Source organism: Eretmochelys imbricata, chromosome 7, assembly GCF_965152235.1.
Source record: "Eretmochelys imbricata isolate rEreImb1 chromosome 7, rEreImb1.hap1, whole genome shotgun sequence".
Classification (NCBI taxonomy): Eukaryota; Metazoa; Chordata; order Testudines; family Cheloniidae; genus Eretmochelys; species Eretmochelys imbricata.
Genome location: NC_135578.1, coordinates 21564581 through 21636669, shown reverse-complemented (window position 1 = coordinate 21636669; position 72089 = coordinate 21564581). Strand labels below are relative to the sequence as shown.

At 43.0% G+C, this 72089-nt stretch overlaps 1 protein-coding gene across 1 annotated transcript; it reads left to right on the top strand.

Moving 5' to 3' along the window:
* Nucleotides 1–26962: 26962 nt before the first annotated feature.
* Nucleotides 26963–58995, top strand: TXNRD3 (thioredoxin reductase 3). The gene is made up of 16 exons (XM_077821328.1): nt 26963–27175; nt 35546–35606; nt 37359–37468; nt 38081–38197; nt 40013–40085; nt 41284–41403; nt 41937–42079; nt 45679–45794; nt 45907–46132; nt 46409–46501; nt 47028–47104; nt 48423–48579; nt 48791–48898; nt 54157–54252; nt 57143–57277; nt 57640–58995. The coding sequence occupies exons 1-16, from the start codon at nt 27053–27055 to the stop codon at nt 57700–57702; spliced, it is 1818 nt and encodes a 605-aa protein (XP_077677454.1). The 5' UTR covers nt 26963–27052; the 3' UTR covers nt 57703–58995.
* The last annotated feature ends 13094 nt before the right edge of the window (nt 58996–72089 follow it).

Below are 72089 nucleotides of genomic sequence, written 5' to 3'. Positions count from 1 at the left end.
TTATTTTATCAATAAAGCTTTAAAACTTAGACACTTGGTGTGTTCTGTCATCTCCTCCCTTAACAATCCTGTGGCCTCAGCCTGATCACCTGACGCCTCAGGCAGATTGGTAACAGAAATCTGTCACATCCCCACCCCCACCCCACTCCAGGAATGCAGCCTTACACAATTGCCCATGCAGAAAACTGGAGGAGAGATCTAACTGAACCATCCAACCTTGGCAACAGCTAGAGACAGGATCCCAAAGGGGATGGAAAATTTGTCCTTTCCCATAAGGTGACTCACAGGGTTACCATGTGTATAGGAACTGTCCCAAACAGAAACTATTGATGCTTATGGCCCTGATGCTGGGGGTTTTGATGAAAAGGGTCTTAAAGCCAAACCAACTCAGGTTTGGATTTGACAGAACAAAACCCTGACTTCTTGTTTCCCTCCCACCCCCACAAATTCAAACCATCCCTCTCTCTGTCTGCCTCTATTAGAAAGAGAGATGGATCCAAATTGGAACTACAGGCCTGATTCTTGGATACCAAGCCCTCTCTGCTCTGCTCTGGCAACAGAGTGGGGCTACATAGCCAATTTATTTGCAAAATACTTTCCCCCAGTCCCCACCCCAGATCTCCTAGCCACAAAATTCTCCCTTCATATTCCAGAAATCCCTAGCCAAAACAAAGGTCAGAGAAGAGAACTTTGCCCTCATTTACCTCCTACCTATGTTATGCCACTTCCCTTGTTATCCACAATGGTGTAACAACACATGGTACCATGACTTGCGAGACAAATTCCCAAAGGTGGCACCTAAAGAATAAACGGACAGAGGAGAATCCACGCTCTTTCAGGAGAGAGAGGGGAAGTGAGGAAGAGGTAGTTTTCCTTTCAGGTAGCTAAGGAACTGGTTGCAGGCCCCGCTTTCACTAGTCAGGATACAAGCTACATGAGGCAAGAGTTTAGATGAGGGCTGATGTTGAAGTGACCCCTTCTAAAGCTATCTGCTTGGTCACTTACTGTTTCATGCCTATTTGCCCTGAAGAGTCCATACTGTCACCGGAGCGGCAGCTGGATTCTTTTTCAGGTCATGTATCAACAGCATCATCAGCTATGTTCTGATTCCACAACATTCACTAACAGTGGTGCTATTAGAAACAGACGGAACACGGCTGAAGGTTCAGATCAGTTGAGAGATGATCAATATGGACTCTCTTGAGGTCATTGTACAGTCACTCTACTGGCTCTGACTAGAAAAGTAGATGGAGCAATAGGTATGTCAAGGTTCCTCCCCCACTCTGAACTCTAGGGTACAGATGTGGGGACCTGCATGAAAAACCTCCTAAGCTTATCTTTACCAGCTTAGGTCAAAACTTCCCCAAGGTACAAAGTATTCCACCCGTGGTCCTTGGAATGGCCGCTACCACCACCAAACTAATACTGGTTACTGGGGAAGAGCTGTTTGGACGCGTCCTTCCCCCCAAAATACTTCCCAAAACCCTGCACCCCACTTCCTGGACAAGGTTTGGTAAAAAGCCTCACCAATTTGCCTAGGTGACTACAGACCCAGACCCTTGGATCTTAAGAACAATGAACAATCCTCCCAACACTTGCACCCCCCCCTTTCCTGGGAAATGTTGGATAAAAAGCCTCACCAATTTGCATAGGTGACCACAGACCCAAACCCTTGGATCTGAGAACAATGAAAAAGCATTCAGTCTTTTACAAGAAGACTTTTAATAGAAAATAGAAGTAAATAGAAATGAAGAAATCCCCCCTGTAAAATCAGGATGGTAGATATCTTACAGGGTAATTAGATTAGAAAACATAGAGAACCCCTCTAGGCAAAACCTTAAGTTACAAAAAAGATACACAGACAGAAATAGTTATTCTATTCAGCACAATTCTTTTCTCAGCCATTTAAAGAAATCATAATCTAACACATACCTAGCTAGATTACTTACTAAAAGTTCTAAGACTCCATTCCTGTTCTGTCCCTGGCAAAAGCAGCATACAGACAGACACAGACCCTTTGTTTCTCTCCCTCCTCCCAGCTTTTGAAAGTATCTTGTCTCCTCATTGGTCATTTTGGTCAGGTGCCAGCGAGGTTACCTTTAGCTTCTTAACCCTTTACAGGTGAGAGGAGCTTTCCCCTGGCCAGGAGGAATTTCAAAGGGGTTTACCCTTCCCCTTATATTTATGACACGCCCCCCAAATCTCAGCTAGGGTGAAACACTGGCTGGGATTTCTTCCTGGAGCTCTAGGAAAAACAGAGTTAATAAGACACATGCATCTCTAAATATACTACCAAATACATAAAGACTAACAATATTTTCCACATCTTAAGGACGATTTTAACCAGTTGATTCTGGGAAACTTTCACGGGAGAGTGCATCAGCCACTTTGTTAGAAGCTCCTGAGATGTGTTGGATGTCGAAATCAAACTCTTGGAGAGCTAAACTCCACCGAAGAAGTTTTTTGTTAGTTTCTTTGACGGTGTGAAGCCATTTTAGTGCAGCATGGTCGGTTTGCAGGTGGAAACGCCGTCCCCAAACATATGGGCGTAGCTTTTCCAGAGCGTAGACAATGGCATAACATTCTTTTTCAGTGACTGACCAGTTGCTTTCCCTCTCAGACAGTTTTTTGCTGAGAAACACTACAGGGTGGAATTCTTGATCAGGTCCTTTTTGCATTAAAACTGCTCCCACACCACGCTCGGATGCATCTGTGGTTACTAGGAACGGTTTGTCAAAGTCTGGGGCCCTTAGTACAGGGTCAGACATGAGTGTCGCTTTAAGCTTGTTAAAGGCCTTCTGACACTTTCCGGTCCACTGAACAGCATTTGGCTGTTTCTTTTTGGTTAGGTCTGTCAGTGGGGCAGCGATTTGGCTGTAGTGCGGTACAAATCGTCTGTAATAACCGGCCAAGCCTAAGAAGGATTGAACCTGTTTCTTTGACTTTGGGACAGGCCACTTTTGGATAGCATCCACTTTGGCCTGTAGGGGGCTGATAGTTCCTTGACCCACCTGGTGTCCAAGGTAAGTCACTCTGTTTAGGCCTATTTGACACTTCTTAGCCTTAACAGTTAGTCCTGCCTCCCTTATGCGCTCAAGGACTTTTTGTAGATGTTCCAGGTGGTCTGCCCAGGAATCCGAAAATATGGCCACATCGTCAAGGTAGGCGACTGCATATTCTCCTAATCCCGCTAGGAGACCATCTACAAGTCTTTGGAAAGTGGCGGGTGCATTTCGCAGCCCGAAAGGGAGTACATTAAATTCATACAGCCCGAGATGTGTGATGAAGGCTGACCTTTCCTTGGCAGATTCATCTAGCGGTACCTGCCAGTACCCCTTTGTTAAGTCCAAGGTAGAGATGAACTGGGCCCGTCCCAGTTTCTCTAACAGTTCATCTGTGCGTGGCATTGGATAGTTGTCTGGGCGAGTTACAGCATTTAGCTTACGGTAGTCCACGCAAAAACGTATTTCCCCATCTGGTTTGGGAACTAGAACCACTGGAGATGCCCATGCACTTTCAGAGGGGCGGATTACACCCATCTGTAACATATCCTGGATCTCCCGTTCTATAGCAGTTTTAGCTTGAGGAGACACCCGGTAAGGTTGGACTCTAATCGGGTGAGCATTACCTGTGTCAATGGAGTGGTATGCCCGTTCAGTCAGTCCTGGGGTGGCTGAGAACGTTGGCGCGTAGCTAGTGCACAGCTCCTGGATCTGCTGTCGCTGCATACGCCCAAGGGTCATGGAGAGGTTCACCTCTTCCACACCACCAGCACATTTCCCTTCGTAGTAGACACCTTCAGGCCACTCAGCATCATCTTCTCCCTGGGCTGTAAACTGACCAACCTTTAATTCTCTTGAATAACAGGGCTTTAGAGAATTAATATGGTACACCTTAGGCTTTCGGTTGGAGGTGGGGAATGCTATGAGATAATTAACAGCTCCCAGGCGCTCCTGGACCGTGAATGGCCCTTCCCACGATGCTTCCATTTTATGGGCCTGGAGCGCCCTTAAGACCATGACCTGGTCTCCTACTTTGAAGGAACGCTCTCTGGCATGTTTATCATACCAGGCTTTTTGCTCTTTTTGAGCATCCTGTAAGTTTTCTCTAGCAAGGGCTAAAGAGGTTCGGAGGGTGTTTTGTAGGTTGGTTACAAAGTCCAGAATGTTAGTTCCTGGAGAAGGTGTAAATCCCTCCCATTGCTGCTTCACCAACTGCAATGGCCCCTTAACCTCACGGCCATATACAAGTTCAAATGGGGAAAACCCTAAACTGGGATGTGGTACAGCTCTGTAGGCAAAGAGCAACTGCTGCAACACTAGGTCCCAATCATTGGAGTGCTCATTTACGAATTTACGTATCATGGCCCCCAAAGTTCCATTAAACTTCTCCACCATGCCATTTGTTTGATGGTGGTAAGGAGTGGCAACCAAGTGATTTACCCCATGAGCTTCCCAAAGGTTTTTCATAGTTCCTGCCAGGAAATTAGTCCCTGCATCTGTGAGGATGTCGGAGGGCCAACCTACCCTGGCAAAAATGTCTGCTAGTGCCTGGCATACACTTTTAGCCCTGGTGTTGCTTAGAGCTACTGCTTCCGGCCATCGGGTGGCAAAATCCATGAAAGTCAGTATGTACTGCTTTCCTCTGGCTGTCTTTTTCGGAAAAGGACCCAGAATATCCACAGCTACTCGCTGAAATGGAACTTCAATGATGGGGAGTGGTTGTAGAGGGGCTTTGACCTGGTCTTGGGGTTTTCCCACTCTTTGGCACACCTCACAAGACTGGACATAGGTAGAAACATCCTTGCCCATTCCCTCCCAGTGGAATGACCCCCCCAAACGGTCTTTGGTCCTGTTCACCCCAGCATGGCCACTAGGGTGATCGTGGGCTAAGCTCAAGAGCTTGGCCCGGTATTTAGTTGGAACTACCAACTGTCTCTGAGGATGCCAGTCTTCCTGGTGTCCACCAGAAAGAGTTTCCTTGTATAAAAGTCCTCTTTCTACAACAAACCTGGATCGATTAGAAGAGCTGAGAGGCGGTGGGTTGCTCCGTGCCGCTGTCCAAGCTCTCTGGAGGCTTTCATCTGCTTCCTGTTCGGTCTGGAACTGTTCCCTTGATGCTGGAGACATCAGTCCCTCATTGGATTGTGGACCTAGGCTTGGTCCCTCTGGAAGCAATATAGGGGATGGAGCTGTTTCTGTTGACTGTGAACCGCTCTCCGCTGGTGCACTATGTTGGGATTCAGGCTCCGGCTGAGCCTCTTGTGTAGGGTTATCGGCTGCTGCCAGTTCAGGTTCAGTGGAGCCCTCTGGTGTTGAGGTTGCAAGTACTGGATTCAGTGCTGGCACGGGGTCTGGTGTTGGTTGTTCGGCTGGTTCCGGTTCTGGGACTGGTTCCGTCTGGGTCTCTGGGACTGGATCCACTACTGCTGTTGCAGACATTGGCCTGGGGTCCGGGTCCATCACCTCTGACTGGGTCCTGATAGAAGTTTCCGGAACAGAGCTAGGCCTCACGGCTTGTTTAGCCTGGCTGCGGGTGACCATTCCCACCCTCTTGGCCTGCTTCACATGATTGGCCAAGTCTTCCCCCAACAGCATGGGGATGGGATAATCATCATAGACTGCAAAAGTCCACATTCCTGACCAGCCCTTGTACTGGACAGGCAACTTGGCTGTAGGCAAATTGAAAGAGTTGGACTTGAAGGGTTGAATCGTCACTTGGATCTCTGGGTTGATTAAATTGGGGTCCACTAAGGAAGCATGGATAGCTGACACTTGTGCTCCGGTGTCCCTCCATGCGGTGACCTTCTTCCCGCCCACACTCACAGTTTCCCTCCGCTCCAAGGGTATCTGGGAAGTATCTGGGCCTGTGGACCTCTGGTGTGATTCCGGTGCAATGAACTGTAATCTGTTGGGATTCTTGGGGCAGTTGGCCTTTACATGCCCCAGCTCGTTACATTTAAAACATCGTCCAGCTGACGGGTCACTGGGGTGAGGAGGGTTGCTGGAGAACGGGGTGGCAGGACGATAAGGGGTCTGGAGGGTTCTTTGGGAGGTAGGTGGGGCTTTGGGCGGCCCCCGGTAATAGGGTGTGGTCTGGGGTGGTCCCTTCTGGTCTCTGCTCCAACTGCGACCAGTTTTCTTCTTCTCTGCCACCTCCACCCATCTGGCTCCAATCTCTCCTGCCTCGACTACAGTTTTGGGTTTCCCATCTAGGATGTATCTTTCTATTTCCTCAGGAACACCCTCTAAGAATTGTTCCATTTGCATTAGGAAGGGCAAATTTACTGGAGATTCAACACTTGCTCCTGATATCCAGGCATCCCAATGTTTCACAATGTGGTAGGCATGTCGGGTAAATGACATGTCTGGTTTCCACCTTAGGGCTCTGAACCTCCGACGAGACTGCTCGGGTGTTATCCCCATTCTGACTCTCGCCTTGGATTTAAACAGTTCATACTTGTTCATGTGTTCTTTAGGCATTTCAGCTGCCACCTCAGCTAAGGGTCCACTGAGCTGCGGCCTCAGCTCTACCATGTATTGGTCAGTAGAGATGTTGTACCCAAGGCAGGCCCTTTCGAAGTTTTCTAGGAAGGCCTCAGTATCATCGCCTGCCTTGTAGGTGGGGAACTTTCTGGGATGGGAAGTGGTACTTGGAGAAGGATTACTAGGGTTTGTTGGGATATTCTGCTGAGCCTTTATCTTCTCCATCTCCTCCACATACTTCCTCTCTTTTTCCTTCTCCTCCAGTTCTTTGTCCCTCGCTTCCATAGCTCTCCTGTGAGCAGCCGCTTGGTGTTGTTCTGCCTCCCTTTCTTGTTCCTTCTTCAGCCGCATGAGTTCTATCTGTCTTTCATGTTCCCTTTGTCTTTCCTCAGCCTGAAATTTGGCTAATTCCAGCTGTAGTCGAGCTGAGGATTTGGTCATTCTAACCTCTCTGTTTTTAACTAACTTTACACCCGAGGTTTAGAAATAAACAAACAAAACTTGGCTGTAAAATTTTGCTGTGCTGGAATAGAATACCTATTCTCTGATAGTGATTGTCAGCCTACAGAAAAAGACAATTCCCTTGTCTCTGCTCTGGGCCCAACTTAAAGCAAAAAACCTCCAACTACTTGGAAACCTGCTTACCCAGCCCAAAGAAAAAGCAAATGGGTAGAACACACACCCCTTATTTACTCTTAGGAAGAAAAGAAAAAAAAAACCTCTGGGTTGGAAGACTGTGAATTTCCCTGCAGGAGTTAAGTACCCTGCCTCCAGGCAAAGAAAACCTGCAATTCACAAGATAATCCCCTTTTGTCTCTGCTTGGCCACAAAGCAGACAAAACAATCTGCTTTCAGTTTCAACTGCTTTCTGGACTTCCTTTCCAAAGGAAAAAATAATTTCTTTTTAAAATCTGTATTTCTAGTTCAAAAAATCTCAACTGGATCTCAAAATGATTTCAGGTTAATCCCACCACTATGCCACCATGTCAAGGTTCCTCCCCCACTCTGAACTCTAGGGTACAGATGTGGGGACCTGCATGAAAAACCTCCTAAGCTTATCTTTACCAGCTTAGGTCAAAACTTCCCCAAGGTACAAAGTATTCCACCCGTGGTCCTTGGAATGGCCGCTACCACCACCAAACTAATACTGGTTACTGGGGAAGAGCTGTTTGGACGCGTCCTTCCCCCCAAAATACTTCCCAAAACCCTGCACCCCACTTCCTGGACAAGGTTTGGTAAAAAGCCTCACCAATTTGCCTAGGTGACTACAGACCCAGACCCTTGGATCTTAAGAACAATGAACAATCCTCCCAACACTTGCACCCCCCCCTTTCCTGGGAAATGTTGGATAAAAAGCCTCACCAATTTGCATAGGTGACCACAGACCCAAACCCTTGGATCTGAGAACAATGAAAAAGCATTCAGTCTTTTACAAGAAGACTTTTAATAGAAAATAGAAGTAAATAGAAATGAAGAAATCCCCCCTGTAAAATCAGGATGGTAGATATCTTACAGGGTAATTAGATTAGAAAACATAGAGAACCCCTCTAGGCAAAACCTTAAGTTACAAAAAAGATACACAGACAGAAATAGTTATTCTATTCAGCACAATTCTTTTCTCAGCCATTTAAAGAAATCATAATCTAACACATACCTAGCTAGATTACTTACTAAAAGTTCTAAGACTCCATTCCTGTTCTGTCCCTGGCAAAAGCAGCATACAGACAGACACAGACCCTTTGTTTCTCTCCCTCCTCCCAGCTTTTGAAAGTATCTTGTCTCCTCATTGGTCATTTTGGTCAGGTGCCAGCGAGGTTACCTTTAGCTTCTTAACCCTTTACAGGTGAGAGGAGCTTTCCCCTGGCCAGGAGGAATTTCAAAGGGGTTTACCCTTCCCCTTATATTTATGACAAGGTACATAAACACAAAAGCCAGCGTTGATCGTACCTGTTAATGTTTGAAAGTTATCAGTAGGGACATTTGAGAAGGAAAACAGGTAGACGCCTTTTAGTCTTATTGAAGTCCATTGGACTAGGATAGGTTTTTGGAAGGACAGAGTGAAAAAATGGATCAAAATTGTCTAATAATTAGATCTGAAGATTAATGCCTAGAAGGCATCTCCTAGTGTGTGTACGAGTACATAGGGGTGTGTATGTCTATGCACATGTATGTATGTACATACATCTTTCCACATGTGTGTCTGTGGGCATGATTTTTTCTGTGTATATATGTGTTTGTCTATGTCCATTTGTTTTGCATCTGCACATGAGTGTGTGTCTGTATTCATGTGATTTGCATCTGAGTGTTCAAATGTATGTGTGGGTGTGAATGCATGTACCTAGGCCTGCGTGTCACTACACAAGCATGTCTGTATTTGTGATTGTACACATCCCAAACACTAAAAAGGGCATTGAGGAGGACTGGTTTGTTTGCAAAGAGCCAAAGCTAAAGGGGTACTCTGCAGAACAGTTCATAAGCTATTGCAGTGTTAGCTGAGAAAGCAACATCTCTTTATAAAGCCTCATATAAGCTCTACATCAAAAACAGTACAAAACAACTCAAAACCTCCAGGCTACTTTGGGATTATACAGTGGGTGAAATACTTTATCCAGCCTTAAAACCTGTCTTTGACTTTCTGCCTGGGGCCATTTAGACAGCCCAGACTACCAACTATATAACACAAAAGTTGAGCTTGCAGCCATATCCATGAAGGCAAAATGTGGAAGTCCAAGTTCTCTCCTAAGAGAGGGGGTGATGGGATTATATTAAACTCCTCATTTTCTATCAGAATGGTTCAGTGGAGAATTAGCTGCTGTTAAAATAGATCTGTTGTTTGGTAGCAGAAGAAAGAAAACCAAGAATCTCAGGACTCCTGGGACCAAGTCGAAATAAGGGCATTGGGAGCTGACATCATGCATCAAATGCCTGGACACAAGAGGACTACTCCTTAACAATAAAGAACCCAGGAACTCTTACCGTATTTCCAATAAAGTCTTTGAATGGAACCGCAAGTAGATTTTTCTGTTTTAGCCATTTCAGACATACCATTCTCAGCATCTAGTTATTGTTTCTGGTTAGCCAGTCAAGCTTCTAATGGAATCTCCTGTTGGACATTATCTCTGAGACACACTGCAGCTGAAATATGGGTAGCCTGTTACCTAGGCAATATATACAAAGCATCAGTCATCTTCCTGCCGTGGAGAACCAAGAAGTGAGACATCTATATGCAAAAACTCATCCAAAGCACCATGTAGTCATCAACTCACAATGAGCTGTTTACACCTTCCATCCCAGAGTGGTGATAGAACCAGCCAGTCCCGCATGACTCAACTTTATTGGCATGTACGTTTGGTCTTACACGTGGGCACTCTTGCCTGCCCATCCCCTTCCCTGTCTCTTTCATTCTCATCTGGGAACCTAGACAGATGGCTCAGATGTCCAGGGAGGGCAAGGCAGCCTCCGTTAGCCTATCAGCAGTTTAACCAAGTGACAAGACCAGAGGTGAATCCAAAGCTTACAGCACAACTCATTCCAGCTTTCCCCGGCCAAGCAGCTGGTTGCATCAGTGGGAGAAAATGTCTTCCATGGACCTTGGCAAATGAAAGCCTTCAGTCAACATTAGAAATGTTCACAGGGAGAGCTGCTGGGGTTTTTTTAAAGTGAGGGACGGTTTCGATCCAGGTCCTATTTGATGTAAATTGCTAAAGCTGGATGGCATCCAGTGGGAAAGGTGGGGTGCTGTATAGCACTGCATGGAAGAGGGGGCTTCACCCAGGCATTTGGCTTTAGCTTTTTCTTTGTGGACTATAATGATAACATGTGGCTCATTTGCCATTCGCTTGGGGCAGCATGAAGGCAGATGGATTAGACAGCATCTGTCAGGGTTCCCTCCCCATTCTGAACTCTGGGGTACAGATGGGGGACCCGCATGAAAGACCCCCTAAGCTTGTTTCTACCAGCTTAGGTTAAAAACTTCCCCAAGGTACAAATTCTTCCTTGTCCTTGGACAGTATTGCTGCCACCACCAAGTAAGTTAGGCAAAGATTCAGGAAAAGGACCACTTGGAGTTCCTGTTCCCCAAAATATCCCCCCAAGCCCTTTCACCCCCTTTCCTGGGGAGGCTTGAGAATAATATATCAACCAATAGGTTAACCAAGTGAGCACAGACCAGACCCTTGGGTTTTTAGGACACTAAAAACCAATCAGATTGTTAAAAGCAGAACTTTATTATAAAGAAAAAAGTAAAAGAAGCACCTCTGTAAAATCAGGATGGAAGGTAATTTTACAGGGTAATAAGATTTAAAACACAGAAGATTCCCCTCTAAGCAAAACTTCAAAGTTACAAAAAACAGGAATAAATCTCCCTCTTAGCATAGGGAAAATTCACAAGCTAAAACAAAAGATAATCTAATGCATTTCCTTGCTTTACTTACAGTTTTTGTAATCTTAGATGCTTATTTCAGGTAGGGTTTTAGGAGAGGTTTTTTTCCTGCCTGGTCCCTTTCTCTGTCCCAAGAGAGCACAACAAAGAGAGCACAAACAAAACCTCCCCCCACAGATTTGAAAGTATCTTCTTCCCTTATTGGTCCTTTTGGTCAGGTCCCAACCAGGTTATTTGAGCTTCTTAACCCCTTACAGGTAAAGGAGGGATTTTATGCTATCCTTAACTGTATGTTTACAGCATCTTTCTGCTAATGGCTGCAGTGAAGGCAGTTCAGCAACGTCTTCCTTTCCTTATGTATTTATATGGGTCCCATTATTCCACTATCTGGGCATCTGACAATGTATTTGTCCCTACCACACCCCTGTGAGACAGGGCAGTGCTATGATCCTCCATTGCACAGATGGGGAACTGAGGCACAGAGAAACTAGGTGACTTACCTGAGCTAACACAGGGAGGCTGTGGCAGAGCAGGGAACTGAACTGACAGCTCAGTACTAGGCTAACCTCCTAACCATTCCATCACTGCAGTCATGTAAAGGTTTCCCTTTGCAACAACATCCTTGGCCCTCACACCACCATATCCTGGAGGCCAATTATTTTTATTATTATGGGAGATGCACAAAAATTGGAGTCTAGCTACTGCTCCCTACTGGGTGGCAGATTAACTGTCACCATGTAATGTACTAGCTGATGTGTACGTATCATCTGCTGCCTCTACTGGGCAGAATCGAAACTCGTCAAAGTGTTTGTGATCATACTGCCCTCTAATGGCTGGGGACTTGCAAAGACAATAAGCCTTAACACTACTACTGACAGGCAATGGAGATTCTCCAGTAGCCCATGTGTTATTGCTGGAGCTGAGATTCCTGTATTTGCTTCACTATGCATATGTATGTGTGCAGTTGGCCACTATGGTGTCTCTGTTCTTGTGACCTGGGATTCCTTATAACCACTGAGACAGCTCATATGTTTTCGTTAACATACGCAGGGGCAGATTCATTGTCAGTCACAGCAAAAGACACCAGTTGGGAACTCAAACCAGGGAGAAAGAATTAGGGGAAGAAAATTCATTAATTTTCTCTGTGCAATGAGCATGTGCGTTCCACTCACTTTTTTCAAATGACATTTTACCTGCTATTAGTTCACTGTGAGCATCTTCAGCATAACCTTTGCACCCCCACAACCCAGTTCCTGCAAGAGCAAAATTAAATTTAAGCTACTAAAGTCGGACCTTTCTGAGGCAAAGAGAATCTTTAGAAATGGATTTTTTTAAAGGTCATTTTGAACTGTATGTGAGCACACAGGGAGACCCAGGTCACTCAGCTAAATAATGCCACCAACAAGCATGGTCACTGTTATTAGGATAATCTCACCATTACCTGAAAAAGGCGGGGTCGGGGCGGGGGGGAAGACTCTCTCTCTCTCTCTCTCTCTTTCCTTCTTTTTTGAAGACTTCAGAGGTGTTTGTTTTTGTGGCTGCCTCTGCATTTTCTGTTTCTAGCTGGGGCCAGAAGGAGAAGTGCTGAAATTATGTTGAAAAGAGCAAGGGACATAGTCATAGAATCATAGAATATCAGGGTTGGAAGGGACCTCAGGAGGTCATCTAGTCCAACCGCCTGCTCAAAGCAGGACTAATCCCCTTGCAGGACATCCAACCCTTGACCAGAACTAGGAAGAACTGGCATTCTCTGTTCTTGTCAGATCGAGCCCAGTTTAACAGACTCTACAAGTTTATACATGGCCCGATCCAGCAGAGCTCTTAAGCACGCACTCAGCTTTGAGTAAGCCCTTTGACTTCAATGAGACCATGCATGGGTTTAAAGTTAAATACATGCTTCAGTGCTTTGTTGAACTGGGGCCACTGTTCAGAGAAGGTTCAGAGATGCATGGTGCTTATCTCACCAGACCTCCTAACCATTTGAGATTCTCCCATCACTGTACTGAGGCCTTCATTAACCATTTTAATGAAGCTCTCCTAGTGGTAAAGGCCAGCAAGGGGAGATGGCTTTGTGGTCTAAGCCTCAGGTCTCAATTAATAGACTTCCTAAAACCACAGGCTTGGTTGACCACAGCATCAAATCCATTCTTCTAAAGAAAGTAAACTGGTTTTCATGCAGCTTACTGTCTGGTGATAGATTCTATGGCAACTGGTGCGGACGGAGGTCCTTCTGAACCACAACCATGCTTGTTGAACAAGAACATTAAAAAAGCCCATAACACATTTTCTATGACTAGGGATTTGCTGCAGTGTCGTCAGCCATAATGTCATCTCCCACCCCATTACTGTGCAGTGCACGGTGTGCCAATAGGTTACTCCCCCACCACAGAGCCAGCTGCATTTCCATGCATACATATCTAATATGGGATCCTTCAGGTTTAAAAATGCTATGTAAAGTAATTGATAAAACATTACATTATTATAGGTAGCCAGCCTGCTTTATGCCATCTGTGTTCCAGGATCCCTTTTTAATGAGGCTGCCTTTGAGAACCATACATACTAGAAAAAGAAACTGATGGTAGCACTTTCCTATGACTATAAAAATTAATGCAGCCAAGTCATTACAACATAAAGAAGACTGCTTTTTAAACTCTAAAACCCTCATGTTTGGTGGAAGTGGTTTTAATTTTCCGTTATTTTGTTCTACGGGCACTAAAATGAGCCCAGCTTCCATCCAGGCAGCATAATTCAGTCAACATTCCCCTAAAACCTAACAATACACTGCCCTCTGCTGCATTTTTCTCTGACATGTTAAAAAGGAAAAGGAAAAGAAAATAGTCCTGCTTTGCTACCTATTTCAAAATGAAATAAGCAGATGGTTTGTTAGCTCTCATCAATGAGTCAGTAACATCCAAGGTAAAACACTTTTGCTGGCGAGAAGTCAAAATAACAAAACGGATTCCGTAAACGGGACAGTAAAAGCAATTGCAAAAACTAGCAGTGAGTGTCCACGTGCCAGGAGTTCCTATGCCTTGGCCCTGCTGTCTCTCAGCTCCTATCAGAGTTTCAAAACCAATTATGTAACTTAAATAGCTAGTTACTATGGTGCCTTTTCGGGGGAGGGGGCAAGTTCTCCCCAGTTTAAGGCTACAAAACGTTGCATAGGAGCACAAGACTCAACATGAGACAAAACTGCATGAACTTGCAGTGCACTCTAAACTTTTTCTGCCAAAGGGCCACACTGGCTACCTGCCCGGACTCCCAGGCCATGCCTAATTTGCATAAAATGGAGTTGATAGCAGCCATCCTCACCTTATGATAGAGGTATGGCCTGGGGAGAATTCAGGTCACAACATTCAGTGCTTCCTCTTGATTGAGGTGCTAGAGCATGGCATGCTGGGACCAGTAGTCCCTTTGGACCATTGTTAAAGAGAAGCGTGGACAAAAGGTCCCATTGTACAATGCTGTGGGCTTCATTTGGCCCACAAGTTGCACTTTGACTCTCCTTGCCCAAAGCTGCTTGCATTTGATTCTGCTTGACTGAAATCAGAAAGTGCATTTGCTTAGATTTAGATTTTTAGATTTGGTCTCACTGTAGAGCACTTAGATTCATCTTGATAGATGAAGAATAAAATAAATTAGAGAGGTGATGAGAAACCCTCAAGGAGATGGGATGTGCTTCTGAACATGCAGGCCCCAAGAAGTACAGCCAGTATCCAGGAGGCAGCACCCCCTTTGCTTTGGAGATGCATCAGGATAATTAATTCAAATTGCACTCAAGCAATAGGGTTCAGCTTTTGAGCTAGATTGCAAAAACCTCAACATGCAGGGATGTTTGGATTTGGATTTTTGGTTTAACCCACTAGAGGAGTGGGGGACCAGGTACAAACTCTGGATCAGAGCCAGGATCAGATGCCAAACTCTAACATTTCAAGGGTTCAGTATTGCCAACCCCAAACATACAAAAATCATGTCAGTCCCCACACAATCATGAGATGGGCCTGAAAATCATGAGATTTTTAAAAATAAAAAATGTTTGGTTCTCTGTATTTGCCATTTGGGTGGTTGTGCCTTTAAGGGTTCATGTCTTCAAGTTTTTCTCTGCAACCAGATGGGCTACAAACTTAATTTTCTAAACAAAAATTGAGATTCTCAAATAATCTCCTGACTCCAGAAGCTGGAGCTTGAAGAAAAAAAAACAAATACTGTAAGCATCATGATAAAATTGTGAGAGTTGGTGACACTTGTATCTGGAGTTTGTGATAATTAACAGGGCCGGTCAAAGCAGTTCAGAATAAATGAGAATCTACCTGAACCTTCACTCAAACTTGAACTATGAAACCTTTCTGAGTTTGGAGAAAGTTCAAGTAATGTCATTTCCCGCCCTCCCCCCTATTTCCCTTTTTGTGCTTCTTCTGCATGCCTCAGTTCTGGCCGGGCCTGGAAGTGCCAAATAACCACAAGAAAGGCTTATCTTGTGGGATTGCCAACCTGAAGAAGGAGGTACTGGCAACCTCATAAGCAAGCCTGTTCTTACTGGAGATCCAACCCCACTTGGCAGGCTTGAGAGATTCAGAAAAACATCCAGAATTTGAGGTGCGTATCCAAACCTCTGATCCTTTGAACTTTTACCCATCACTACTGAGCAATTCATTTAACTCAACTGGGGAAAGTCACAGAATGGTGGCCTTCTTTGGTGTCTGTGATTCGCACTCCTGGACCTTTGGCCTGTTTAGCAGCCAGCACTGTGTGAATAAGTAGTAGCTGGAGAAGGATGTATCTCACTTTCTTTACCAAGGGTTCTGTGAAGTCCGCCTGTTGGTCCACAGAACTCCAAGAGAACCAAGCTGCAGGGGGCACGGAGAAGTTGGATGAGAATATAAATCCATGAGACAATCTCTCTTTGATACAGTTTTCCACGGGATGAAAAATTGGGAGAACCCCTGCTCTGTACAGAATAGCATTTAATTGCCTAAAGGAAAATGTCTCTTAAAGTGTACATGTAAGTACACTTTAAGAGACAAACTGCTAATAAATCTGTGACAAAAGACAATGTATAAATCTGTGCTTTTGAATTTATGAGCGAGCCCTCCCCGTTGTGCATTCTTATGCTGCTGCAGGATAAAATAAATTGGTCTAGCTACAGAAATCGCAGGAAACATGTGAATATTCCCTTCCCTGTAATATTGATCTTTGATGCTACGGACCTTCTCTCCCTCGAGTTGAGTGGCATAGTCACTGAGGACGGATAAAGAAATTCACGGAAAGCAAGGAATGCAGCTGGGAGTAGAACCCAGGGCCGTGACTGCTGCATTGCTAGTGTGTCTGAGCTACCTCACCATGACTGACTGGAATAAAAAAAACCACTCCTGGGAAATGTGCAGAATCTGACTTCTTAAAGGAACTGGGATTGCTTAGAACTATAGCCAAATTCCTGTATTTCTAAAAGATTAAAGACCTTTCTAGTCTTTCTTTTTTTCTTTTCTCTTTTTAAGAAGCTCTTGTAAGAAACTTAGCATAAGAAGGTGACTTTGGGAGATGGAAACAATATAGTTTTTATAACATAGATAAGTTATCCTGAGATAAGTGAAATAAGTTGAAATAAGGTGCTATTGGGCTGTTAAGAATACAATCCTGTCCTGATAAAGCCTATCGCCTTCAGAGAAAGGGAAGTGCCTAGAAGATGTAAAAGGAAACTTAGTTTGATAGCATCCTGTCTGGCAAGAACTCACTTATCAATAGTTGGGATGTGAAATCCTCACTTCTGTATTGTTTTGTCATTATAGTTCCCACTTTGCTATTGTTTGTCTGTATGATCTCTGTCTGATTCTGTGATTGTTCCCGTCTGCTGTATAATTAATTTTGCTGGGTGTAAACTAATTAAGGTGGTGGGATATAATTGGTTACATAATCATGTTACAATATGTTAGGATTGGTTAGTTAAATTTCAGGAAAATGATTGGTTAAGGTATAGCTAAGAAGACCTCAAGTTTTACTATATAGTCTGCAGTCAATCAGGAAGTGAATGTGGGAAATGGGGGTGGGAAAATTGGAATCATGTTTTGCTAAAGGGGGAAATTGGAATCATAGAATATCAGGGTTGGAAGGGACCTCAGAGGTCATCTAGTCCAACCCCCTGCTCAAAGCAGGACCAATCCCCAATTTTTGCCCCAGATCCCTAAATGGCCCTCCTCAAGGATTGAGTTCCCAATCCTGGGTTTAGCAGGCTAATGCTCAAACCATTGAGCTATCCATCATGTTTGGCTAAGGGCAGAAATGGGAACAGGGACACAGGTGTAAGGCTCTGTGGTGTCAGAGCTGGGAAGGGGGACACTAAGGAAGGAAACTGGAATCATGCTTGCTGGAGGTTCACCCCAATAAACATTGAATTGTTTGCACCTTTGGACTTCGGGTATTGTTGCTCTCTGTTCATGCGAGAAGGACCAGGGAAGTAAGTGGGTGAAGGAATAAGCCCCCTAACAACTACCTTCTGGCAAATCTAACAGTGATGTGATGTTCAATAAATTAATCAAAAGATAGTGCTCATCCCCCAGAGCTTTCCATAATGCACCTCATCTTTCCTGGGCTGCAGAGTAAGTGCCAAGTGTCTGGGTTTCCTGGGTGGAGTACAGTTGCAAGATTGAACCCAGCCCTCATGATGAGTATTCACAGCAAGCTTTGGCAGTTTTAGGCAACAGAACAATGTTGTGCCTTGGATGTCTAAGTTACTGCCCTTCTGGCCATCCCACTGAGTGCATTAGTAGAACTAAGGTACAGAGCGTTGCACGTAATTCCATGGAGCCAAAGATTGTCAGGTGATAGTGAGATCCCTGGCATGTAACTCTGAAGTGTCAGTCAGAGTTCATTTCATGGCCCAAATCATATAGTTGTGCACATATTTCTTGAAGCTATGCTGGGTAAAATAGTGCATAGTATGTATGCACTGTGCACAAGGTACAAACAGTTAGTATTTATTTCTTAGCTCACCATACCACGGATGTCTCTATAAAATGCTCTACTTCTGTAAAAATACATATCACTAATAAAGCCCTGTGCAAAAATTAATGAATTAATCAGTGCAACACTCCAAGTCAATATTATCTCCATTTCACTGATAGCAAAACAAGCGGAGTTTAAGAAATGTTCGCAATGCCACATAAGAAGTCGGTGACAGAACTTGGGAGCTCCTGGCTTCCGACGCCGAGATGAAATCCACAAGACACTGTTCTCTCTATGCAGAATCCCTACGTGTATCCATCTTGGAAGTACAAAACAGCCATTACAAAAAATACTAGTTAGATAGTCAGTTTCCCACCCCAAACACTATCAATAAGCTTCTGTTAAATTGAGCATTAATAAATATATATTGTACTTCATCCTAAAGGTGACCAAACTTTGATTTTAGGAAACAGAAGATGGGGACTAGTTCCAGAGATCAGGACACTTGAGCAAAGTATGACTTGTTGTCCGATTCTGCAGACAGACAGCTGATCATAACTGCCACTCTGGGACATGGGTCTCTGAGGCTCCTGGGTTGCAGGCCATTTTGGGCTATAGAGATAATACATGTTGCTTGGCTTAGGACACCATCAACCTCTTGAGTTGTCTTTAAAAATAGCCCCAAGTAAAGAATATTGTATCTAATCCAATCTATCTAGTATCAAGAGAATGCTCACCATGTTATTAGATCAGTCTACCCTCTAGGTGACAGTTACAGATGACTGTGATGAGCATATCTTGTCCTGTCTGTATATTATGTTTTTTTATTACAAATGGGCTTGAGCTGCAATCTTCAGGTCCAGTTTCAAACTTTCCCAAGGTTCAGGGGTGTTTGGATCCATCCTTGCCTCTAATTTTCAGGTAGAACTTGATGTGCTTTACTGGGAAGCACATACATCACTTTTATATATTGTTGTAATGGTGATAGAATGAGAAAGCATAGGTTCTGACATAGGGGTCATTTGGCAATTTCCTCCTGCTTTTTAACCTTTAAAACACTAGTGGCTATATATGGTCCTGGCAGCATATAACTTCCCATGTTTCTGTCCCTAGGTAACCGGTGCAAATACCATATACTACACTGGCATATACTTGTACTACTAGGGCTGACCTTAAGGGCTCTCAAAATATTCAACGAGGTGGACAACATGCTCAAAGAAGTAAATGTCCCTGGGTTTGACTCCACATAGGACCCTAGTAGCCTTTCTTGACTTGAGACACCAGAAACTTTGAAAGTCAGCTCTGAATACATTCTACACTTGGAGCCCTGCACACTTTTTCAGTGAGTTCAGTGCCGTTGACAGGAACTGGATTGACAGTCTGGGAGACTCAAGTCTGCTTATCCATAGAACAGGTACAGAACTGGAAGCAGAAAGGAAATTTCTTCTACGTTGCCCTGCTGATGTGTCTCAACCCCATTCCCTCTCTAGTGGTGAGAGGGGGGAGTTCAGACTCCCTGATCTATTCACCATTAATTACATGCACTCCCTCCAAGCCCTGCCACCTCCTGTCCATAGCCTAACCCTTCCCTATACACAGATTCGTGGGCCTGTGGAGAGATGGGGTAGGAGAGAGTGCCTGTGGAGTGGGCAGACCCTTTGCCTCTCCAGAGTGAAATCTAAGTCCCATCTGACATATATCCTTTTCAAGTACCTGTATACCAAAGCCAGCTAAGCCTGTCCCAGTCTGGGGAGTTCTGCTTCTTAGCTGAAGAGCTTTTTTTCCCATCTCATCAGTGTATGGAGGTTCAGCCCTATGCCAAAGTCTCTCAGGGCTTGTCTATACTACTGCTTAAGTTGATGTAAGTTATGTTGCTCAGGGGTGTGAAAAAGCCACCCCGCTAGTGATGTAACTTACATCAACTTAAAGTGGTGTCCACACCATGCTATGTCAGCAGGAGACACTCTCCCGCTGACATAGCTTCCGCCTTTTATTGAGGTGGAGTAATTATGCCGACAGGAGAGCGCTCTTCCATTGGCATAGTGCATCAGCTGCGCTGATGTAGCGCAGTAGTCTAGACTAGCCCTCACTGTCTGAAAGCCTTTCAAATCCCATCCCAGTCCCTAGCTTGGAGTGCACGGTTATTATGCGAATCACATGCTGTCGCAGTCAGTGATAATTTACTTAATGGTGCCAAAATCTGTGAACTTGCCTAAAGGCTTTTGACATTATTTGCCACGAACATTAGTCAATACATTCTGGGATGGAGGCAATTTGCATGTCACCCAAATGACTAGATATCAAATTAGGCTTCCGACGGTCCCCAGAATGGCGCTCTCCTTTCATCATTAATCTTAACAAAGGGGGGGCCCAAGGCCCTGGATAGGGACCTGAGCTGTTTCCTTACATATGACTGATTGATGTGGCAATCTAAGGTTGGCCAGTTATCATCCATTTTGAAGAAGGCACCAACTTTCTATTTCTGCCTTCAGCTCCAAAACTGCAGTGTGATTTGGAGGGACTGGGGGGCTGATCCCACATAACAGCACATGTAGTTTGTTTTCCTGTGAAATGTTAATGCTAAAAATCCCATGTGCCCTATTCCCCTCCTACAGGACTGGCAACTTCCACAGAAGTCAATGAGGGTTATTGGCACACTCGTGTGGCAGGAGAATAGGGCCCCAGTTTAGGACTTTTGTACTGCTCTGTCTTACTCTCTTTCATATTAGAGAGACAAGGTGGGTGAGATAATAGCTTTTATTGGATCAGCTTCTGTTGGTGAGAGAGACAAGTTTTTGAGATTACAGAGAGCTCTTCTTCAGGACTGGAAAACTTACTCAGAGTGCCAATAAAAAATATTACCTTCTGTGTCTCTCTAATATCCCAGGATCAACACAGCTACAAAAACCCTTTCTTATTCACCGTCTTTGGGGAAACTCTCTATTCTGTCCCAGCCCTGTTACACCACTCTGATAGCATGAAGGGAGCAGAAATTATCATTTTTATTACCATAACGCGCAGGAGCCCTTAGTCATGGAGCAGGACCCTATTGTGCTAGGTGCTATACAGAATGTCTTCTTCAGGAATATCCCCTGGCTGTCAGGAGCTATGGGCCTCAGTTCCCTCAGCTGAACCCGGGGCTAGCTGGCCTCAGGCCTTACTGGAAATCTTGGGAGGTGGGTAGGCACAAGCCCACCCATATCTAAAGGCCCCTCCCCCAGCCTTGCAGGAGGGACCACTGGACCCGGAACCAAATGAAGACGGGGGACAACTAAGGAATAACAGGGTCAGGAGTGAGGCGCACAGGTTCAAAACTAGGGATCCAGAGGTGGACACTGAGCAGAGAACCCCAGACAGCACCCACTGCTCCTCAAAGCTATCTAGGGAGCCAGCGGATGCCACCCAAAGAAACCCTGGCCAGATGCATGAGACCAGGGAGGAGCGGAAATAGGCCCCACAATCACAGAGCACCCCCTCGTCTCACATCCTCCTCCTGGCTACTTGTTGTAGATGGCTACTTTGGCCAGGGCCAGGAGAAGGTTGATGAGGAGGTCTTGCAATTTGATGAGGCCATGGAAAGGGTGTGCAAATATAAACAGGTGTGGGGAAAAGTGCAGCCAGAACCTCAGCAGGAGGTTCTGAAGGAGCCGGAATAGGAGCAGCAACCTGGCTCATTCGAGATAAGCATGAGCCAGGTTCTCCCTCACACTGCAAAAGGCTCAGGGGTCAGGGATGGGGGTGAGCTGCGCCTCCGGCCAATTAATGAGCCCAGCTGAGCTGCAGTAGAATCACCTGATCGGCCAGCCTGCCCAACTGGGTGCAAGGTGCCTACAAGTCTGCATTTAAGATCAACAGCAGCATGTTGCTGGTTACTTAGTACTTATACCCTGTATCTGCCTTGTTCCAGCCCTGTGCCCTTGTTTGGTTTGTGACTCCAGCTCTGACTCTTGGCTTGTCTCCTCACTCCAGTGCTGACCCTTGGCTTTGACTCCCTGTTCCCATCTGCTGGGCCAGGCAATCTGATAACAATCTCTGATAGTAAAATCTGGTTACATTAATCTCTTTTAGAGAAAGAGAGAGAGAGAAACTTACTCACAGAGAGGAACTAAACAGGCAATTCTGAATAGTTGTGAGGAAGGGTATGGTGGATAGTTTTAGTACCTGCACCTTGTATCAGAAACCCACAGATTTCAGGAATTGTATCTGTCTGTGTTCATAGCTAACTTGAAATGGAGGCTCCATGAGAGTCAGCAAAACTTAAACCAAGGGATATTTTTTTCTTTGTGATGTGGCTAGAAACATTCTCAATCTAGGACTCTTCCATTATTAAGACTAAAATAAAAGTAATAGACAAATCCCATTTTTCAAGGCTCCTGGAACAGCAATGATATATACATATGGTCAAAGAGAAATAACATTACTCATGTCAGATGTCTCCCATTAGGTCCATTTCCATCACTGGTGCGATTACTGCTCTTGCAATTATTTTTTGACATTCTTAAATAAGAGTAAGGATGGTCTTGTGCTTAAAGCATGGGACTGAGAGTTGGGCTGTATTATCAGCTATGCTACAAACTTCCTGGGAGACCTTGGGCAAGTCACTTCACCCCTCTCTGTGCCTCAGTTTCCCCATCTGCAAAATGCGGATAATATCTATCATACAGGGATATTACGAGGCTTGATGCATTAATAGCTGCAAAGTGTTATCAATTTTTATATAAAACAGTCAACATACACAATGGTGGGCAGTTGATGAATGTGCTGAGCCAATAATAGTAACTGCCCCAAAGAGCTTATAGTTTAAAAGCACAAGTGGGCGCAATAAAGAAAAATGCAGAAGGCCCAATCCTGTTTCAAATTAAGACAACAGCTAAACTACTTGTGGGAGCAAAATCAGACCGACAGTATATTGGCTATGATCCCTGAGCTTTATACCTTTGGTGCTTCGAGGAATAGGGGGGAGGGCACATAGCAGACACTGCTTGGGGACTGTTCTAAGTGTAAGGGTAGAATGAATGATGCTCAAAGGCATGTGTGGATAAAAGGAAAAGTCAGAAGACAATCCTGGATGGAAAATAAGGATCAGGAGAGATATTGGAAATAGAAGAAGCCCTCCAGGGCCTAGCAGAATCTTTTTTCTAGGATCCAAGAAAAATAATTTAGAATTATTGGAAATCTCTCCACACAGACTAAGCTTGATAAGTTTATGGAGGGGATGGTATGATGGGATTGCCTAATTTTGGCAATTAGTTGATCTGTGACTATTAGTGGTAAATATGCCCAATGGCCTGTGATGGGATGTTAGATGGGGTGGGATATGAGTTACTACAGAGAATTCTTTCCTGGGTGTCTAGCTGGTGAGTCTTGCCCACATGCTCAGGGTTTAGCTGATCATCATATTTGGGGTCGGGAAGGAATTTTCCTCCAGGGCAGATTGGCAGAGGTCCTGGGGGTATTTTGCTTTCCTCTGTAGCGTAGGGCACGAGTCACTTGCTGGAGGATTCTCTGCACCTTGAAGTCTTTAAACCATGATTTGAGGACTTCGATAGCTCAGAGATAGGTTAGGGGTTTGTTACAGGAGTAGGTGGGTGAGATTCTGTGGCCTGCGTTGTGCAGGAGGTCAGACTCGATGACCATAATGGTCCCTTCTGCCTTAAAGTCTATGATTCTATGATATAAACAAGATTCAAGCGAGAGATGTCAATGCAGTTTTGGGCTGAGCATGCGGAGGCATCAGATCAGTCTGGAGGGAGAAAACAGCCCCTACTTTTTCATCTTGGCCAAGTGATGTGTCCTCCATTACTCCAGACGAGACTGTAGATAGGGGTGTAAGCAGTTCAGAAAGAGAATTATTATTTTAGGTGGTGGGATGAAGACAGTGGTGAAGCTTGCTCCTTCCCATTTTCCAACTTTGACTTCAAGTTAAATTGTCATTCTCTTTAAACATGAATGGGAAGCAAGAGAGTCAGCAAGAATTTCCAGTCATAGGGATCTCCCCACCAAAACACAAGTCACCTTTCCATTTTCGGAGCTCTTTGCCTGTTGAGGGAAGATGTGGGTTCTTGAGATTATATTGGGGCATTGCCACCTATCAGAAAACTATCCACCAAAAATGAGGAAATAACCAGATCCTGCATTGGGTGGTTCTTGCTGTTCTAGGGTCATCAGCTTTTATTCATAGCAACACGGGAATTGCTATGATTCTTGAACAGACTGATAGTCTATTTAGTTGAGTCTGGAATCCTGTGCCCAACAGGGGCCAAGGCTAGATGCTTCAGAGTGAGATGTAACTACTCTGTGGGGGAGGGATAGCTCAGTGGTTTGAGCATTGGCCCGCTAAACCCAGGGTTGTGAGTTCAATCCTTGAGGGGGCCATTTAGGGATCTGGGGCAAAAATTGGGGATTGGTCCTGCTTTGAGCAGGGGGTTGGACTAGATGACCTCCTGAGGTCCCTTCCAACCCGGATATTCTATGATACTCTGCCTCTTTGTGCACCTAATTATGCAATAGTATCCAGGAAAGAGAAGGGGAATTTCTTCCTGACTCCAGCTGAAAATCAACTTATGCCCTGAGTAATGAATATTGATAGCGCGGATAGCACTGGTAATTATATCTTAGTGCTCTCATGTATCTGCAAATTGCTATTCTTATTCAGAACAATGTTTAATCCTTGTTTGAAACTTAGTGGAGCCTCCCAGCTCTGCCCTCACTCGGTTACACAGCAATACTGATAGAACAAAGAATTATAAGTTTAAAAAAAAAAAAAAAAAGCAACGCTCCACCACTGAACTATCACTGCCAGAATTAGGAAAAAAACCCATCTACCTGATGTTGTAGCCAGGAAGAATGAAAAGGTTTTTGAATCATCCATCATCTTAATTTATCAATAATATAGGACAAAGTATATAATATTTAAGACCGTCATTCTCAAACTTTTCCATACAGCAACCTCATGCTACAACAGAAATATGTTTCAGAATACTCCTCCCATAAATTTTAGGATCTCTCCCCATCAAGTCATAACACATAGGAGGGTGTTTGCGACACCTCTGGGTGGGGGAGTCACCATTTGCAGGTTGAGACCCCATGATTAACAATGTATAAGGGAGCTACTTTGAGCCTATCTTCATATAACCTGAGAGTTATGTATGCAAGTCTTTTACTCTCATTTTCCAAATGATAGATTAAAGGCAATGGAGATATGCAAAGATTTTTTCAAGTTAGGTTTACACCCTATTTTGTTTGTGATGTATAAAGAGAACATGAAAGGTTTCTTTTGGGGGGTGGGGAATGTATTTTCCTGTCTGTTTTTTACTTTAGAGAGACAAAGTGGATGAGGTAATATCTTTTATTAGACCAACTTCTGTTGGTACGAAAGAAAGCTTGTCTCTCCCACCAGCAGAAGTTGGTCCAATAAAAGATATTGCCCCACCCACCTTATCTTTCTAATATCCTGGGACCGACACAGCTATAACAACACTGTTTTTACTTTATCAAGAATGTCAAGTCAGGTCTTTACTGTATTTGCTGGAGGACTTCATAGAAGTCTCAGATGTGTGTTGTGAGCTCTCACATCTTAATTGCAGAGACATGTGGGAGTATATATATTTAACAATGATGTCCTTTACTCCAAGTGTTCATTAGGCATTAGAGTTAAATGAGTGCTAACAAATACTATAAATGTTTAAACAGTCTTAGCAAATATCTTCCTCTCTCAATGTTCAGTTATCACTTGCTTGATTCTTGTTATTAGCCTTCATTAGTTTTCCAATTTACCACAAAGTCTTCCAGGGTAGGTAAGACCTGAATTCCTTATACAGAAAACAAGCAGGGCCTTCTTTACGCATCCTAAGTAAACCCATTTTTCCCATCAGTGGGTCATCTTTAAGAAACTTGACCAATACCACAGAGTAACAGAGTTCCTGGCTCTAAGCCTCCAGCTCATTCTATCAGACTCCCTATCCATTAATATAACAACTTAAAAAATGATTTCACAAGTTTTGCCTGACCACAGGAGTGTTTTTTCAGGACTTGGCTGTTTTAAAATGTGTTTTTATATAAGGAGCTTTGACTGTAAAGAGGTCAAACACACATCGTGTATACAAGCTGCTTTCTTCAATCCATCTGCAGGATTTGTCCATTTCCCCTTACTTTCCCTCACTCTCCTTCAGGCCCAATCTTTTTAATGAATCACAGCGACCACACACAAAGACTGCGCTGTTAGAATCTGTCCTGTAGATGGCAGCTTCTCCCAATTTTCTCACTCTATAGGATTCATAAGCGAGATATCTTTACAGCCCACTATTTACAGGGTCTTTTAGACATCATCTGCAGCTAGTTATCTAGGTGTAAAGTTGCAGCTTGGCCATCTGTAGCAGCAATCAGATAATTTTGCAGTTGGTTGCTAAAAAGAAAAGAAAAAAGCACAAATGGTGGGGGTGTTAAATGTGTAGCCACTTCTTTGGGTGGAGAGTAGGCAGATACAAATAAGCTGCTAAAAAGCAAAGGCCCAGTCACCTGAACATTTAGCTTTTATTGGTCTCTAGTCTCTTTTTGTGTATCTCTTTTTTTTAACCAAAACCCCATTATTCCTATTTTACAGATGGGAAGCTAGAGGAACACAGGACAGAAGTGATGAGTTTGCATAGGGAGTAAGTGTCACAGATGAAGTGGGCTGTAGCCCACGAAAGCTTATGCGCTAATAAATTTGTTAGCCTCTAAGGTGCCACAAGTATGCCTGTTTTTTTGTTTTGGGTTTTTTTTTTTTTGCGGCTACAGACTAACACGGCTGCTACTCTGAAACAGACAGAGAAAGCGCCCAGGAGTCCTTCCTTTCTGGTTCAAATCACTGGAGGCCATTCCCTTCCCAGAGCTGGGTCTAGAATTCACGAGCCCTAAGGATAGAAGCTATACTATCTGCAGGTGACGACACCACCCAGACAACTAGAGGAGCTTGCTGCGTGTGCGCATGCTCTCCCTTCTTGGGCTGTCCCAAGTTTTCCTAGCGGGGCGAGGCGGGGCTGATGTTGGACTCTCCCTCCTAGGCTCAGTCTATTGGTCAGTCTATGGACGGCGTAGGTTAACGCACACCCCGGCCTCATCCCGAGTAGACTCTTCCAGCCTCCTTCTTCCTCCCCCCCGCCCTCTCCAGAAGGAAAGAGGCGGGGCTAAAGGGCCACTAAGTACCGGTATCTGCGCGCGTCGGCTCGTGCGAGCAGAGCTGCCTTTTACTCGCCCTCCTGCTGCCATGCCGCCCCCGGGCCAGGTCCGGCTGCCGGACTGGGATGCGCTGCGGCTCCGCGTCCGGACTCTGATCAGCTCCCACCGGGTCGTGGTCTTCAGCAAGAGCTACTGCCCCTACTGCATCAAGGTACGGCCCGGCGGGTGGGGGGCGCCTGGGGTGGGCCTTGCCGCGCACACGCCCCGCGGGAGGAGGCCTCACGCCGGCTGCGCCCGGCAGTTGCCCCTGAGGGGGCTCGCGCTCTGCCGCTCGGGCCCGGCGGGGGCGGGGAGGAGCCCTAATCACCGGTTCTGGGGCGGGCGGGTTCCCTCCGAGCCTCAGGGCGACCTGAGGTGGGCTCTAGGCCCGGTGCAGCAGGCTGGTGTGAGGGTTTGCACTGAGCGCCCCACGCCTTTTCCTGAGCGTGGCCGGGAGCCTGGAGGCAAATGTCTCTCTCTCCCCCTCTCTCTGAGGGCAGGTATTGGTCACAGGCTGCCGTTCAAACAGAGCTCGCGCTCCAGAGCTTGGACCTGGCGCCCAACTTACGCTGGCGCGAGGAGCCGGCCAACTGCAAACGGGAGCTCGCGCCTCTTGCGTTAGCGGAGACCAAATGGGCGGAAGTGGGCAAATGCCACCCAATGCACCGCTTCGTCTGTTACGCCCAATCTTAAAGCCACTATTCAGGGATATCGGGTTTGTGGGGTTTTTTTGGCTGTGTTCCTCAAATGCTCAAGCAGAGGGCATCTCTTTAGTGACCAATCTGGATGAAGCTAAGCTGTCACCAAGCTTGAGCTTCCTGTCACCTTTGAGCTGTTGGAAAGGCTGACTTATCTCTGACTTGCTTTTATGTTGTTGAATGGTAATTCTGTATTATGGCAATACTGTAATTAGTGTTATAATAAACAAAGAAGTTGCTGAGCATTGCAGTGGCCAGAACAAGGATTTTTATTTTGGCACTACTTGGTAATACTTACCTATGACTTTCTAGGTCTAGTCTGCTTAGCTAGCTGACAAAGCTAAGCTTGAACTGGAGAATGAAAGTAGCTAGAAAAACAAACGTGCAAGGCCTTCCCTATGCATCATAAACAATTGCCTGTCAAATTCTAACTGCAGAATCTTGGTGCAGATTTATGCACATCTTGATTGATTCTCAAATACTTGTTGAATTGACACTTAAAAGTGAAACCTTTTTAAAACTTGAAAATCTTGTGTGGTGAGGAAAAACAAAGTTGGAATATTAGGCAGTAACTTCTAGTAGCATTTTTCTAACTATATATTTTACATTGAAATTGGTTCCTTGGTAGTCATTCCTCTGGTTTCATACCCTGAACTTGGATCTGTGTGTGTAAGTGGGATGTTACAATGGAGTCTTGTAATATTACTGTAGAAAGAAGAATCCCAATGATCATGTTTTTGTTCTAGCTGACATAAAATTACATTTAGACCTTAATTCAGGTCCAAGGTAAAATGTCAGAAATGTAGTAGGTACTTCAGATAAGAACATCATCTTGGGTCCTGAAAATATCATCATCTGTTGCTAAGTTTTATTTAGACTTTCAAAAATCTTTCTAATAGTCTTTTTACAGAATTTTGAGCAAGTGAAGTGATCATAGGGTGGTAGATGAAATCTCTTTTTAGGCATAGCAGAGTTTTTCTTGAGAGGATTCTTTTTCTTGGTCAGTCTGTATTTGAAATAGAAAAGGAGTACTTAAAGCTTATGCTCCGATAAATTGGTTAGTCTCTAAGGTGCCACAAGTACTCTTTTTTTGCGAATACAGACTAACACGGCTGCTACTCTGAAACCTGTATTGGAAATACCCACTAAGAAAGGAATCCAACAATTGATGCTCATCTGCCTCGCTTTGTCTACTATTTCGCAGTTCTGTTTGGTCTATTGACAGTTGCAATAGTAGTTGTAGAGTGTTAGCAGCCTTTTTTAGGAATGGGGTCCGGTTAGATGGTATTGTCGTCTTTTTTTTTTTAATTTTTTTTTAAAGACTCTCTTTTCTACCTTACCGTTTCACCTATTGCTGGTGCTCCAAGAGCTATTCCAGTTGAGGGGAAATGGCTACAAATTAGGGCTGTCGATTAATCAGTTAACTCATGCGATTAACTCAAAGTTAATTGTGATTAAAAAAATTAATTGCAGTTTTAATGGTTCTGTTAACCAATAGAATACCAATTGAAATGTATTACATATGTTTGGATGGTTTTTCTACATTTTCCAAAATATTGATTTCAGTTGCAACACAGAATACAAAGTGTACAGTACTCAATTTATATTATTTTGATTACAAACATTTGTACTGTAAAAATAAGCAAAAGAAATAGTATTTTTTCAGGTTTCAGAGTAACAGCCGTGTTAGTCTGTATTCGCAAAAAGAAAAGGAGGACTTGTGGCACCTTAGAGACTAACCAATTTATTTGAGCATGAGCTTTCGTGAGCTACAGCTCACTTCATCGGATGCATACCGTGGAAACTGCAGCAGACTTTATATATACACAGAGAATATGAAACAATACCTCCTCCCACCCACTGTCCTGCTGGTAATAGCTTATCTAAAGTGATCATCAGGTTGGGCCATTTCCAGCACAAATCCAGGTTTTCTCACCCTCCACCCCCCCCACACAAATTCTCTCTCCTGCTGGTGATAGCCCATCCAAAGTGACAACTCTTTACACAATGTGCATGATAATCAAGTTGGGCCATTTCCTGCACAAATCCAGGTTCTCTCACCCCCCTCCCAAAAACCACACACACAAACTCACTATCTTGCTGGTAATAGCTCATCCAAAGTGACCATTCTCCCTACAATGTGCATGATAATCAAGGTGGGCCATTTCCAGCACAAATCCAGGTTTTCTCACATCCCCCCCACCCCCATACACACACAAACTCACTCTCCTGCTGGTAATAGCTCATCCAAACTGACCACTCTCCAAGTTTAAATCCAAGTTAAACCAGAACATCTGGGGGGGGCGGGGTAGGGAAAAACAAGAGGAAATAGGCTACCTTGCATAATGACTTAGCCACTCCCAGTCTCTATTTAAGCCTAAATTAATAGTATCCAATTTGCAAATGAATTCCAATTCAGCAATTTCTCGCTGGAGTCTGGATTTGAAGTTTTTTTTGTTTTAAGATAGCGACCTTCATGTCTGTGATTGCGTGACCAGAGAGATTGACGTGTTCTCCGACTGGTTTATGAATGTTATAAGTCTTGACATCGGATTTGTGTCCATTTATTCTTTTACGTAGAGACTGTCCAGTTTGACCAATGTACATGGCAGAGGGGCATTGCTGGCACATGATGGCATATATCACATTGGTGGATGTGCAGGTGAACGAGCCTCTGATAGTGTGGCTGATGTTATTAGGCCCTGTGATGGTGTCCCCTGAATAGATATGTGGGCACAACTGGCAACGGGCTTTGTTGCAAGGATAAGTTCCTGGGTTAGTGGTTCTGTTGTGTGGTATGTGGTTGTTGGTGAGTATTTGCTTCAGGTTGGGGGGCTGTCTGTAGGCAAGGACTGGCCTGTCTCCCAAGATTTGTGAGAGTGTTGGGTCATCCTTCAGGATAGGTTGTAGATCCTTAATAATGCGTTGGAGGGGTTTTAGTTGGGGGCTGAAGGTGATGGCTAGTGGCATTCTGTTATTTTCTTTGTTAGGCCTGTCCTGTAGTAGGTAACTTCTGGGAACTCTTCTGGCTCTATCAATCTGTTTCTTTACTTCTGCAGGTGGGTATTGTAGTTGTAAGAAAGCTTGATAGAGATCTTGTAGGTGTTTGTCTCTGTCTGAGGGGTTGGAGCAAATGCGGTTGTATCGCAGAGCTTGGCTGTAGACGATGGATCGTGTGGTGTGGTCAGGGTGAAAGCTGGAGGCATGCATGTAGGAATAGCGGTCAGTAGGTTTCCGGTATAGGGTGGTGGTCAATTCACCTCATACAAGTAGTGGAGTGTAATATCTTTGTCTTGAAAGTGCAACTTACAAATGTAGTTTTTGTTACATAACTGCGCTCAAAAACAGAACAATGTAAAACTTCAGAGCCTACAAGTCCACTCAGTCCTACTTCTTGCTCAGACAAACAAGTTTGTTTACATTTGTAGGAGATAATGCTGTCCACTTCTTATTTACAATGTCACCTGAAAGTGAGGACAGGTGTTCGCTTGCTACTTTTGTAGCCGGCATTGCAAGGTATGTACTTGCCAGATACGCTAAACGTTCGTATGCCCCTTCATGTTTTGGTTTCCGTTCCAGAGGACGTGCTTCCATGCTGATGAGGCTTATTTAAAAAAAAAAAAGTGTTAACTAAATTTGTGATGGTCTCTTGCTCTGTTTTACCCACATTCTGCCATATTTCATGTTATAGCAGTCTCTGATGACCGAGCACATGTTCTTCTTAAGAACATTTTCACTGCAGATTTGACAAAACATAAAGAAGGTTCCAATGTGAGATTTCTAAAGATAGCTACAGGACTCGACCCAAGGTTTAACAATCTGAAGTGCCTTCCAAAATCTGAGTGGAACAAGGTGTGGAGCATGCTTTCAGAAGTCTTAAAAGAGCAACACTGGTGCAAAAACTACAGAGCCCAAACCACCAAAAAAAGAAAATGAAGCTTCTGCTGGTGGCATACGACTCAGATGATGAAAATGAACATGCATTGGTCTGCACTGCTTTGGATTGTTATTGAGCATAACCTGTCATCAGCATGGATGCATGTCCTCCGGAATGGTGGATGAAGCATGAAGGGACATATGAATTTTTAGCGCATCTAGTACGTAAATACCTTGCGACGCCGGCTACAACAGTACCATGCAAACACCCGTTCTCGCTTTTAGGTGACGTTGTAAACAAGAAGCAGGCAGCATTATCTCCTGCAAATGTAAACAAACTTGATTGGCTAAACAAGAAGTAAGACTGAGTGGACTTGTAGGCTCTAAAGTTTTGCATTATGTTGTTTTTGAGTGCAGTTTTTTGTACATAATTCTAAATTTGTAAATTCAACTTTCATTATATAGCGAGTGCACTATAGTACTTGTGTGAGGTGAATTGAAAAAATACTATCTAGTTTTTTACAGTGCAAATATTTATAATAAAGAGCACTATATCTTTGTATTCTGTGTTGTAACTGAAATCAATATATCTGAAAATGTAGAAAACATCCAAACATTTTAAATAAATGGTATTCTATTATTGTTTAAGCGCATGACTAATCACAATTTTTTTTAATTGCTTGACAGCCCTACTACAAATCTGTGTGGCGTCAGTCTAGAACTTTGTTGCTGATTAGTGTTCCTTCCTGCTGAGGCAGAGATTCCCTTTTAGGTAGCCTTTTTGGCTCCATGGAAACAGCCAGCTCTTGGGAGCACTATATTTACTGTCCCAGAGAGAGGAAGGGCAAGTACTGCTGCAGGTAGGCTGGAGAGCAATGTTGGCTCTGGGCTTAGTGCAGGAAGAGAAGGAGGAACATGCATGGAGCTGGATTAAGGGACAGGTGGTAAATCTGGAGCAAGGAAAGATGCTTGAGGAAATTTAGTGGAATAAGGGTCTCTAGTGTGTGTTTTCTCTTTGGCAGAGGAAGAGGGTGGAGAGAGTATGTTGAAAGAGAACAAACGAGGTCAAGAAAATTCATCTTCTGTTTCTCCTTTGGCTCTTTTAGGAGATTAGATAGGAGCAGGAATAAGAAACAGTGACCCATTGCAGCGGAAAATCCTTAATGGTAAGATGAGAAGGAAGGTGGTAGACAGGAATGGAGTTATCAGAATTTAACTTTCTTGCAGTTACTGCCAGTCAAGAATAACTTGCATGTATTTTAAATTCTTGCAACCATGGAGAAATTGATACTGGATGAGATGGAAAAACTCTTATAAATGCTAGCAGTCTCTATACTGACATGTAGAAGCAACTTGATACACAGAATAACCACAACTTCACATGACTGCTGATTATGATATGCCCTCAGCTAGTATATTATGCATCTATACAAATGCATAATGACATGTCAGGTCAGCTCAATTTAGATTGTTACAGAATGCTAATTGACTTATGAAACAGCAGACCCAGGACACTGCTTATTAGCTAACTCCACCTTGTGGAGTTTAAAGTAGCTAAACAGGTTGAAGTAATGAGAGCGAATGCTGCCAGGAAAAGTTTTAAAAAGTGCATTGTCATACTATAGTGCCTTTGTTCCAAGTTATTTTCCGTATGAAACTTAGTGTTAAGTAACTCACTAGTAATGTTTGTCCCCTAACTGTTTGTTTCCTGTGTAAGAATTGTAAGGAATTTCTTGTCTGTGTACAAATGCATTAGTTGAATTCAAGTGTGATGCATATTTGTATACTACAAATCAATATACAGACTGCAAATGTCTTCTTTCTGTACAGTTTAGTTAGATCTTGTAGGAAAAGTACCCTATGGCTGAGAATAAAGATGGCAAAGTTAGAAAGTCTTAAAATTAAAATCTAAAATGTTAAAGGACAAATGTACCCTCCCTTCTCGAGTGTAACTATTTGAAAACTCTTCTGTTCTCTTGTTCTTGCTGTACTTTAGCAGTAGAGCAGTTCAGTGGTGTCTTTTGCCGCTGCCACACTTGAACTGTTTGTTCTACAGTAGAACCTCAGAGTAACGAATTCAGTCAACCTCACACCTCATTTGGAACTGGAAGTACCCAATCAGGCAGCAGCAGAGACCCAAAAAAAGCAAGTACAGTACTGTGTTAAACGTAAACTACTTTTCCTTTTTTTTAAAGGAAAGCAGCATTTTTCTTCTGCATAGTAAAGTTTCAAGGCTGTATTGAGTCAATGTTCAGTTCTAAATTTTTGAAAGAATAGCCGTAACATTTTTTTCAAAGTTACAAACATTTCAGAGTTATGAACAACCTCCATTCCTGAGGTGTTCGTAACTGAGGTTCTACTGTATTTATTTCATGAAAAAGGTGTCTGTCTCCTGTAGGCTGCTTTAATACAAATTAAAGTAAAACAGCAGCTAAGCAGTTATAATTCACTGGCATCACCCAAAAGACTAAAGGCCCCTACTCCATAAATATTAGTCCCATCAAGCTCCGCTTTTCTAAAAGTATACATAAACAGCCCTTTCAGAGTGCCCAAATACTCATGCTCCTTTGGAACCAACATAACAAAATTGAGAGCCCCTCATAGAGAAATCTGTGATCAGCACTCTTTCTTAAATCCCTAATTGCCTCTCCCCATCTTCCCTTCCCGGCAGTCAGAAGTTTAGGGTTGCCACGGGTATGGGGTTGCATCCCTGATCATCTTGGCTAATAGCCATTGATGGACCTATCCTTTATATAGTTATTGAGTGAGCCCAGTTATACTTTTGGCCATCAACATCCTGTGGCAATGAGTTCCACAGTTTAACTTGCCACTGTGTGGCAAAAGTACTTCTTGTTTGTATTAAACCTGATGCCTATTTTTAAAAAAAAAAATTGCCTCTCCTTTGTTCCATACTGTCATTGTTGCAGTCTCTCAATAATGCAGCTACCTAGCCATGTAGGATTTTATAGGTCAAAAACAGGAATCTTCAGTTTATTTTTTTGCATGCTTTTTAAAAAAAATTGATGTCCGTCATTTTGAGGGTCACTGTTCTTCATTTCCAAGTCTGAAGATTGAGAGAGATGGCAATTTGTGTTCCTAATCCTGGTGTGGGTTGTCAGCCAGGGATCTAGTAATTTTCTGTGCAGTTAATGGTGAAAGTACAACTTCTAGATTTCAACCTAATTTTGCTACTTAATAGCTTCCTCACAAAACTTTCCCATCCCCAAAGACTCTTTGGCCATATGTGTATATCTGTTTACTAAATGACCCTTTGGTTTTCTATCCTCTACATCTACTTCAAAGCAGCTACCTCAAGATGTCTTGGTCTGGTTACTTCTGACACGATATAAGGGGTTAAAAAGACAATCTGCTACTAAGTTTTTTTGGTAGACAAAGTTCTCCCATCTCCTTCAGGAGAAGCATGGGGTTGGATACCAAAGTCTGAATCCTGTTGATTACTTAAACATACTTCTACACCGAAAATGAACATGTGATTGTAGCACAGGTATTGCTTTAATCCAGCTAGTGCAGCCATAAGTTCATTGTAGGTGAACCATCTCAGGAAGCTTGCCAAGGACCCTGAGTATGTACTTGGATTGCTAACAGGTGGTGAAGTACAGGCTTCCATGGCTTTGCTGCTATTGTTAACCACAATAGCTAGAATAAAGCTAGGACAGACATGCCTACTTGCATTAGTCACACTATCGTTTGTAGTGTGAATGTACCACCTGTGGTGGTGAAATCACATGAGATAGCAAAGGGGCTGCTTCTGAAAATTAACTTGGAAGTAATGACTTAGTATCTGCATAACTCAGTGTCTTAAAACAGTTGTATCTAATGTACTAATGCTCAATAGCAGATCTTGGTCCTAAACTACATCGAAATATCAGATCTTTGACTTGTGAAAATGCAGTGCCCTTGTGTTCACGATAGTAGATATCAAATGAAACTATTCTGGTTTGTTACAGGTGAAAGAACTTTTTCATTCTATGGGAGTAGACTTCTATGCTTTGGAACTTGATTTAACTGGTAAGTAAAAATGACAGCTCGTGTTGAGATGCATAGATATATATTTCATCCGACTTAAGCCACTCTTTTCCTATAAACTTTCTTGTACTGATCAGAGACACTAATTCTCTCTTGAATGATGCCTCGTTTGGTGCAAAGTTACAATAGCATTTAAAATGCATGCTAAATTCTTATATCACAAGGCACTTTTTTTTAAAAAATCTTGATTTATTTAATCAAATAGAAGTTTGATGGCTGTGTCAGGAATTTACGCACTGTTCTGTCTTGCAGGGAAACTAAGTTACTTTTTTTGTGTTCCCAGATAACTGTTAATGTTTTACTTGACTTAGAAGCGACCTTTGTGAAGAAATTTGCCTAGTCATTGGAAGTTGGGGGTGGGGAGGGGACACACTAAATTTCATTGCTTAGGCTGTAGCCAGTGCCAACTTTTATTAAAGCCAGGAGTTTTGAGGTTACAATACGGTCTTACGTTAAAATTACTTTAGTTCTTGAAAAAACAGTTAAGGGGTTTACTGGGCATTAATTGGCTGTAAAGATGGCTGGTTGGTTGTAAAGATTCTGAATATATTTAGAAACTTCAGTGGTCATATATTTTGATTTTAAAACTTCGCTATTTGTCCTGTTTACCAATTTAATACTTCATAAAACGTCCAAAAATAACATTGTGTTGAATAGTTTTAAATGTACTGACTGACTCTCACTGAAGTTTCCCTTTTTGGTTTACCATTCTCTCCAAACTAGAGAGGTGCCCGCACAGTAAATGGATCCTAGCCTGACAAAGGGAACTGTAATATACATATGGATTTGCTGAGTCCATCTTACGTTTTGGGATGGTGATTGTGTGTTAAGGCTCTTTAATAATTAAGGCTGTGCTTCATTTGCAGCTCCTGAGATTATTGGCACTGTCTCTGGGAATAAATAATACTAAAGTGCATTGTATATTCCCACAATTAATTGCACACACTTCCTGTACTGGCTGGACTATATTAGATTTCATAAAGCCACCAAGAAGGTGCCTATCCAGAGCACGTTCCATGTTGACAGTTGTTTAAAAGGACAACTGTTGTCAAAACCAGCAGTAATTGAAGCTTCAAAAGAAAATACTCTGCCTTCCCTAAAAACTAATCTGAAGTAACATATCTAGTCTCCAAAAGACCCTATGAAATTAGTGTAGTAGCGTGCCCAGAAGGTCTATGGATTCTGGCTATTTCCAACAAAGGGGTGAACAAATTCCAAAGCCCAGGGGGCCTAATGAAGAACACCCTGCCAGCAGGGGGTGTGTGTGTGTGTGTGTTAGCTCAAATGCCTCCACTGATATTGACTGTGGCAATATACATAGGCAGGGAGGTAGTCTCTCTCAAATAGCCAGGTCTCGAGCAATGTATGGCTTACTTCTAAACTCAGTGACTTAAACACCACCTGGAAACCATCTCGCATTTAGGTTTGTGAAGCTTCAATTCATTCCATCTATCAAGACACATACTCTTGTGGGGAGGTACAATCTTTGAAAAATCTTCTTTTGTTTCAAAGCTTGTGCTTTTGAAGAATGTGTCTACAAACTTGCCATGTCTGAAACAAATACGTTGATTTTATGGAGGGCTTGTGATGTGTTTTTTCAACAAACTGCACTTCAGTTCTAGTTTTTAAAAAAAACCATACATTTAAGTGCACTTTCAGTGAGGATTGTTTCAAACTCTCTCATAGTGGTGTATGTGCTTTTTTGTGTGTGTTTTTTTTTTTTTTAATCCTTAGATGATGGACCCAATATTCAGCAAGTGTTAGTAGAAGTGACTAGCCAGAGGGCTGTGCCCAATGTGTTTGTGAATGGAACACACATAGGTGGATATGATAAAACTTTTCAGGTAATCTTGCTTTTCTTGAGTTTGAAATTAGCTGTGACTAGAAATGAACTGACTAAGTAACTTATCTCCATTTTTAAATACAGTCTAGTCACTTGATACCTCTTTTGCAACCACTGGTTTCAAAATATGCTAGTGAACTAACTTAATGCATACTTATTGCAGTCCCATAATGTCAAGAAGGAAATGAAATTAAAAAAATCAGTATTAAAAGGAGAGACAGTTGTTCCATCCTGCTACAACCTTTTTTAATTCCTGCCTGCTTGATGTTCTATACAATAAGTAGAATTACAAATGGAGTGAGCAATGGGTCATCAGTGATTTCTTGACTTGTTTTTTTAGTATGTAGTTTTTGCTGTGTGACTTAAACATAACTTTAGAAGCAGAAAATGAGAACACGGTCCTGTGAAAGGTTCTATAATGTGAGCTTTAAGTATCCTGTGAGAACTCCCTTTCTAGCCCTCAGATTTGAAAAACTGCATGCTAATGATCCTCTTTAATAAGTAATCCAAAATTAGGGTAGAAGCATCAGACACTATGACCTAGGTCATGAAAAAGCTGTGTAATTCACACTTGAACATATAGCTGTGTGAGTAACCCATATGTTTGTTACAGGCTTCCCAGAGTGGCTCATTGCAGAATGTGCTAGGGAATTGCATAGATGATGCAGAAGTTTATGATTACGATCTTGTTGTTGTTGGTGGTGGCTCTGGTGGACTTGCATGTTCCAAGGTATGCACTTGAGTTTGCACTTGTACACTGAATTTTGCCTATATATCAACTGTACATGTAAGATTTCTCCTGAAACTCTGTTGCTCTGTGCACCTGTCATTCTAATGCAATATAGTCTACATTTCAATGAGTCTTTCCATTCATTTGAAATTTAATGGGCTGAACACTGATGTAACTGTAGTGTAACATGCACTCCTTCAGGAGCTCATAGTTCAGAACTTTGGGCCAGATTCTTTCCCATAGGATAGTCACTTTTTGCTTCAGTCTTTCAACTTTGTCAACTTCTTCTTGGACAAGTAAGGAACTTAAGGAAACAGCAGCCTTTGTTTCTGGTAGCTTGTTTAGAAGGGTTGAAGGTTCAAAGTATTGATAGTACTTTTGGCTGGGCAATGGAGGACAGGGGGATGACAAACATATATGCATAACATTCTCTTTAGATAATTACTGTTGACAGTGCAGGCTGTTGTATAGGGTTGCTTCTAGATATTTCTTCTCCAGGTGTGATACATATCTTCAGATGGTTGGAAGTGAAAATCCGGCTGCTCTGCTCCTCTGCAGCTTCTGATTGAGTTAGGTGCTGTCATAGATTCTCAGGGTCTGGTCTATGCCCCAGCCTGTAACCAGTCTCTTCGAAGTAGCCCTTCAGTGTGCCAGACCCAAAGGCTCCACATAGTTCCACAGGGAAAGGCCCACAGCCTCCATGATTCCGAAGCTGGTACCTGTAGGCCCAGTTATTTGTGGTTCCCTTCAATAAATCCAGCCAAGCCAGATTCCTATGGGAGATGTGTTCCTACCCCTTCAGAGCATAAAATATCTGCAAAAACAGTAAGAAGCCTTTTTAAAACAAGATACCAATTTTAATAACCTGGAATACAGAATCTAAAAAGTCTTTAGGTTAGTGTGAGATGCAGGCTTAGGATATGATTCCTGTTGGTAGGAGCTAGGGTTCTGCCAGGTCCTGTTGCCCTGACATTATCCTGGCCCTCTGTCCCCTTTTGTTCTTAGGGCATGTCTAAATGTACAGCGACACAGCTGTGCCGGTGCAGCTGTGCTGCTGCAGTGCATCTGGTGAAGACTCTCTATGCTGACAGGAGAGAGCTTTCTCATCGGCATAATAAAACCACCTCCATGAATGGTAGAAGCTATGGCTCTCCCACCAACATAGTGGTGTGCATACGAGTGCTTATGTTGCTGTAACTTATGTTGCTCAAGAGGATGGTTTAGTCATACCCCTAAGTGACCTAAGTTATCCTGACATAAACTGTAGTATAGACATACCGTTAGTCTCCAGGTTCCTCCTGTGTCCGTGTATCCAGCTCTGTCAGACATTTGACACCTTCACACATTCTTCAGCTTAGGGCCTTTGCTGTGCTTACCTGCAGAGAGGTGGCAGGGAATCTCCTCTTGGCTGTAGATTGCTAGGTGTGAGTGTCCCAGCCATTGAGGTTTTCAGTTTCTTCCAGATCCTCCATTCACATGCATAGGCTCTATTCAGTTCATTAATTATTCTGGTCTCTTACCAGGCAGCCACATGAGTCTGACACAGAGTCCCTTTTCCTTTGCATAGTAGTACAAAGCACAGGGGAACTGAGGTGCACAAGAACATCGTAAAAGTATTACCAAAATTCCCACACTTATCACAAGCACTGATGGCATTACGGAGAGAAGGGTAAGTGGTACTACGACTGTCATCAGAAATGCCTTCCATCAGACAAGCACATTGGAGGACCTGCTTAAATGATCAAGGAAAGCTTTTAGCATCAAAAAGCAATGGAGAAGTTCATCAGTTCATATCTGACTTCTTTTTTAATACAGGAAGCTGCTGCCTTAGGAAAAAAGGTCATGGTGCTAGATTATGTTGTACCAACACCTTCGGGTACTTCATGGGGTAAGCAGTCCTAGCCTCAAATCACAATATATATGCATAGATTAAAATGCTGATGTCAAGCATTGCTTAAATTATTTAGTTTCAAGGTTTTGCATTCGTGTAGTATGGTATGGACATGAGGCTGTGATTCTACAACGTAAATGATGGAGGAAATAAACCTCACTCAACCTGCCTGTTTGAGATGGATTTTTCTATCCAGCCTGCATTTCACTATTTACTTCAATTTCTTATTAACAACTCTTGGATTTCACGTTCTCACTAAATTCTTTGCTACGTAACCTTCCCTTTTTAAATCTTAAACATTTTAATCACTTATAGGGAAGCTGATATCTGTAAAGCACATTTTGAGCTCCTTAGATGGAAGTGTTAGTTTGAATTGGCTTTACACTTGAGTGGCTGAATTACAGTATCATCTCTTATCATTTTAGCTGAAGTGCTTAGCACTGTGATACATTCAGTATTTCATAGGCCCAAGGGGACCATACTTCTACAATAGGTGTTACAAGCACCTCGAAGTGGATGCTTTTCCTGTGGTCTCCAGAATTCCTCACTTTCCCTTGACCTTGCTTTTTGCTTTTTTTTCACATTTTTTTGATCCTGGCTCCTATAGAACAGATTAGTGGTCATCCTTTCCATAAGTAAACTCTGTGTAGAGAAGTATTCTTTTGTTCTGAAGAAAGCACATGTTGAATTTCTTACAGTCACTCATAAGAGGAATGTTTGCCCTTCATTTCTTTTTTGAAATTTAGCTGTCTCTGACTCCATAGAATAGGCATGGTTAACACTGCAGACTGTGGTCTCTTGCACTTCTTAGGTATCATGAAAGTGTCATTCTGTTTTATCTGACTACAGAATAAGTGGCAGTGAATTAGTCCAAAACTACTTTATATATGTGAATGTGTTGGGCCTATGCTTAAAGCTTTACTTATGTAACCTGCTTGGTATTGGAATTAGAGTTAAAATGTTATTGCTTAAGTAAAAAATGTTACTTTGTCAACCTTGTCCAATTACATACTGCATCGGAAGGTATGTAGTTGTAAAGGAAGTTCTCCATCCATTGCTTGCATGTGTACAGAAAGTAATACTAATGGATGGCTAGACAGTGGAGTACATAGAGCATGTCATAAAAGACAGAAGTGCACATCTAAAGTTAATGCTGGTGATAACATTAAATAAACTTTCTTTCTTTCCATCACAGGACTTGGTGGCACTTGTGTAAATGTAGGTTGTATTCCTAAGAAACTCATGCATCAAGCTGCACTTCTGGGACAGGCACTTCAAGATTCAAGGAAATTTGGCTGGGAGTATGATGAGCAAGGTCAATAACACTGAACACTGGTGGGGGAGGATGCAAATCAGAACTCTTGTTTGAGCTTAAATAAGAATTCTTTTAGTATTGAAGTGACTAAATAGAATTCAGTTTGCCACTTGAACAACTTTTCCCTCCCTCTCCCCCAAGATCTCTTTATGAAGACACTTAAACCTGTTTTGAGGCTTGATTCCACCATAACTTGCATAACCTAGCTTGTTGGGTTACTTGTAGTTGGGTTTCATAAACCCAGATAACTTTGCCAGTAGTGCTAAGAGAGAAGCCATTTTTTATGTCTGATGGATATGAAGTATCCCTAGAAAAACTTTAATATGTTACTTATTACATGAAATGTGTATGTGTATTCTACTTGGGCTTGCTAATTTAGTGAGGCATTGCTTAACCTATAGTATTGCCATAATTTGAGTTATGACTAATTAGCAACTATTTTTACAATTTACTGTAAGCCTCTGACGTTCATGAAGTTAGTGTGTTTATACTTGTTTCTTTTTAACTGTAAAGCTTCTTGTTTCTATTTTTAGTTAAACACAACTGGGAGACCATGGTAGAAGCAATTCAGAACTACATAGGCTCTTTAAATTGGGGTTACAGGGTGTCCTTGAGAGAGAAGACTGTGACATACGTTAATGCCTATGCAGAATTTATCGAACCACACAAAATAAAGGTAGCTGCTGCATGTTTAGCTTTGGCTTATTTTCTCTGACCTGTTAAGAATCACTCCCCATATGTCCTAAAACTGCTCTTTAGTTGAAACCTAGTATGTAAAAGGTTTCAGCTTAATACAGTAACTCCTCACTTAACATTGTAGTTATATTCCTGAAAAATGTGACTTTAAGTGAAACTATGTTAAGCGAATCCAATTTTCCCATAAGAATTAATGTAAATGTGCCGGAGGGGAAGATGTTAAGTTCCAGTGGGGAAAAAAATTGACAGACAAAAGGCATTATATACATTTTAAACAAGCAATTTAATACAGCTATAAGTTTGTTTTTTTTTTTAAACAATTTTAAACTAAGGGTTTTCATAGTTTTCTTGGTGCTACTGGTACTGCTAGGCACTCCACTATCACTTGCTGGACGTTTTTGACTCATGATGCTGGGTGATGCATGCACGTCCGGAGGAACATGTGCTACTCCTCATTCCCTTCAGCCTGAAGTGGCCGGGGTCATGCAACATCAGGCAACTATTGCAAGAGAGAATTTGGAAAACCGTGTCATTTCTCCATGGTAATTTTGCTCCCCTTCTGGAAGCCCTGTGGGTTTAGGCTAGGACTAGTTATGGAGGCTCTTACTTTCACAGGAGCCCTGCTGGAGGACCAAAGGCCTCTCTTCCAGGGTGCCCTGGAAAAATGGCCCTGCTGTATCTCCCCTAGTAACTATGCACTCAGGATCCGGGCAGCATTGCAGCCAATGTAGTAAGAGGAGGAAAATTAACACTTGCTGCAGGGCTGTGCCCCTCTCTGCTGTGTGCATTCAGGGGTAGAGACATGCAGCTGGCATTAAAGTGAATGGCAAAGCTCCTGTGTATTTCACATGCTTTCATGGAAGCAGGGCCAGGTTCTGTGCATCTCTACGCCGCTTCTCCCCCTTGCTACAGCGAAGCAGGCGCTGGAATGCTATTCCTGTAACTTGCTTTGGGCAGGCTGCCGCCCCCTGTGTTCTTACCTCCCTCCAGCAAAGAGGAGGGAGCAGATAAAACATTATTTATTGTGTAGTAAGGCAGGGCCTCTGCTGTGCACCACCTGCAGCTGCTTTGCAGGCAGCTGGTGGCCTCGCAAGCACTTGGTGTAGAGCCCTATTCCCAAGCAGGGCCGTTGGGCCTTAAAGCAACAGTGAATCACTGGCAGGGGAGTAGTTGCATGTGCTGTGCGTTTACAGCAGTACAGTACTATAGTTGGGAGGTGCCCATGTCTTACTCTACACAGGCACAGCCCACTGGCACTGGAGATGAGGCAGACAAGGACGCTGAAGGTACTGTAGGCTAGGAGAAGCACATTGCACAGCAGTGGCGGCAGCTTCCCCTACTCTGCAAGCACCAGGGGCTGGGGGCTCAACCCGCAGCCCGCCCACTCCACCCCTTCCTCCAAGCCCCCACACTTGACCCGCGTCTTCTCTCCCTCCCTCCCGCTTCCCCCACCTCTTCCCCCTTTACTTCGCAGGCAGGCTATGGTCCTCCTTCCCAGGGCAATCAATCAGCTGGCTTGCTGTGTTTAGGAGGGAGGAGCGAGGACCTCCCCCCTCCCCCCCCGCCCAGGGCAATCAGCTGGTTTGCGGTGTTCAGGAGGGAGGGGGGAGCTTGTGCGCTGAGCCTTCTCTCCTTCTCTCCCTCCCCCCCCCCCCCAAATGCTGCAAGCCAGCTGATTGCCCCTGGCAGGAGGGGGAAGGGGCTGATCCGTGGGGTCTGCCGGTGGGCGGGAGGCGTTGTTGGTGGGGGGGAGGGGGGAAGAACGTAGGGAGGCCGCCAGTTGTGGAGAAAGCAGGCAGACAAACAACAGAATAGTGGAGCATTGCACAACTTTCAATGAGCATGTTCCCTAATTGATCAGCAACAAAACAACATTAACCGGGATGACTTTAAGTGAGGAGTTATTGTATGATACTTTACTTATCTCACTTAAAGAATTAAAATTAGAGGAATAATTTACTGATTTAAGTAGATTTATACTCCAGTAACCACTGTCATAATACTTGCATACTAATACCAGTTATGTAGAAGTAATGTGGGGATCTGCAAATAGAGAATCTTGCATAAGTAGAGAGGTAGAGCTTGAGTATGTAACAACTGTGTGACTTGATTCCAAAATTTTAAATGAAAAGCTATGAAACATAACTATTAAATTGCCTTAATGTTTATAGATAATTGGTGTTAACTTAAATCTATAGCATGTAAGAATCAGGAGTTTACTGGATCTTTTATTCAAAATCCCTGGATAGTTGATTCAAGTTAAAACTTACTTTCTTCTTGTAACTTGCCTCTTGCCTCATAACGTCACTGAAAATTGGATCTTAATCTCAGTGAGTAACTATGAATAATACTGCATACTGAGCCAAGAAAACATTAAAATTAGTTTGGAAGAGGAGTGTTAATTTTAGAAAACACACAAATGGCCTACCGATCAGAAACATAAAGAGCCATATCCAAAACCTTGCTTGTTCCTAAAGTTCAGATCCCTTCCATGATATTATGGAGTTGGAATAGTATTCTGTGTATTGGCATAGGAATGAAGCCACAAGACAAGTATATACTTAATTTGTACTGCACAGCGGGTATTATAGCTGACTATCAGATTGGACCAGGGTTTACCCAGGTTAGGGATGCAGCAATGAATAAATTTTACATCATGTAGGTTCACTGGATACAGCTGCTTGACCCTGATGTAGTTAGTTTGATTTAGTCACACAATTTAAATCCAGGTTACACTGAATGAGGAGTAAAACTAGTTGGCTTATTTTTTACCAATGTTATAGAAGAAATTCAATTTGCAGCTGTTCATTTAATATAAGTTTGGTACTGAGCTGGGCCATCAATACAGGAAAGTAGAGCAGACTTTTTTTAAGCTGCTACATGCAAGAGGACAAATCTGACATTCCTTTTCGCCCAGGTTTGACTTGTAGTTTCTCAAACCCCTTTCAAAAAGAGGCATTTAGCAATATGAAGTCCCAAAGACTGACTGCCTTTGAAGTTGAGGGAAACTTAAACCATCCTTTGTTTTCTTCTCAACTGCGGTATCAGCCTGTCTTAAAGCACTTTTCTAGTCTACTCCTACACAAGCCTCAAAATTACTTGGATAACCATCTGTTTTGCTGCTAGCATCAACATCGAACTCTTATTTCAAGTTCTTTAAGAAACTTTCAGTCTCTCTCCTTATTAAATGTATAGTCTAATAAACCTTCTGAGCCCTGCCCAAGTCAGCTGATCACTGTTGTTCAATGCAGCTAGTGTGGGGAGTGTAGTCTAGTGTATTTTCCCAATGTAAACCCATTAACAATGGATGTTACCATATAGTTCAGTAAAAGGATTTCTTAAGAGTATCTCTACAGTATAATGGCTTTTCACTTGGCTCCATCTGTTATCAAGACTCCTTTCTAAATCCTATTGCATTTATCAGCTGCTTGATAAAGTTGAGGTTTTTATTGTTGGCAGTAGGCCTTGTGACTCACAAGTTATTCCTGGCATCTAAGAATACAATAGTTCTGTAATTCTGTTTTTTTGTGTTTTTGTTTTTGTTTTTTGGTTTGTTTTTGTTTTCCTGTGTATCTCCAGGCAACCACCAGGAAAGGACAGGAAACTTTTCACACAGCACAGACATTTGTCCTAGCAACAGGGGAAAGGCCCCGATATTTGGGTATCCCTGGAGATAAAGAATACTGCATTACTAGGTGAGATGAGATGTTAGTCTTGGTTAATAAGACTTCCCTTCTGTCTACTTTTGCACATGCAAATTGAAACAAAGCTGAATTGTAAAATGGTGTTTTCTGCGTTGCTTTTCAGCGATGACCTCTTCTCCCTGCCTTACTGCCCTGGCAAAACTCTAATTGTGGGTGCCTCCTATGTGGCTCTGGAGTGTGCAGGATTTCTTGCTGGCATTGGTTTGGATGTCACAGTTATGGTGCGCTCCATCCTTCTTCGAGGCTTTGACCAAGAAATGGCAGAGAGAGCAGGTGCCTACATGGAAACTCATGGTGTTAAATTCATCAGGAAATTTGTACCTACTCGGGCAAGTACTTTCACTTGTTTCTCTTCTTTCTTGCTAAATAGCCAGCCTGAAAGGAAAGGATTACCCAGAATGCAAGTGTCTTGTGATAAAATGTCTTCCAGAAAAAAAGTTCAGCTCTATAGCAGATAAGCTGAAAATTCTGTATGGCCAAGCTTTTATGTTAAAAGCATTTTATTGCTGAACATTCAGCAAGGTGTGTAGTGTATATGTTGTGTAATGCAATAAGGCTCTGCTGGTTAAGGTAACTTGACTAAGATTATTAATTCTTTCCTACAGATTGAAAGGTTGGAGGAAGGCATGCCTAGAAGACTAAAAGTGGTAGCACAGTCTACTGAGGGACCAGACACTGTTGAAGGAGAATATAATACTGTAAGCAATTTTGTACTACAAATATATCCCTGTTATCAGGCACTAAATGATGCCCACAAATAATGTATTTGTATCAAAGTAAAATGTATGTTAATGATCATTAAAACTCTTAAATCATTTGTACTATTTTGAAACAAAGGAAGGGAGGTACAATAAGAAATTCAATAATTCTGGCAACCTGCCAGCGTTGTCAACATTCCATAGAAAAATAACAAGACTTTGATATTCTGTCCTGTTGCAACTCTATCCACAGAATTGCTGAAACTTTAACTCTGCTATGAGGGGGTTGACTGTTTTGTAGATGGTGTCATAAGTTACCAGTTGTCTGTTCTGACTATTATTCTAGTATCAAGGTAATCTTTTTGCTGCTAACTACTGACACCTACACATTTTAAGCAACTTTAGGAAGTGTGGCTTCAGTTGTTCACTTGCTTAGTTTTCATTGAAAAATTGAAACAGAATACTTGGAATAACATTGATAGAAAGGAGTTCTTGATAGCTTCTTTTTTTGTTACTTTTTTTGTAGGTTTTGATGGCTATTGGTCGTGATGCCTGTACCAGAAACATTGGTTTAGATAAGATTGGTGTCAAAATCAATGAAAAGTGAGTATCTTAATTTGTCTGGCATGTTCACTTCAGAACTGCTCTCAGCTTCTTAACCCTACCAGTAACTATTGATACTGATTTTTGAAATTCCTGCTTATGATACTTGTCAGTTGAGCATGGAGATTTTCAATAGTTTTTGTCCCAAGAAAGGGAGCATGAGGTGTTTATCTTTTTCTAGAAACCACTATTTTTTAGTGTGTGTGTGGGCTCCTGTAAAACTGGACTTTGAAGCACATATAAGTGTGTGTTGTTTTTTTTTAAATGATAAAACTACAAGCAACTACTTTTACTTCAGTTACTCTGATGTAGTCTGTAATGCTTTTGCTTCACTGACCTATGACTAAGCTTGGGAAACTTGATATTATCTGGCGAAATTATAAAAATGTGTATGGTTTTTGAGCGTTTTTTAATGTTTCAGTTGTGGGAAATTACAGGGTGTCAGACAGTGGGGTGTTCGTTTAATGACAAGTTGAGATTCAAAAAGTTACAACGGTTAAAAGATGTCAACATCACATGTTTAAAATATACTGAGTAAACATCCATAAATCAGACTAAGTTCTCAGGCAGCTTTTCTTACTTTGCCTGTCTGTAAACTTTTCTAATTGTCAATAGAAATATTTTTTTCATCCATTTGTGTGTATGTGTGTACGGTTGAATTGCTGTTTACCAGCATTTACTGATTAACAATCTTAGCCTGTGTATGAGAGATTTAGCAGGAATACATCCACTAAACTGAGGCTTTACACTTGCATTTCTTAGAGAGGGCCCTTAAAATGCTAAAATAGTTTAATAACCTGCTTGTATAAGGCTGACTCATGTTTCATTTTTCTGATTGATTGAACCTCATTAAATTCACTTTTCTGGTTTAACCAGATTAAGTTAGCATTATGAACAAAGCAACAGTGCCCATTGACTGAATAGTTCTTAATACTTCCCTTGTCATCTGTGCTGATAGATTAGACTTTTGCTTAGGAGGGAGATGTCTATTACTTCAGCAAGCTATATAATAATCAAATAGAAGGACAGATCCTGATTTCTCTCCAATGTCAGTGGTGGTGTTCATATTTACACTTGTGTGCAGAGGTGAAAATCTGGCCCCTTAGGTACTGACTGTTTGGCATTGTATGGGAGGGAAAAGGCAGTAGTCTGTGGCCCAAGGAGTTTGTTCTAACTAGAGCTGGCATAAATACTTTCTTTTCTTAGAGCAGTGCCTGAAAGTATTCTAGTGTCTCTGTGTAGTAGAATAGGTCTTTAACTGAATTGAGAAAGTAAGGTCAGAGTACTGATCTACACTTTGTTGGGCTTTTTTCAAAAGGAATGGAAAAATACCTGTAAATGACGAGGAACAAACCAGTGTGCCTCATGTCTATGCTATTGGAGATATCTTGGATGGAAAACTTGAACTTACCCCAGTTGCAATTCAGGCAGGCAAGCTTCTAGCTCGCAGACTTTTTGGGGGTAGCTTTATAAAGGTAAGATCATATTCTGTGAAAATATGAACTTCACTTTCACCATGGTATTTACCTCAAGAGATTAGCAGGTGCTGGCTGAGAGTCTTGGGTCTTGTGCTACTATGACAATGATTTGGTGGTGCAGCTTGTTCACTTTTTTTTTTTTAAATGTGTCTCTACGTAGGCATATGAATATGTAAATATAAAGAAAACTGAATTCTTTTAATTTTAGTGTGACTATGTCAATGTACCAACTACAGTGTTTACTCCTTTGGAGTATGGCTGTTGTGGATTACCTGAAGAGAGAGCCATTGAAGAATATGGAAAGGAAAACGTAGAGGTGAGAAGCTGAAGTCTTCATTTCATAGCTGCCTGTTTAAATGTGCTATTGTACCTTCTCAAGAGGCTACTGGTCTAAATTAACATTACAAGTATTGAGGAGATCCCTATTTAAACACTTCGGTGTAATCTTACAGCATTAGTCAAGTATTTTCTTTGACGGCTGACAATTTCCAAAGCTTGTCTCTCACCAACAGAAGTTGGGCTGATTCAAAGATTTTTCTCACACACCTGGTGTCTGAAAAATCCAGAAGCATTTAACTTTAGGGATATAGTTCCATGTGATTCTTGGAGTTCTGGGAAATCCAAATTGGATGAGAGAAGGTAATTTCACTTCACTGGAACAGCGCTGTGTAATTCTTTGAACCAGTACTCCAAAAAGTTATTCATCCCCTTGTGTGCCACAAGCCTTTGCATGTTCATTTTAGGTGATGAGGTCCTAAGTCGTCCCCTATTTTCTGTTTTTTGTTCACTCTTATTTGCCCTGTTCCTTTGTAAACTGTTTCACTTTTCCTCCCTGGCCAATTCTTGGGCTGCTGGCATGGGCTTTAGACTCTGATTTAATCTTCATTCCAGTTCCTTATGTCTCCCTCCTCCTATAAGCTTTTCACAAATGTATTTGCAATAGAATTGTTTTTGTAGACTCAACTCTGGAATTCATGCTTGTAGTGCCAATGTTTCCTTCTGATGTATAGAATCATAGAACTGAAGGGGACCTCGAGAGGTCATCTAGTCCAGTCCCCTGCACTCATGGCAGGGCTGATTTATCTAGACCATTCCTGACAGGTATTTGTCTAATCTGCTCTTGAAAATCTCCAATGATGGAGATTCCGCAACCTCCCTAGGCAATTTATTCCAGTGTTTAACCACCCTGATAGTTAAGTTTTTCCTACTGTCCAACCTAAACCTCCCTTCTTGCAATTTAAGCCCATTGCTTCTTGTCCTATCCTCAGAGGTTAAGAAAAACAATTTTTCTTCCTCCTCCTTGTTACAAACTTTTTACATACTTGAAAACTGTTTTCATGTCCCCTCAGTCTTCTCTTTTCCAGATTAAACAACCCCAGTTTTTTCAATCTTCCTTCATAGGTCATGTTTTCTAGACCTTTAATCATTGTTGCTGCTCGTCCCTGGACTCCCTCCAATTTGTCCATTGCCTTTCTGAAATGTGGTGCCCAGAACTGGACACAATACTCCAGCTGAGGCCTTAGTAGAGTGGAAGAATCACTTACAACACTCCTGCTAATACATCCCAGAATGTTTTTACTTTTTTTGCAACAGCATTACACTGACTCATATTTAGCTTGTGGTCCACTATTACGCCCCAGATCTCTCCACAGTACTCCTTCCTAGGCAGTCATTTCCCATTTTGTAAGTGTGCAACTGATTTTGTTTCTTCCTAAGTGCAGTACTTTGCATTTGTTCTTATTGAATTTCATCCTATTTACCTCAGACCACTTCTCCAGTTTGTCCAGATCATTTTGAATTTTAATCCTATCCTCCAAAGCATTTGCAACCCCTCCCAGCTTGGTATTATCCACAAACTTGATAAGTGTACTCTGTATGCCATTATCTAAATCATTGATGATGAAGATACTGAACAGAACCAGACCCAGAACTGATCCCTGTAGGACCCCACTCGTTATACCCTTCCAGCATGACTCAGCCACTGATAACTACTCTCTCTGGTAGTGGTTTTCCAACCAGTTTTGCACCCACCTTATACTCTCTATTTGGAGCTGCTATGTGGCACTCTGTTTTTATTAGTTTCTGTTTTACAATTCAGCACTAACTTGGAAGTTACTATAATTTTAGTGCCAGCTGACTAAAATACTTAGGATGCTGCATATGCAATTCAAATTGTGTGTGTGTGAGAGAGGGGGAGAGCTCTAAAGGAGGGTGGCAAGCCCAGGATCTACTTGATGGGGGCTGTGAGGGCATATATGGTAATAAGACCAGAGAGGGATGGGCCCCTCTTTATTCGCACTGATGGGAGTGCCCTCACAACATACCAGTTTGTTACAGTTTTAAGATGGGGACTGGTGAGGTTGGGGCTCCCAGCACATGAATTTGGTTCCCACTCACTTGGGATCACGGCGGCAGCAACAGCCTCGGCCCAGTTGGTCTGGGGGCTAGTGCAATTCAGGCAATGGTGCATTGGCATTCTGAAGTATACAAAACATATCTGAGATCCCAGGTAGGGAATCAGTATTAATTTTTCCATTATTGTTCTCCTCCTCTTTCTCTCTTTTCTCTCTCTACCTTCCCCCCCCGAAAAAAGTAAAAAAAAGATAAGTCCCAGGCAGTCTGCGAAGAGCTACAAAATCTCTCAAAACTGGGTGACTGGACAACAAAATGGCAGATGAAATTCAGAGTTGACAAATGCAAAGTAGTATACGTTAGAAAACATAATCCCAACTGTACATAGAAAATGTAATCTAAATTAGCTGTTACAACTCAAGATCTTGAAGTCATTGTGGATAGTTCTCTGAAAACATCCACTCAATGTGCAGCGGCAGTCAAAAAAGCAAACAGAATGTAGGGAATCCTTAAAGGGATTGATAATAAGACAGAAAATATCATATTGCCTCTATATAAATCCATCGTATGCCCACATCTTGAATATTACATGCAGATGTGATCGCCCCATCTCAAAACTGATATATTAGAAAAGGTTCAGAAAAGAACAAAAAAAATTATTAGGGGCATGGAACGGCTTCCATATTAGGAGAGATTAATCAAACTGGACTCTTCAGCTTGGAAAAGAGACGACTAAGGGGGGGGATATGATTTGAGGTCTATTAAAATCATGACTAGTGTGGAGAAAGTAAATAAGTGTTTACTCCTCATAACACAAAAATTAGGGATCACCAAATGAAATCAAAACAAAAGGAAGTATTTCTTCACACAACACACAGTCAACCTGTGGAATTCTTTGCCAGAGGATGTTGTGAAGGCCAAAACTATAACAGGGTTCAAAAAAGTAGTAGATAAGTTCATGGAGGATAGGTCCATCAATGGCTGTTAGCCAGGATGAGCAGGGATGGTGTCCCTAGTCTCTGTTTGCCAGAAGCTGGAAATGAGTGACAGGGAATGGATCACTTGATTACCTGTTCTGCTCTGTTCATTCTCTCTAGGGCACCTGGCATTGACCACTGTCGAAAGATAGGATATTGGGCTAGATGGACCATTGGTCTGACCCATTATGGCTGTTCTTAAGTAAAATACAGTATTTTAATTGCATATGCGGCAACCAGAGCATCTTAGGCAGCTGGCACCAAACAAACTATTGAAGATAAACTTACAAAACACCAAAACAAAACTTATAACTGTTTTTAATTGGAATGCTAAACAAAGCATTGCGATGGCCAAGCTTATACTTTTTTTATTACTCTTAAACTATGTTAAGAATATCAAGGTTTCACAGTCAAGTGTTCAAAAGTTAGAAAATGCCAGAATTGGTTACCTGTGCAACCATAATTCAGCTCCTTTATCATGTATATGCAGTCTTGAAGTACATGATCATGTACTTTTTCCACGCAATCCCAGTCTTATTCAGTGGATAGAGTGAATGGTTGTGGAGCTGAATAAGGGTTATGTAGTGAAAGACTAGTCTGTAAGATCCCTGCCTCATTGGTGGCAACAGTTGGAATGTGTATAGTGAGTGAGATGGGAGTGCTGAAAAAAGGACTATACCACTGATCTCATAGGCATGTTGTGAAAATAAACTCAATGTGTGTGAAGCACTCACTGTGGTGATGAGCACCATAGAAAAACTTATGAGGAAATTTAATAATTCAATCTTCAGAATAAGGTTTGACCAATGTGTAGTGAATGAGACATAGGGATATGCGTTGAACAATGAAGATCAAATATTTGATGGATGCTCATTAAGTGAGCAGTAGCCATTACTGCACAGAATAAGCAGGAGTTCTGTAGGAAAAATAGTCTTGAATTATATGATCAGACTATCATCATGCATATGCATAAGGGTAGTGAATTTAAAGATACACAGGCAGCCTTTTCTATTTCCTTTTTTTTTTAAGAGCTTGATTTTGCAACTTCACTGTTCTTCTAAAGTAGTTCTTTTGTAAAATTTCCTATCCTCCTTAAAAGGAAAAACGAAAACTGAAATCCCATCATGTGCACCAAACCCACATGGTTCAGCAGCAGGATTAGAACGTATAGACCTCTGCCACTTGAGCTAACTGAGTAACTGATAGCAGTATTAGGTTGTAATCATCTGTGGACCAGCACTACAGAGGGGTGGGACACTTTGCCTATGGATTACACAGATATATACTGATAGAGGAAATAGTGCGACTCTGGGATATTGGGTTCCATTTGAGGCTCTGGAGGGCAGTGTCCTCTAGCAGGCGCCGTCTTCTGCCCTTTCCCTTCCAACCTGTTCTAGTCTATTTTTTTTCCCCACCACTGGCTTCTGCTATTAGTCTCCTTGCCCAGTAAATCCAATTGCCTGTCCCAGTTCTTCCACACTACCTGGATCTGTCATTGTCTCTTCTCCCTTCCATTCCCTCCCCCACCCCCCAAAGCCTGTGGTTGCCCACTCATGTTTTCAGTCTCCACCTCTCCCAGTCCTAGTTTCCCTACACACCCATTGGTTTCCTGTTCTGCCCATCTTTCCTCCCCAGCTCCCAGACCTTTCCTCCTTGCCCAGCCAATTAGTCTCTGCCTCGGTTCTTCCCCATAATGTCATAAGTCCAGCTTTTGTGCCATCTGACTCAGACAGAGGGGACTTCCACACTGCCAGGGTGTCAGCCAGAGGGGATCATTGAGAGCACAGAAGAGACAGACTCCCTGCATCCCTAACACACAGGCCATACTTACTCTAAAGCATGGGAAACCACTGGTGCTTTCCAAAGACACCCTTGTCCTCAGAAATGGCTGAACTGGTTTAACTGAAATTGTCCCAAAATGTTCAGCCTGAGGCTAACACCCAGCATGGAAAACTCCTGCCCAAATAGTTGGTTATAAGCAACTGGAAAACAGGATGTTTTGGGAAATGTCAGGCAAACTCGATAGGTAATGCTACTAGCCCTACATATAAACTCTTTGATTTGGAAGATGGAGAGTGGATGGAGCACTAAGTCCAGTTAGAAACTGGAGAGTAGTGCCATCAAATATCAATGAGAAATGGGTAGCTAGTAGGTTAGAGGTTTGGTTACAAACTAGGAAGCTTATAAATAGAATATATTAAAATTTAAATTTAGTCTTAACACTACTTCCTCTTGCTCCTTGCAGGTGTATCACACTTTGTTTTGGCCTCTTGAATGGACAGTACCCAGCAGAGACAACAATACTTGCTATGCAAAGATAATCTGCAATAAACATGACAATGTATGTATTATAAATTTGGAATTTGTCTCCACTCTGAGCATGTGTTAACCTCAGAAGTAAAATTCTAGGCTACAGACTCAAGAACATATATTTAGTGATTGACTTGAGGCCAGAGTCTCAGTTTATGGCCAGTTCCAGACACGCATTCTATTAATGCAGAATCCAAGTACATTTTATTAAGAACTTAAACATGTTCTTTTGATCCACCAGGTAACATTTGGTTGTGTCTAGCAGATTGAGCAGTTGGTAGTTGGCACCAGATTAATGCCTTATGAAACTTGTCTCAATTTGATAACATTCATTTGGGGGTGGATTGGTATAGTTGTGTTTGGATTTTTCTCTAGAGTGAGTTTTGGGAGGTGGTTGTTCCTTATTTCTGGTACTTCAGAAATTCACCTTTCATTCAGTTCCAGTTAAATGACTTTTCAGAGTAGCAGCCTTGTTAGTCTGTATCCGCAAAAAGAAAAGGAGTACTTGTGGCATCTTAGAGACTAACAAATTTATTTGAGCATAAGCTTTTGTGAGCATCCGATGAAGTGAGCTGTAGCTCACGAAAGCTTATGCTCAAATAAATTTGTTAGTCTCTAAGATGCCACAAGTACTCCTTTTCTTTAAGTGACCTTGTGTTGCATGCATTTTTGCGCTGTGTTTAAACTTGCATATTCTTAAGTCTCTAACTTTCTTAAGGAAGTATACCCCTTTCTGTTCAGTTTCTGCCTCTTTTCGAGGATAGAAAACTTGCTTCTGGTTATAAAATTCTGCGCTGTACATTTTTAATAGGAAAAACAGGATTTTGTCATATGCCCAATATGCTTTTAGCTGCAACAATACTTGGTACCTTCTAATACATAACAGACCCAACCCTGAAGACTTTTTTGGAGAAATATAAAATACTCAAGCAGGGAAGATAATTTGGCATAAAAATGACTGGTGGCTGGGAGCAGAAACACTGTTTCTAAATACTATATTGTATCTAGCTATATCAGAGGTGGCCAAACTATGGCCCGCGGGACTGTCCTGCCTGACCCTTGAGCTCCTGGCCAGGGAGGCTAGCCCCCGGCCCCTCCCCTGCTGTCCCCCTGCCACCACGCAGGCAGCACAGCTGGCTCCAACTGGGCAGCAGGGCTGCGAGCTCCCGCTGCTCTGAGCAGCATGGTAAGGTGGGGGCGGCGGTGGGGGGGTTGGATAAGGGTAGGAGGTCCCAGGGGGCAGACAGGGAGCAGGTGGTGGTTGGATAGGGTATGGGAGTCCCAGGGAGCCTGTCGGGGCAGGGCAGTCGGGGGCGGGGGGAGGAGTGGATGGGGACATGGTCCTGGGGTGGGGGAGCAGTCAGGGGAAAAGGAGTGGGGGGGGGGGGTTGGAGGTTCTAAGGGGGCAGGAAGTGGGAGGGGCAGATGAGGGGCAGGGGCCAGGCTGTTGAGGGAGGCACTTTAGTTTACTGTAACATGTTCAACTTTACTGTAGAAACTATATAAAAACACCTGGGGAAGGGAGTACCTAGTGTAAATTTCAGATACCTCTTTTGAAACGCAAAGTAAATGGATGTTCGCATACAATTAATATTGTATTATGAGGTATTTAGTATCCTGCCTTAAGTATTGTAGCCAGACTCAGTGTGGCAATAACTGCTAACACTGACACTTCATGGGAAATATACACATTCTACTTTGAAACAATCCTGTTGCTGAGTCATTTATATTTAATAAAATACACAAGGGAAATTCATACAGAATTTTTGTTGCTTAAAGATAACTGCCAGTTTACTATTGCCTACAAGTTATTCTTGTCTGCAACCTCATTTGCCACTGCAGCCAGCGGTGACTTCAGAAACCAGTTAAGTTGATAAACTCAAACGTACAATAGACATGACTCACATCAGTAACAAGAGGGGAAGAGAAATAGCCAAAGTTCTCTAAATAGAACTTTTGCAGGCATCATGAATAGGTATTTAAATTCTGCCTTCGTATAAAGAAACACAGTACTATTTCACACATCAGCAACAATCTGAATGCACTGTATGTCTCTAGAACAGTGGTTCTTAACCTGGGGTGCATGCGGCCCCTGGGGGTGCAAGATGCCCCCTCTGGGGGTGTGAGACATGCCAGATTTTTTTAGAAGGTAAATCATCTAAAGCAAAAATTAAGGACATGCACGTAAGTACAACTTTGTTTCATCAAACCTATGTATTTATTAACATTATACCTTTTTAACGATTACCATAATATACAAACAAATATATATCTAGGTTTAAAGAACTGACCTACTTCAACGATATTTGGTAAGGGTGCAAGAACATATTTTGAGAACCAAAGGGGTGCAGGCTGCAGTAAAGGTTAACTACTGCTCTAGAATAATGAGAGCCAGCTGGTACAGAATTAGGCTTTGTCTACATTGGCAAGTGAAAGACAAACCTTTTGTCAGTCAAAGGTGTTAGTAAAACACCCTCCCGAAAGACACAAGTTTTGTCGACAAGTGCCAATCTGAACAGCACTTTGTCGGCAGGAGAGCTCTCTCCTACTGACAAACAGCAGCTATGCTGCACACCTTTCAGTGGCACAGCTGTAGCAACGCAGCCATGTCGGTAAAAGCTGCATGGTGTAGACATAGTATGTTTCATCTTGAGCTGTATTAGTAATTCTAAAATGCATTCTGGGTATTGCTAATGAATACCCCCCAGTGGTTAATTTGACTGGAAATGAACTTGAAGCTTTCATTTACTGACTTAACTGATGCTTATAGATGCCTCAGAGCATCTGTGCCAAGTGTACTGTTGACTCCGTTCATTTCAAGACAAATCTTCAGTGAACGGGAAGTCGCTCTTCAAATATGAATATGAAACTTCACCAATACAAAACCTATTTTGCTCTGACCTAATTTTCTTCCTTTAAAGAACCGTGTAATAGGATTTCATGTTCTTGGACCCAATGCTGGAGAAATTACCCAAGGTTTTGGTGCAGCAATAAAATGTGGTCTCACGAAAGAATTACTTGATGAAACAATAGGCATACATCCAACATGTGCAGAGGTAAGGGGGATACTTCAACTTTTTCAAACCAAGAGTTAATTAATACTTAATATTGAGGGAAGTTACCCATGTGCAGGAAGAGAATAGACCCAGGGTGACTTAAATCTAAAATGTCATCACATTAAACATTTTTATTTTATATTTTGATGGAAGTCCAATGTTACTTTGGCCTTTTAATATACAAAGCATGACATTTCTTGTAAATAAGTAATTATGCAGTCTGCATCTTGTCTTCCTATTTAAACATTTGTAGAAACCTAGCTTGTGGTATACTATAAGGGCAACCAAAGCCATTTAGACTACTGCATAAAGCATTAATAAATCCAAAAAGTCATTGTTTTTTTTGTTGTTTTTTTTTACAGGTGTTCACTACAATGGAAATTACAAAATCTTCTGGAAAAGATGTCACTCAGGCAGGATGCTGAGGTTAAACCCTGCTGTTTTTATCTTTCTCTTGTCATGTACATTTTTCTCTTTGGAAGGCTTAAGAAGTGTGAAATACACTTGAGTAAAATAAATGAAAGCAGCAGTAGCATCAAACCTATTACAACTAGAAATGATGCATTTCTTAAGCTTCCTCAGTAGATAATGTTGGCAATGGAAAGAATACAACAGCAGGGAAAACGCAAACTATAAATCCTGACTTGCTTGGAAGTGGCACATAAGTGCTTTTTTGAAGTTTTGGCTCAGAGCCCCGTTCTGAGGTGAGCTACAACTGATGACTTACCTTGCAAACTTAGGAAACTTCTTTGTATAGTCAAAAAACTGAGCTTCCTTCTGAAGGAGCTTTTGAGTTGCATAATTAATTTAAAGTTAACTCATTGGGTTCCAGTGTTTTTTGTATGAATGCTTTAGATATAAGGATGACTGTATAATTGTATTACTCTTGCCAGCAGCTCATTTTACAATTCATGTTGGGTCACTTTTTTGTGTTTGCAGTGACTAACATGGATTTTAATGCTGTTCTTGACTTAGTTTTAAAAAAAGTTCATAAATCAAATACAGATGCTAGGCGGTGCAGCTAATGCACTCGCATTTAACCTCTAAAGACCTGGCTCAAGTACCAAATAAGTTACAGGTGAGAGAATTTTGTGATCTTTTCTTACTTCATAGTTGCTTTGCTACCATAACTAGTAATATCTTCCTGAAGCACAGGATTTTAATAGTAGGAATCTTGTGGGTCAGAGCTGAAGTATATTGAAAAAGCTCCTAAAACTTGTTGGTTGTCCTTGCAATCTGTGAGCCTAATCAGTGTCAAGTTTAGTTTCCACACCAATGTGTAAAATATTACATCATGTAAAAGTAATCTAACCTACAGTTCTGGCCTATCTAATAAAATTGGAGTCTCGATTATGGTCTTCTCTCCCCGTGTTATCTGTTCCATTAATACAGTAGCTAGAGAAATGGCTACACCAGTAGGCACTAGAATCCACTTTATGGACTTTAATGAACAACTTACTACTACTTTAAATTATATTTTGCAGCAGAGAACAGTGACTTGTGCTATCATGCCCTGTGTAGTTCCTGTATAGTCAGCAGCTTGAAACCGTTCCCCCTTGTTCTCGTGTTAATTTGGGGAAGTGTGTGCTTGAATTTGGTGCTTCAGTTTTGTCCAAATATGTTTTGAAAGACTGTTTTGAACACTGTCTTATATAGTTTTTAACTGTTTAATCTATGGTGTATCATGACATTTAAAGTTCAATAAATGAACAATTGCATATGATGTGTCAAATACTTTGATCAAGATACATTACATACATTATATGGCACCTGTCCTGGGTAGAAGGGGTTGTGTATCTTAAGCTTGTTCAGGAGCCAGTGAACTAGGTCTCTTGACACTTCTGGAAGATTTTTCTTAAGCAGTTACAGATGCAATCATATTTATTACTCAGTCTGTATACATGGAAGGACCACTCTTTGCATACTAAAGTTTAGTGGAGAAGAAGACATCAATTTGGTACCAGGAACTGTGTGCACTTCAGGAGGAAGAACTAAGCATAACTTTGGCAATTGAAAACTGCAGAAATGTTGAGTATATAAAATATATGCATAAGGAATTTGACTAGTTTTTTAGCATCAACATTTGTTGCAAAAGGTGCTAGAATACTAACAGTTCTTGGTTTTTTTATCACTTGGGATTGACTGTGGGGGTGGGAAGCACACTGCAGTGCCCACAAATGCCGTAAAGCCCTAGCTATTATTAATTCAAAAATAGGATGGTCTACTGAATTTAACAGTACCATCTACCTGCAGAACTCTCTGACCTTTCTTTTTCATTTCTCCCATATCAATATTGCCCAAGCCCAACCCTACTTGAGAGTTTAGATCACTGCTGAAGAGATGATTGCAAAGTATGTACTAGAAACATACTGAGCATAAGTCTTGTCTGGGCAGCCTTACATGGATACCACATGTGCAGGGGTTATCTGTGCTTTGGATCACTCAGTTGTAACAGCTTAAAAGGGGACCAATGAAATTATACATTGCTTTGTGTGGAGCATGTGCTTGGATGAGTTGAGTGGCAATATAAATTCTAATTTACAACCAGACAGAAGATCTAAGAATGGAGGAGCAAGCAGAAGAAACAGATTCCAGAAGTTACTACTCTTAAATATCATGATTTGATAAGCAGTAAATGACAGCATAAATTGCTCAGGTCACATGTTACATTATGATTTTATTTATAGTTTATAAAAGGTTAATTATTAATAGATGATGCATTGTCCTGGTGGACTCTAGTCATAAGCAACCTATTAAGATCTAACCTACAAGCACTCTGTTTATAAACTCTTACCTATGTCTAACATGCTTATCAATCTATTATAAACTATGGCCAATACTTGTATAGTTAGCCTCTACGTATTAACTGAAGAGGTTGAGAGATATACAATAAATAGTTTGTACAAAGAGGAATGTTAAAAATGGTATCAGTCTGCTCACAAGGAACATTCTGCTTGTAGCAATTCATCAGTGGCACTTCTCTTTTGCTTACAATGAAACCTTGCTGCCATTCTGATCTCTGCTTTAAAGATATCAGGCTTGCATCAAATGTGATTGTGTAAAAGAATTAGGATTCGAGAAATAAAAACTCAGTCATTCTGCTGAGCGTGGTGTTAATGGGCTTGTTGGTCTTCAACCTAATTATCACCAGGACTGGTGTGCCAGTCTCTGCAACAGCATTTTCCTCTAACAAGCTTTGTGTTTTACTTTCCTGGAGTTTGGATGTTGCATGGCAGCTCCTGAACCTCTCAGGAGAGGAAATATCAGACCAGCAGCAGCATAATATCCTCAGCAGGCCCTTCTTTCCAGCATCAGGATCCTCATCCCTCATAACCAGGATCTCTCAGGCATGCTGTATGTCAAGAAGCATCATGAAAGACACAGCAAGTGGGGATTGCGAGTCACTGTAGTATTGTCAAAATACTCTAGTGGCAGGTTTGGGAGCTTCACTTGTGCTCTGCTAGATTACAGAACTATACCTGGAATGAATTAAAGGCTTTGATGAAGCCTGATTCCCTCAGAGAATTGAATTGGGTACCTGCTAAATCCTCCCCTTTTGTTGACATGTCTGTAACTCCTATTCCTCTCAACTACTAGGTATCCTGCAATAGAATGCTGCACTTCACTGCTGGAGCATATCACAGATAAATTACAGACATGACTGCATTAATATGAGCAACCAAAGATTTCAGCATAGTCTGGGAATATGAGTCAAATAGGACTTTCCCTTCTCATGCCAGGTAAACAAAGGATTCTAAGTACTAGGTACTTTCTTTTCATATGCTCTGTAAGCACAGGATCTAAAGTATTTTCCTTGTTTTAATGGCAGAAAAGCCTGTCCAGACAAGCCTCTATTCATGTTTGTCTTGAGTTTCCTTTGGTAAGTTGATGGAATCTGCTTTTTTTTAAAAAAAAGCAATGTGGTAGTCTCACGTAATGGCAAAAAAGTGAAATACATTAATCCAATTAAAATACTAGACACCTTAGCCTGAAACTTACCTGAGAAAGCATACTTATGTTCCAGCTCCATTGCAGGGGCAGTATTCATCCAACATAAGGCCATACTGTGTCAGACCAGTGGTCCATCTAGCCCAGTATCCTGTGTTCTGATCAGGGGCCATGCAATGTGCTTCAGAGGGCATGAAACACTAGCTAGGGCATCAAATTCTCTCTGGTGCTAAGCCCTGCTCAACATGCTCTGAAACATTTCAGTGACAATCTGAAAACTTAGTTCCTGTAACGTGGATTTAAGTTCCCTTTGTGAGCTCATGATCGTCTCTACGTTGGTCACTACAACTACCATCTCTTTAAGGAGAAATACCTGCAGTTCTAAGAGGCTATAGCAAAACATTATAGTATTTTTATATGGTAAATGGCTGAATGAACCTTGTTCTAGATTGTGATCTCACTGTTATCAAAATAGAAATGACATTTCTAGGCCCATTCTTCAAAATGAATGGAGTGAGATGAATTCTTCCCATTCCCTATTTGTAAAGAAAATACTAGCATTTAGCATCTTACGCTGCTTAGTTTCTACAGTTAATGTCTACTAGGACAAAACTCTTAACAAAGCAGTCTAGTAATTGAGGGGATAAAAAATCTTAACAAGAAAGCGAAATTTACAATCTTTATTTTTACCTCATTTAGAAAATGTTCCATAGTTGGGGAAGTAGCATAGAATTCCAAGCCTGTTTTGGTAAACTAATCTAAGCAGTCATTCATGATATTAAGCCATGTCAAGATCTCTGCTAGTAGATTATTGGTATACTCTCATTCAAGATAGCACTCTTGACCTTCAGCAGTAGTTCACAGGAGAGTAACCCCCTTGTCTGGTTTGTTATATTTAAGTTCAATTTTCAAAGCAAATCAATCTAGGCTACATCTAGCTTAGGGGTTGGTTATGGATGCCAATCACTGTAGTATCTGATTTATTTTCAGACACTGTAGCATTGATAGTAATGGAGATGCATTTATTTCCTTATTAGATGCTTCTCAAAACATTTTCCTTTCATGTTGCACTTTCATATTAGTAAATCTACAAAGTTATTTGTAACTGGAAACAAATTCAACTATATTACTCAGCCTGCTGTTAACCAAAACAATGTCTGTGTCTGCTTTATAATTAAGGTTGTGTCTGTATGTGCATCATGTCTCTTGAAGCAGTGAATAAACACCAAAACACCAAAGCTGCACATTTTACTAATAACTGGAAGAAATGTCTCCAAATGCAGGAATGGTAGTAATTATAGCACATGCAAATGTGAAAATAAATTAGTTTGTGCAACATAGTCTTTGACTTTGATTGTAATTACAGCTTGAGTATTGTAATTTGTCATTAGTAACACTTGAACAGGTAGTTTTACCTCTGTCATCGTTTCACAAGCTAAGCTGTGTTTGAGTCATGAGGAAAAGGCCAAGGTTTTTCTAACAGATACAGTTTGAAGTATCTTACTGTGACTTTAGAAGGATAACTGTTTGTTTAAAAAATATTGTCTGATATTTAAGTGGGACTGACTGAAAAAATTCCGTCAAATTTTTAAATGGAAAATGTGTTTTGACATGTTGCAAGTTTGTGGAAAGTCTATTTCCTTGAACACTTCATATTTTTTTATTTTAAAAAAACTTCTGGCAATGGGCAAGGACCTCTTTTTTTTTTATTCAAAATTGTTTTTTTTTCTGCAAAACCCCAGAAATTCCAACAGAAGATTTTGATAAAAACTGGATTTTTCATTTTGTCAGTGCTCTGCTTTGGGGAGGGGACACACTTGACCAGCTGTACTTTTTACTTAGTGTTGCTACACATACAAGATAGTCCAACTAAGAGTAGAGAATAAAATTCTCAATTGTTACCAGATATGTCTGTTACTTTGAGGTATGCCCATTTATAAGGGTTACTCTTCTGGGGAGGCTGGGGGGTTTTAGTAATTCTATTGATGTACTGCTTGTGTCACTTGTGTGTTCGTATGGATCTCTACTTCTCCCTTCTGCAGGACCTAGGTTCCCCAGGGCTGGATTCCTCCAGTTCCAGAATCGGATGAACCCACACTAACAGCAAGTCTGAGTGGACCGGGTCAATCAGCACTCTCAAGCTGACCCCCTTATATACCCCTGGGCTCAATAGGCTCGGCCAAGCAGCACTTTCAAGCTGCCACCCTTATGTGCTAAAGGTACTGCACTGGAATAGCGTAAGCCTGGGCAGAACAGCACTTCCAGGAGGCCACCCTTATGTGCCCCTGGACTCAGTAGTCTGAGTCAAGCAGCACTTTCAAGCTGCCACCCTCGTATGTCACAGGTTCAGCATTTCCCTATCCCCACCTTTACATCACAATCATACTGGTAGTAACCCCCTGGATGAGCAAACCCCACAGTATTTTTGGGTGCTACAGGGATCTTTATCTTAGGTAAATGAAGCGTTGCTGCAGAGTAAATGGGGAAGCTAAAAACACAAGAGTAAAGTTCAGAGAGAAGCAACAGACTTAACCATAAAAGTTATTTATTGAATAATAGTGATAACTACACACGGAGAGCCTAAATCGACATAAGTTACGTTATTAAAGGTTAATACCTGGGGTTAAAAAAGAAACCAAAACTCACCACTCCCTGAAGCTTGAACTGGTTGGGGTTCTCACGTGAGGGTGGTAGCTAAGGGTCCCAAGTGCTGGAGACAGGCAGAGCCCCCAGCACAATCAGTCAGGAGAAGATTTGATCCGTGCATCAGAACACTTATTGGAGTGTGAGGAGGGCTTTTTGTAGGGAAAATACAATGGATCAAGGGAGGACACTAGATTTGTTTAAGGGTAAACTGATGACTTGGGTTTTCTTTAGGCTAGACAGTAGGAGCTGATCACTCTTGGCTATGGATGATGTTCCTTCCAGGGAGCTCACAATGCAATTAGGCTGCTTCAGTATTTTGGATATCAATTAAGGATTCATTACTAGAATTGGTCTGATAACTGCTGAGCTGGGTGTGTGCAGGCGTAGGTTCATTAACATCTAGAGCAGAGATTCCCCATGATGGAGTGCTTCCCTGCTTTTCCGGTCCCAGAGTTCAGTGCAGTTCTCTGTTCTCCATTCTGTATGCTCTCCAACACCACTTTCTACAAGCCATTACCCTCTGATCCCACTGAGAGTTACCAAAAGCAATTACAGCATTTGCTCAAGAAACTCCCTGAAAAAGCAAAATATCAAATCCGCACAGACACACCCCGGAACCCCGACCTGGGATGTTCTATCTACTACCCAAGATCCATAAACCTGGAAATCCTGGATGCCCCATCATCTCAGGCATTGGCACCCTGACAGCAGGATTGTCTGGCTATGTAGACTCCCTCCTCAGGCCCTACGCTACCAGCACTCCCAGCTACCTTCGAGACACCACTGACTTCCTGAGGAAACTACAATCCATCGGTGATCTTCCTGATAACACCATCCTGGCCACTATGGATGTAGAAGCCCTCTACAGCAACATTCCACACAAAGATGGACTACAAGCCGTCAAGAACACTATCCCCGATAATGTCACGGCTAACCTGGTGGCTGAACTTTGTGACTTTGTCCTTACACATAACTATTTTACATTTGGGGACAATGTATACCTTCAGATCAGTGGCACTGCTATGGGTACCCTCATGGCCCCACAGTATGCCAACATTTTTATGGCTGATTTAGAACAACGCTTCCTCAGCTCTCGTCCCCTAACACCCCTACTCTTCTTGCACTATATTTATGACATCTTCATCATCTAGACCCATGGAAAAGAAGCCCTTGAGGAATTCCACCATGATTTCAACAATTTCCATCCCACCATCAACCTCAGCCTGGTCCAGTCCACACAAGAGATCCACTTCCTGGACACTACAGTGCTAATAAACGATGATCACATAAACGCCACCCTATACCCAAAACCTACTGACCGCTATTCCTACCTACATGCCTCCAGCTTTCACCCTGACCACACCACACGATCCATTGTCTACAGCCAAGCTCTGCGATACAACCGCATTTGCTCCAACCCCTCAGACAGAGACAGATACCTACGAGATCTCTATCAAGCATTCTTACAACTACAGTACCCACCTGTGGAAGTGAAGAAAGAGATTGATAGAGCCAGAAGAGTTCCCAGAAATCACCTACTACAGGACAGGCCTAACAAAGAAAATAACAGAACGCCACTAGCCATCACCTTCAGCCCCCAACTAAAACCCCTCCAACGCATTATTAAGGATCTACAACCTATCCTGAAGGATGACCCAACACTCTCACAAATCTTGGGAGACGGGCCAGTCCTTGCCTACAGACAGCCCCCCAACCTGAAGCAAATACTCACCAGCAACCACATACCACACAACAGAACCACTAACCCAGGAACCTATCCTTGCAACAAAGCCCGTTGCCAACTGTGCCCACATATCTATTCAGGGGACACCATCACAGGGCCTAATAACATCAGCCACACTATCAGAGGCTCGTTCACCTGCACATCCACCAATGTGATATATGCCATCATGTGCCAGCAATGCCCCTCTGCCATGTACATTGGTCAAACTGGACAGTCTCTACGTAAAAGAGTAAATGGACACAAATCAGATGTCAAGAATTATAACATTCATAAACCAGTCGGTGAACACTTCAATCTCTCTGGTCACGCGATTACAGACATGAAAGTCGCTATTTTACAACAAAAAAACTTCAAATCCAGACTCCAGCGAGAAACTGCTGAATTGGAATTAATTTGCAAATTGTATCCAATCAACTTAGGCTACCTTGCATAATGACTAAGCCACTCCCAGTCTCTATTCAAGCCTATTTCCCCTTGTTCTTTCCTACCCTCCCCCCCCCCCCCCGACGTTCTTGTTAAACCCTGGATTTGTGCTGGAAATGGCCCAACTTGATTATCACACACATTGTAAGGAGAGTGATCACTTTAGATAAGCTATTACCAGCAGGAGAGTGGGGTGGGAGGAGGTATTTTTTCATGCTTTGTGTGTATATAATAAGATCTTCTGCACTTTCCACGGTATGCATCTGATGAAGTGAGCTGTAGGTCACGAAAGCTTATGCTCAAATAAATTGGTTAGTCTCTAAGGTGCTTTTCTTTTTGCGAATACAGACTAACACGGCTGTTACTCTAAAAACAGGAATATACATTCCATTCAGCACAACTTATTTTATCAGCCATTTAAACAAAACAGAATCTAACGCATATCTAACTAGATTGCTTACTGACTTTTTACAGGAGTTCTGACCTGAATTCCTGCTCTGGTCTCAGCAAAAACAACACAAAGACAGAGAGAAGCCTTTGTCCCGTCACCCCACAGCTTTGAAAGTATCTTGTCTCCTCATTGGTCATTTTGGTCAGCTGCCAGCGAGGTTGTCTTAGCTTCTTAACCCTTTACAGGTGAAAGAGTTTTTCCTCTGGCCAGGAGGGATTTAAAGGTGTTTACCCTTCCCTTTATATTTATGACATCATCTTTTTAAAATGTCTATTGTTTATAACAACTTTGATTACGCTGAGATTGAGTGGGGAAAATATTGTTTGGGCATTTGATATGACAGTGGTGCAAAATAATGTTGCTGGTCAGTTGTACTTCCTGTTTTATCAACTAGCATAACATCATATGTAAATTCCTCATCAGATTCTCTCTGCTAGATATTGTTTTCCAACAGCACTAAAGCTGAACATGAACAGGCATGAAGCAGACTTATGTAGGGAGGGAGGAAAAGAAGTTGAGAGGTGGGTCTGAGCCTTTTTATTAGTGACCTGCCCAAAAGGTCCTTAAATGTTAGTGAAAGAGAAGAAAGTCTTCTGAATCTTCTTTCATAGGCTTTAGAAAAATTAAAAAACATCCAACAAATCACCCACAATACGTTATTTAAAAGGAATTCATTAGAAAATATTTTTGTAAATTAGTCAATGTTTCTATTTAAAGGAACTCTTAAATAGAAGTAAATAAATCTGGCCCTACATTTAGATTTTGTAAAGAAGACTTGTAAAAAAAAACTAGGTCTAGTAAAAAGGTTTCACAGAAAAAGAAATCACTTAAAGCTTCCAGTTGAAACAGCAGATTTTTAAACAAACACTCCTCTGCAGCGTTTGCAGTCCAAACCTCATAGCCATGAGAACCTGGAAACCAACATTGATTCTGAATGACCAGATGGGAAAAGTAAACAACGAGCCATGAAAAAAGGAACTAGATTTTTAAAGTTTACAGTTTTAATTAATTAAACTGCCCATAAATCAGTTTAGCAATTTGATTAGATTTTGTCCTTTTAACTAGGAACAACTATTATTTTTTTTTCAAAAATATCCTAGGCAACTAAATTATTTGTCACACTGACTTTCAATAAGACTCAACCCTTTCAAAAAGTTTACTCCTACATATGTTAATTTAAGAGGATAAAACAGAAGAGTAATCTGTACATATTTGTGCCATGATCCTTGGTAACTTACTTGTGACTTGGTAACTTACTTCCTAAACTTACTTCAGTTTAGGAATACTTTGTATTTTGCCACAATTATCCTATTCTGCAATATTTTTATAATCATATAAAAATTGTAGCAATATTTTCTTATTTGGCATAATTTCCCTTATGTTATAAAAATATTATAAAATATAATGGACACTTTTTGGTGTGGCATTTGAAAACCTGTCTTTATCTACATTGATCTGTTTTAAATAATTTGAACACGCTAAGGGTGAAGGAATTAATACATTAGAAAGATGCTATAAGTTCTCCCTAATGTTGGGATGGACTATTTTGATTAAAATTAAGTTAAACTATATCTCCTTTGCCAGGTCAGGAGCAGTAAAAATTTTATTTGCTGCTTTATGGACAGGCAAGCAAAATTTGTGCTGGCACCTTTTTATGACAATACACTATTGCAGTGCTTCTGTACTTGCATGTATGTTAATCAGAGAAACAGGTGGTTGCATAGAAATGGCAGCTGCTACAACCTGTTCAAGATTAATTTAAGAAAATCAGTTGCACAGTAGTTTTTAAAAGGGGACAGCAGTGGGATGGAATTGGCAAGGAATTCTGTGTGTAAACAAGAGGATATTGTCACAGAAGTTGATGGCTTATAAGGAAAGCCTTACTCTTTTGCCCCACTACAAAAAAAAAAACCCACATGTGCATGTAGAGCACATTTAGGGCTGAATCATGTCAAGAATCATGTAAGTGACCTTTATTCACTTAAGTAGTTCTGCTGACTTCAAAGGGGATCTCAGGAATGAAAGTACTATATGCCTGCGCCTTGGCAGGACTGGGCTCTTAAAATACAAAGTTGGTGAGATGAAGAAGGATCCTATGCTTGTATTTAGGCTCCCCTGTTAAAAAATAAAATATTTTAAAAATAAATTGAAAACTCTCCTTAAAAAAAGTTTCAATAGGATTCTGAAAGTGGCATGTTGCCCTAGGGCCCTCAGGAGGAGAGGGGTAGCAGGGATGTTGTCTGGGTTGGGTGGAAATAGCTTACAGCAGTAGTTTTCAGCCCTTTTTTAAAATTTGCAGACCCCTACAAATTTTCAGTTGGAGGTGCAGGCCCTTTTGGAAATCTTAGACAGTCCACAGCTACCCCAGGTTGAAAACCACTGGCTTAACAATGAGCATCCAGCAACTCATTGGCTGGAGAGTCCTCACCACCATAGAAACAGCCTAATCAATCTGTTTGTTGCCTTGTGAAATAAAGCTCTTAAATTCACACCTAACTATTTACATAAATCTGGTGTGTCAGTGTCACTTCCTGGGTAGGCCAGTGGGGTCTCTGAGGAGAGGAGAGGAGGGATGAGGGGGTGTCTCATGATGGTGAGGGATTGTGGTGGGGAAGGTTTGGGGGGATCTGCTGGAGAGGGTGAGGGGAGGTTTTGGGCGGATCAGTGATGGAGGGGGTGGGAGGAAGTTTGGGGGATCTGTGCTGGAGGAAGTGGAGGAGATCTGTGCTGGAGAGGAGGCTGGTGGGGTACAGGGGCGGTGAGTTATATCTCCACCTGGTGCCTTAACACCAGCAATATTTAGAGTCCAGGGGCCCAGCTCCACCAATATTTGGGGCTAGGTGTGTCCCCCCCCCGGCCCCACCTGCCACCTCCCCGTGCCTCCCTTGAGTGTCCCCCAGCCCTTCTTGCTGCCCCCCCTCGCATCTCCCCTGGCCCAGAGCAGAGCATCCCACCTCTGCCTCTTCCTTGCAGCTCCATACTGCCTCCCTGCTGCAACTGCTACCGCAGGGTCCTAGTGCCCCCCAGCTCCACTGCCAGGGCAGACTGACTGAGCTTGCTCTTCCACCTCAGACCCTTCCCTTTTCTGGTGGGACGCTCCACCAGCACAGGGCCCCCCCTTCCGTCCCCCCCCCCCCCGCCTGCAATCACTACTCCTGCCCCATGCTGGGCAAGGAGGCAGCCCCATCCCTCACCCCCAGTGAGGCTACAGTCAGGGGCAACAGCAGGGGAGGAGGCGCACGCAGCACCCTCCCCCCCCCCCGCACCCACCACGTGGGAGGCGAGGGAGATTCCTGGACCTGAGAGGGGCCCTAGAAGCACATGCAGTGACAGTGGTGGGGGTGAGTGTGCTACTGGGGGGGCAGGAAAGGGGGGCTCCTCCCCCAGAGCTCGCTCCTGCCAGCAGGGAAAGGGATGGGGGGAGTCCTCCTCTCTGGCCCCTGTCCTGGAGCAGCCTGCCTGCACCCCAAACTCATCCCCAGCCCTGCCCCACCCCAGAGCCCACACCCCCAGCCAGAGCTTTCACCCCTCCACCGCACTCTCAACCCTCTATCCTAGCCCTGAGCCCCTCCAACACCCCAAATACTTTATCCCCAGTCTCAGCCAGAGCCTTTGTCCCCTTGCACTCCAACCCTCTGCCCCAGCCCTGAGCCTCTCTAACCCCCCAAACCCTCCAGCCCCAGACAGAGCCCTCATCCCCCTGCACTCCAAACCTCTGCCCGAGCCAAGCCTCTCTAACCCCCCAAACCCCACAGACAGAGCCTTCATCCTCCTGCACTCCAACCCTCTGCCCGAACTGAGCCCCTCTAACCCCTCAAGCCCCCCAGCTCCAGACAGAGCCCTCAGCCCTGCATCCCTACTCTTGCCCTGAACCCCTCCTATACCCCCAAACCCTCATCTGCAGCCACACCCCACAGTCCTCACCCTGAACCCCTTCCCTCTGCACCCCTCCTATCCCCAAACTCCCTCCTGGAGCCTGCACCCCAATCCTGTGTCCCAGCCTAGGGCCTGCACCCCAGACCTCCTCCCCCACCCAAACTCCCGCCCAGAGCCTTAGGCAGGTGGGGGGCGGAGTTTGGGTAGGGGCGGGTTCTGGGCACCATCAACATTTCTACAAACCTGCCACCCCTGGGGGGGATCTGTGGTGGAGGGGGTGGGCAAGGTTTGGTGGGATCTGCTGGAGAGGGTGTGGGGAGGTTTTGGGGGGGGATCTGTGCTGGAGGGGAGGGGAGTATCTGCGCTGGTATCTGTGCTGGGAGAATGGGGGGAAGTTTGTGGGGGATCTGTGCTGGGGAAATGGGGAGGAAGTTTGGGGAATCTGTGGGGGGGGATGGGAGGTTTTAGGGGGTCTGTGCTGGTGGGGGAGGTTTGAGGGGATCTGTGCTGAGGGAATGGGGGAGTTTGGGGGATCTGTGGGGGGAAGGTTTGGGGGGATCTGTGCTGGGAGAACGGGGGGAAGTTTGGGGGATCTGTGCGGGGGCATGGGAAGTTTGGGCCTGTGCTGGTTGGGGAGGCTTGACCGTTGGTCTGTGGGAGGCAGAGGGATCGTGAGGGTCGCTGGGGAAATTCCCCCCCCCCCCATCAGAAGCTTCCCCCCGCCACCACTGTGGGGCGGGGAAGCGCCCAGGGCCGCAGGCCGGATGGGGCTCGTTGCCAGGTAACGCAGCTGCCGCTCCCGGGCCAGGCTGCCGCGGGGAGACCCTGTTCTGGGCAAGGAGGCGGAGGCCAGGGGCGCCGCTCGCACCCTGCTGCAGCCGCGTCCCCGGGCGAGAGGGTCGGGGCGCAACCGCTGGCTCCCTCCAGGAGCAGGCCCAGCCCCCCTCTAATCATCCCCCCGGTTAAATACAGCGCGTCTCCCACCACCTGCCCCGGACCAAAATTAGCGCCCCCCTCCTCCGTAAGAGATCCCCAGCCTCCCACCTGTTTAACCACCTCCGGAGCCTCCCATCTACTCACCCTCCATCCCCCTCCCGAGCCTCTTGCCCCTCCGGAGCCTCCCATCTACTCACCCCCCATCCCCCTCCGGAGCCTCTTGCCCCTCCGGCCTCCCACCTGCCTACCCTCTTGCCCCTCTGGCCTCCCATCTGCCTACCCCCCATCCCCCTCCGGAGCCTCTGGCCCCTCCGGCCTCCCACCTGCTTACCCCCCATCCCCCTCCAGAGCCTCTTGCCCCTCCAGCCTCCCACCTGCCTACCCTCTTGCCCCTCTGGCCTCCCACCTGCCTACCCCCCATCCCCCTCCGGAGCCTCTGGCCCCTCCGGCCTCCCACCTGCTTACCCCCCATCCCCCTCCGGAGTCTCTTGCCCCTCCGGCCTCCCACCTGCCTACCCCCATCCCCCTCCGGAGCCTGCTGTCCCTCCAGCCTGCCACCTGTCTAGCTCCCTCCCCCATCTCCTCCGGAGCCTCCCATCTACTCACCCCCATCCTCCTTCAGAACCTATTGCCCCTCCAGCTTCTCATCTGCTTACCCCCATCCCCCTCCAGAGCAAGAGCCCCCTGCCCCTCCAGCTGCCCCAGCTATCCTCACTCCCTCCAGAACTAGAACGTCTCTGCCCTTCTAGTTCCAGCATCCTATCTACCTTCCCCCATTCCTTCAGAGC

What these genes read in the sequence shown, in the direction of transcription:
- TXNRD3 (XM_077821328.1), top strand. Translation starts at nt 27,053, where the DNA reads ATGCCGCCCCCGGGCCAGGTCCGGCTGCCGGACTGGGATGCGCTGCGG. An exon ending in ACCTTCGGGTACTTCATGGG is followed by an intron (nt 40,086 to 41,283) that starts GTAAGCAGTCCT and finishes TTTCCATCACAG; the next exon opens with GACTTGGTGGCACTTGTGTA. An exon ending in CTGGGAGTATGATGAGCAAG is followed by an intron (nt 41,404 to 41,936) that starts GTCAATAACACT and finishes TTCTATTTTTAG; the next exon opens with TTAAACACAACTGGGAGACC.